At 35.1% G+C, this 72,089-nt stretch overlaps 1 protein-coding gene across 6 annotated transcripts; it reads right to left on the bottom strand.

Moving 5' to 3' along the window:
* Positions 1 to 34,740: 34,740 nt before the first annotated feature.
* Positions 34,741 to 62,054, bottom strand: LOC131069822 (uncharacterized). 6 transcript variants are annotated; one of them, XM_058005383.2, is made up of 13 exons: positions 61,646 to 62,052; positions 61,334 to 61,522; positions 59,815 to 59,887; positions 59,377 to 59,463; positions 56,497 to 56,613; positions 53,908 to 54,282; positions 52,682 to 52,738; positions 45,459 to 45,865; positions 45,123 to 45,222; positions 44,807 to 44,866; positions 36,311 to 36,397; positions 36,055 to 36,195; positions 34,741 to 35,711 (listed from the first exon to the last, which is right to left on the bottom strand). In XM_058005383.2, the coding sequence occupies exons 2-13, from the start codon at positions 61,489 to 61,491 to the stop codon at positions 35,388 to 35,390; spliced, it is 1,986 nt and encodes a 661-aa protein (XP_057861366.1). In that variant the 5' UTR covers positions 61,492 to 61,522; positions 61,646 to 62,052; the 3' UTR covers positions 34,741 to 35,387. The 6 variants fall into 6 exon arrangements, with proteins under 6 accessions (XP_057861366.1, XP_057861370.1, XP_057861368.1 ...); XM_058005387.2 differs by having other exon boundaries at positions 35,013 to 35,711; positions 53,914 to 54,282; positions 61,646 to 62,054; XM_058005385.2 differs by having other exon boundaries at positions 35,013 to 35,711; positions 61,334 to 61,525.
* Positions 62,055 to 72,089: the final 10,035 nt, after the last annotated feature.

The following is a 72,089-nucleotide window of genomic DNA, read 5'->3' as shown; positions in this document are numbered from 1 at the left end:
CACCACTTTAGGGGCACAACAATAAATTACTACAAGCAACAAGGAGACCTCATATGTCCCCCCCACCCCCACACACCTTAAGACATAAACATGTATTTTCATGTTGATATCTTAAGGAAGATAGAGATCCACATCAAGGATAAAACACATTCAAAAACAAGGAAATAGCCTTAGAAAAAATGTATGTGTTCCAAGCTAAGAAAAATATCCTTAAAGGATGCAAATCTTTAAGGAAGAGATGGTTGTAAAGGAGATCTCTTGCAACAAGTGTAAAGGGATCCATATGAAGGACGCATATCTATCAAAGAGGAAAAGAGATACAAGGGTCTTTGTCTAAATATGCCTATTTTTGCAAAGGGAAGGAGATCTTCAAACAAGGATGTCATCTTCTACACTAAAAGAGGAAGGAGGTTAAGAACATGCACCTTCCTAATCACTAGGAGAGCGGATTCTTGATGAAGTATTGCACACTTCCAACACCAAGGAGAGATCATTTGAAAATATATATGCTTTAAATTAAAGAATGGGGCCTAATCAAGGATACACATCTTTAATCGAGGAGATAATCCTAATGAAGTGCAAACAACTCTATACAAGAAAGAATAGTTTTATAAAAGATACAACTCCACAAAGGGAAAGAGGATAATGAAGGATGAATGTTTGAAAATTATTCTTGCCCACTAGTGTAGAGAAAATAATAATTAGACTACTATGTTGCTACCCAAGTATTATTTTACATGAAATTGTACCACCATGAATGACAGTGGCCTCTCAACAAGTAAGCTCCTAAAGTCACATAGTGAGAAGCAAAATAGTAGGTCCAAAAATATTATAGAATTATATGACTAATAGGATTTAGAAAAAATTGAATATCCTAAATTATAAGAATGAAAATATTATTAACAAGTTATCTAGCTTTTTTCCAAAATTTTCTACAATTAGTAGTAGTATGACCATACATACGATGATAAGCACAAAAGAAAAAATATGTTTGATCAAATTTTCTAGTTTCATAATCATTCAAAGGTGGCTCAAAATGATCAAATGGTCTCTTAGTAGGCTTAGCAATATTTAGTCATCTTCAGATAAAAAAAGAAATGTGTTTAGGAACCATATTATATCATGTGAAGTAAAGTTTTTTTGTATATTTTTAGGCAATGAAGGATAAAGTGGAGGTAAAGAAGAAGTAGAGAAGCCTACAACTTCTCTATTATAGTGGAGTGTGGTATCTATAGGGACTTTCCTTCCTTGTTCCATATGTCAAATACCTTATTCATAATAGTCTTATTTAGAAATTATGTCAAAGCCAACTTTGTAATGTGTATGCAAATCTAATGGGGAAGAAATGTCATCATAAACCCCATTAAAATTGGTAGTATAAGATGTTAGATAGTTCAGATAACCAAAAGACAACTGAGAGGGGGGGTGAATCAGTTGTCACAGATTACTAGAAGCATTAGCAATTTAAAACAACAATACCAGAACCCAAAAGAATAATACTGGAATAGCAGTTAATCCAATTAAGCATAAACAATAATCACAGAATAAAAGCCATCCACACAACACCAATATTTGTATGTGGAAAACCCGGTAAACGGAAAAACCACGGTGGGAAGCCTACCCACAATCAGATAATACTTCTGAAGTAAGTATATGAAATTAAAATGAAGGGGCCTGCACTTACAGGAAGGCCAACAGCCTAGAGCACACTGCTCATCACAAAAGGAGTCTCACTGACTACATACAAATCCAGACTACAATCCGAAGAAGTGTTGAACTACAAAAGATAGCATCTCTGATGCCTGAGTATAGTTATGGTTAAGCTCAATACCGGATAACTAAATCCTCTTCTATAAACCCAATTAGATCTCCAATGATCGACCAACTCCTCTGCCTGAATGATATTACATTATTCGCACATTACATTCCCTGACCATGACCTCTTTCAATAACCATTATGATCTACAATGAGCTCTTACATCTTATTTATACAAACCCTCGACCATAAACAATCAGGTCGACCACCAAACAATAAACCAATTACATAATTACAAACCATGTTGGCCTTAGACCAAAACAAATAATATCCAACACATCAGACATCTCGAAAATACAACAATAGGTCCTATCCACACGTTACATCAATGTCGGTCCATAACTTAGATCAATCGGAACCAAGTATAGGTCCACACGCTTCAGCAATGATCTCCAAATGCCAAGTCTCGAACATGATCACCAATAGCATCCTAAAACTCCATCAAAAGCCGCACCAACACCAATTATGTAATGCATCAAAGATCTCCACCAAAAGCTTTGTCGGTGAAACCCTTGCCGGAACCAGAAACCAATCTTCATAGCAAGCAGGATAGTATCCAATCACCAGACCAAAATCAACTGACCAAATATGAGTATAGGCATTATGAACAAGTCAATTACATCACCAGATTACACTGGAGTCAATCAAATCATGTGGGATCCAAATTAACCAAAGACTACTCAACCTATCGGGACCAGAAGGGTGTCGGTAAAGCATCCAAATAGCTATTGTTGACATCAATGACAAAACATCAATGCAACACATAATCAATTCCACCAAATGGCCAACAATCTCCCCCTTTGGCATTGATGGCAACACTAGATGTGAAAAATATCTAAGTACCAAGAAATGCCAAACAAGTCTCCCCTTGTAGAAGACAGCCAACAATCTCCCGCATATAGCTCTGAATTTATTTTTCACATCACTATCACTCCCCCTTTGACATCAATGTCATAAATCTAACCGAAATATCAAAGCAAAAAAAAAACATAAGCCTCTGAATCTCAAAGCTGACTACTCCCCCATAGCAATAGCATCCCACATCAGTGTCAGAATGAATAGTATCTCTAATAATGCATACCAAACTGATGTCAAACCACATCAATCAAGTCTCTACCAGAGGGGCAGAAACCCCCAATATGTCTCTCAGGTACTCAAATGATTCCTTGGATAGAGGTTTAGTGAAAATATCTGCAATCTGTTCTTTAGTGTTCACATAAACCAGTTTAACTTCATTTGTTTCCACCTTCTCCTTCAAAAAGTTATACTTGATAGATATGTGCTTTGTCTTAGAGTGAAATACCAAATTATTTGATATATCAATAGAAGCAAAGTTATCACAAAGAATAACTACCAATGCATCACAATCCACCTTTATATCCTTCAACATTTGCTTCATCCATAAAACTTGTGTACAATTAGTAGCAACAACAACATACTCAGCTTCAATAGTAGATAAAGAAGTACATGTTTGTTTCTTGTTGATCCATGAAACCAACTTATTTCCAAGAAAGAAATCTCCACCGGAAGTACTTTTCTAGTCATCAACATCTCCAACCCAATCAGCATCTGTATATGCACATAAAGTAAAGTTATCATCCTTGGGGTACCACAAACTATATTTTGATGTACCTTGCAAGTATCTAAAAATCCTTTTCACTGCCATCTCATGATTTTCTTTAGGATCACTCTGAAATCTTGAAACAATACAAACAGCAATCATAATGTCAAGCCTAGTCTGAGTCAAATAAAGTAGACCTTCAATCATAGATTTGTATCTTGTAGGATTTATCGGTGCAGAAATATCTTTCCTTGTCAATTTCTCACTTGTAACCATAGGTGTACTTACCGGTTTAGAATCTCCCATACCAAATTTCTTCAACAATTCCTTAGCATACTTAGTTTGACAGATAAAAATACCTTTGTCAGTATGAGTAATCTGCAAATCTAAGAAAAATTTCATCTCACCAATCATAGACATCTCAAATTCTTTCTCCATGTTCTTAGAAAATTATATGCATAATTTATCTTCACCTCCAAAAAATAATGTTATCAACAAATACTTCAACAATCAGTATATCATCATCAGTGATTTTATAATATAAATTATTGTCAGCACTTCCCTTAGTAAAACCAAGCTTCAAAAGATATTTGTCCAACCTTGCATACCAAACTCTAGGTGATTGTTTCAATCCATATAAAGCTTTCCTTAACCTGCAAACCATACCAGTATCATCTGATAGTGAAAAACCATCAAGTTACTCAATATAAACTTCCTCATCAAGATCCCCATTCAAGAGTGCACATTCAACATCCATCTGATAAACCTTGTAGTTTTTATAAGTAGCATAGGCAAGAAAAAATCTTACATCTTCAATCCTAACTACCAGTGCAAAAGTTTCTCCATAATCAATTCCTTCCTTCTGAGAATATCTTTTACAAACCAATCTAGCCTTATTCCTTATAACTTTACCATCCTCATTTAATTTATTCCTAAAAATCCATTTAGTTCCACTAACATTTTTATTTTTAGGTCGGGGAACCAAAGTCCATGTGTTATTTTTCTCAATCTGATATAATTCTTCTTCCATAGATTTTAACCAAAATTTATCTTTACATGCCTCAATTACTGATACCGGTTCAACTTGTGAAATTAAACATACCTCATTAGTTGTCAGTCTTCTTCTTCTCATCACTCCATTATTTTTATCCTCAATGATTTGATCTAAACCTAGGAGTCTTCTGACTCTTTGTTCCTCTTCCATGTTCTTCAGTTACTGTAGAATTATCTAATGTTGTCAAAGTAACTAGTTCAACTCTTTGTTCCAGTAAAGGTGCTACCGGTTCAAATATAATCATTTCCACTGCCCGTTCCTTCTCATAAATTCTGATTTGACTTTTGCTCAGCTCATTACTTTGACATTAGCACTCTCCATTATTCTCTGCAATCTCTTGTTATAACATCTATATGCTTTTCTTTCATTAGAATAACCAAGAAAAATATGCCTTCATCACTTCTAGGATCAAATTTCCCAATAGTATCATCTCTCTTGATATAACATTTACTACCAAAAATTTTGAAATACTTAACTGTAGGTGTATTGCCAAACCATAATTCATAAGGTGTCTTATCGGTTTCTCCTTTGATATGTGATCTGTTGAATGTGTAAACTGTAGAATTATCTGATGTTGACGGAGTAACTAGTTCAACTCTTTGTTCCAGTAAAGGTGCTACCGGTTCAAATATAATCATTTCCACTGCCCGTTCCTTCTCATAAATTCGGATTTGACTTTTGCTTAGCTCATCTACTTTGACATTAGCGCTCTCCACTATTCTCTGCAATCTCTTGTTATAACATCTATATGCTTTTCTTTCATTAGAATAACCAAGAAAAATATGTCTTCATCACTTCTAGGATCAAATTTCCCAATAGTATCATCTCTCCTGATATAATATTTACTACCAAAAATTCTGAAATACTTAACTGTAGGTGTATGGCCAAACCATAATTCATAAGGTGTCTTATCGGTTTCTCCTTTGATATGTGATATGTACAAAATGCTTCTCTCCAGTAGATATGAGGTAGATTAGCCTCCATCATCATTGTTCTAGAAGCATCCAAGATAGTTTTGTTTTTCCTTTCCACAGCTCCATTTTGTTGAGGTGTCCAGGGAGCAGAAAATTGTCTTCTAATATCATGCTTGTCACAAAAGTTATTAAACTCACCGGATGTGAATTCTCCACCATGATCTAATCTCAAACATTTAATCTTCAATCATGTCTCAGTTTCCATTTTAGCCTTAAATATTTTAAACTTTTCAAATGCTTCATATTTTTCTCTCAAAAAAGTAACCCCACGTCGTTCTAGAATAATCATCAATGATTAGCATGAAATATCTATCACCATGAAAAATTTTAACTTTAGTAGGGCCACACAAATCAGTATGAATAAGATCAAGAACATCATTTGATTTATCTTGTATACTCCTAAAAGAGGTTCTGACTTGTTTACCCATTTGACATTCTTTACATACCGGAGTATAGGGCTTCATAATCTTAGGTATATCTCTAACAGCCTTAGTTGAAGTGATCTTCACAATGCAATCAAAATTCACATGACATGGCTTTTTATGCCATAACCAACTCTCATCAATCTATGTAATCAAACATGTCTTCTCACCGGAGTTCAAATGAAATATGTTACCTTTTGTTTTTGTATCGGTTGCAATCTCCAAGCCAGATCTGTTAATGATTTTGCATTTTCTATCCTTGAACTGTAATTGAAATCCCTTATCTACCAATTGTCCTACACTTAAAAGATTATGCTTCAAACCTTCAACATAATAAACATTGTCAGTAATGTTCTTACCATCCAATGATATAGTTCATTTTCCCTTGATCATACATGCCTTGTCATCTCCAAATCTAACTAGTCCACTATCAATTTCTTGCAAAGATAGAAACTTCCCTTTATCTCCAGTCATATGATGTGAACAACCATTGTCAATTACCTATTCATCCTTATCCTTAATTTTAGCAGCAAGTGTCTTCTCCTCAGGTACATTCTCTTCCAATGTCGGATCATCTTCCTTGATAGCCAAGAATACCCATTCTTTCCCATTGTCGGATCCACTAGCAGAGTCTTTTGTCGATTCATCATATGAATCAGTAATTCCTTGCTCATCCGCTATGTAGCATGATTTGTCTATGTTTTTCTTGAATCTATACTTGTTTTGATATCCAAGGTTAGGCTTGAATGATCTTTTAACTCTTTCTTCAAATCTTGAATTTCTTTTAGGACATCTAGATGGAAAATGACCAATCTTATTACATGCAAAACATTTAAAAGTTGTTTTTCCTTCATACTTACTTCCTATCAGTCCTTTTGGTACTCTTCTAGAAAATAGTGCTTCAAGTTGCTCAAACTCATCATTTTTTCTTTTCATATCTTCTAATTCTTTTGCATATAAAGCTCTCCAATCTTGCTTACCGGTTGTAGATGTAGATGCATGAAAAGCGGGTTCAATCTTCACAGCTCCAGAAGGTCCAAATTCCTCAAGCTCAAAAGCAGATAGTTTACCAACCAAAGTATCTTTGTTGACAGATGTATTAGCTATTGTTCTCAACTCATTGATAGCAGTAGCCTTCATTTTATAAGTCGGTGTTAGGGCTCTCGGGACTTTAGAAACAATTTTATCTTTTCTTAGAGTTCCTCCACAACATTGAATTCCCATAACAATCTCATTTACCCTTTCCATGAATGCAGTAATCCTTTCATCTTCCCCCATCTTCAGGTTTTCATATCTCACCCGATAACCATCAAGTTTAGCAATCTTAACTATAGGGTCACCTTCATTAAGAGTCTGCAACTTATCCCATATAGCCTTTCCAAATGATTTGTCGGTTAATCCCATAATTTGCTTATCAGAAAGTGCACACAAGAGGGCTTCTCTTGCTCTACAATCATTCTCAAGCTCCTTGTCTAGGTTTTCCATAGGAGGATTTCCAAATCTCGGATTAAAGGGTGTGACACCATTCTGTGTGATCTCCCAAATCTCATTGCCAAGATATCTCAGATGAGTCTCCATTTGAATCTCCCATACTATATAATTTTTTCATTCAAGCCTCAGTATATCCCTTCGAAAGATATCTCCAGAAGAACTAGATGAACTTGAATTGTTAGTCGCCATAGGATCTTCCTCAAGCAGTTAAGCTTTCTGCAGAGAGGGCCAAAGCTTAGATACCAAATGTTAGACAATTCAGATAACCAAAAGACAACTGAGAGGGGGGGGTGAATTAGTTGTCACATATTACCGGAAGCATTAGCAATTTAAAATAACAATATCGGAACCCAAAACAATAATACTAGAATAGAAGTTAATCCAATTAAGCAAAAACAATAATCACATAATAAAACCCATACACACAACATCAAGATTTGTACGTGGAAAACCCGGTAAAGGGAAAAACCACGGTGGGAAGCCTACCCACAGTCAGATAATACTTTTGCAGTAAGTATGTGAATTTACAATGAAGGGGCCTGCACTTGCAGGAAGGCCAATATCCTAGAGCACACTGCTCATCACAAAAGGAGTCTCACTGACTACATACAAATCCAGACTACAATCCGGAGAAGTGTTGAACTGCAAAAGATAGCATCTCCTATGCCTGAGTATAGTTTTGGTTAAGCTCAATATTAGAGGACTAAATCCTCTTCTATAAACCCAATTCGATCTCCAATGATCGACCAAATCCTCTTCCTGAATGATATTACATTATTCGCACATTACATTCCTTGACCATGACCTCTTTCAATAACCATGATGATCTACAATGAGATCTTACATCTTATTTATATAAACCCTTGACCATAAACAATCAGGTCGGCCACCAAACAATAAACCAATTACATAATTACAAACCATGTCATCTTTAGACCAAATAAAATAATATCCAACAGATCAAACATCCCAGAAATACAACAATAGGTCCTATCCACATGTTATATCAATGTCAATCCATAACCTAGATCAACCGGGACCAAGTATAGGTCCACGTGCTTCAGCAATGATCTCCGAATGCCAAGTCTCGAACATGATCACCAACAGCATCTTGAAACTCCATCAGAAGCCGTAGCAACACCAATTTTGTAATGCATCAAAGATCTCCACCAAAAGCTCTACTAGTGAAACCCTCGTTGGAACTAGAAACCAATCTTCATAGCAAGCAGGATAGTATCCAATCACTAGACCAAAATCAACTAGCCAAATATGAGTATAGTCATTATGAACAAGTCAATTCCATCACCAAATTATACCGAAGTCAACCGGATCATGCCAGATCCAAGTTAACCAAAGACTACTCAACCTACCGGGACCAGAAGGGTGTCGGTAAAGCATCCAAACAGCTAGTATTTTGATTAAGTAAAAACAAGTATTTGAAAGGTACCTGAACCTTGTACAAGCTAGGAGATCATAATTATGAGAAAGAAAAGTGCCTGATCACTTCAAAAAAATAGAAAGATCCCACTCAAAAAAGGGATCAGCTTACATAATATAACATAAAAAAATAGAAGCGGACAACAAAAGGAAAGCACAACGACAGCAAAAAGACAAAACCAATGACCCCTGCAGAAACAGAGACAGAGACCTAAATACTTTTCATGATTTCCTCAACATGAACAACCATTTGTTTCATGTTGTTCGCCGAGGTCTTTAATTCCTCCAGCTCACGACCTTTGATGTCGCCCTTGATCTTTGTATTAGCTTTGGTCCTCTTTTCATGACCCTTCTTGTCTGGCTGCTCTTTATCACCATCCTTCTCTGCATTGTTCTCAAACCTGTTGATCAGGATGTTCATGTTATCCACTGAAGCTTTGAGGATCTAAAAATTTTGATCTGCAATCTTCTTAACATTGAGTTCCACTCTGTCAATTCTACTACCCAAGTTGTTCATTTTATTATCCATTTCCTTGTTATCTCCCATCTTATTGACCTTTTTTTCCATTGCTATGATTTTACTCACCATACATTCAATAGCTTCCACATTGTGCAGAACAACAACCAATTCCTTAACATGTTCCGCCAGGGGCTTATCACCAACTGTAACTCTTGTGATAGCCTTCATATAAGTCTTCAAACTGTTGATATCCTTCACCATAGTTGCAATGGTATCACAAAAATCTTTTATAGTATCATTATCACCAATACAACTTTTATCCCCTTTATCCTCCTTCTGCAGACTTGTGGTATTCAAAACCTCAATGTTGCCCATCACCGGGTTATCCTCCCCCTCTTTATACTGACCCTCATCCTTCTTTTTCTCCTTAGCATCCTCCTTAGAATCAACCAGAATATGGTTGATATCTTTATAGTTACCCTTTTTAGTGTTCTTCCTCTAAGTCTGCTTTCCAGTTGCTTTCCCTTTCTTTTTTTTAACAATTTTTTGCTCAAAGGATTCATTTTCAGACTCTGACATGTCTGAATCCACCACAATCCTTTTCCTCTTAGCCTTATTCCTCCCTTTTTTGCTAGTCTCTTTTGATTCTCCCTCAGTCTCCGAATCAAAGTTGAATCCACTAGCTTCACTCTTTGTAGTCTCATCTCTTGCATTTTTGCCTTTAATAGGCTTTTCAATGCATTTCCCCTTAAGCATTTTATAAACCAGGACCATTATCCCCTGGTGGAGGGCATGGTCACCTTTGGGATCCTTCTGAACCTCCTTGATATTGTGGTCCATAGAACAGGCAAGGTAATAAGGAAAGCTCACCTTTTCCCCATGGCAGAAATGGTTGAGCAAGACAAAGTGATGACCATAGGCTCTAGTAAACCTACCATCCAATGTAATGTAAAAAATAGAAACAAATAAAACAAACCTCCATGGCCTACAAATCCTCTTTGGAGCATGGTAGGAGTTGTCGATTTTCACCATCTTTCTCCTCTCTTCGTCTGTGACTGGGAACTTATACGTTACTTTATCTGATATGTTGCGGTCATTGAAAGAATATTTTGAAGCACCAAAAGGATGAATGGATGGATAAGGATTGATCCTTGTGGGAGGATATGCATCCTTATTAGCATCATTCATGTCCAATTTGGAGGTAAATGATTTTTTCACTAAGTTTTTTTCTTATGAGTTTAATCATTGTTTTCGTCTTCATCTTTACATCACATCGAGAAAGTGAATAATATCATGTTGCATTGAAATGTTTTGTTAAGAAAGGTAGTCTCTAGGAGAGGAATAGGCATATATGTCCATTAATAGGTCTAAATCGTGTTCTACGTGCACCAAAGTATTCTCATGGAGGTATTTATTTTTTGAAAGAAGGATCATCCTCATTCTTTAATGCTTCATTTCTAAGAGAGATCATTGAAAGAAGTGTTAATGATATCCTCTTCTTCCATAAAATATCCTTATGAATAAAAGAAACATTAGGAGAGGGATGAGTATAATCCATATAGTCTTTATGTTTAGAAAGGGGAGCATTGGAATGGATAGAAGGTAAAGTATTATTAAAGAAAATAATATCAACCTCTTGCATCACTATGTTCTCTTATTTGGAGAGGGATAAAGTGATATAAGGGCATCTAGTGAGCCACCATCACATACATGAAATAACTTCATTGTAAAAATAAATCCACACAAACTTTCCTTCTACACCGAACTAATACGAGTTGACAATGAGGAAATATGAAATAGAAATGTTATTATTAATTAACTAATGAAAGTAAATAAATTTGAAAAACTAATGCCTCTAAATCTAGAAATTTCATGCAACAATAATATCTAAAACTAAAAAATTAGAAGTAATGAAGTATAAGACACATTGAGTTCACCAAAATGCGATGTTGAAAATAGGATCCTTAGCCTAGGAATACAAACTAACATCTTATTCACTATTTCCACATTCGTTAATGCTTCATTGGGGAACAACCTACAAGATTCAACTTCAGTCCAAAAGGAGAGTTGAACACTTTGATTAATTGTTCCATTTAATAAGATTCGTGTTTTATATGATTTGATTTTGATTAAGAAATATGAAAGATCCAGGTAGTGTGATAGGAAATTGACAACGTTTTACACAAATAATAAGATACAACACAAAAAATAATAGAATAGAAAAGATATATAGATGAGACACAAAAAGGAACATGTAGCAGATATTTGGGGTAGAAAGTGCTAGATATTGGAGCTATGCTTCAAACTCCTAAAGGTTCTTCCATCAACAAAAGGATATGAATTTTAGATCAGAAGGCTTCATAGGTGTGTACCCCAAAGATTCAAACAAAAACTATTGGAATTGGAGTTGCACTCCAACGTCCAAGTGTTTTTGTCTATTGGAAAGTTGAGGATGTGTGTCACTGCCATATTGGAAAGTTGATATATACTTGCATACATGAACAAAGGTTGTATTGTATAGGGGATTTCATAATTCAAACCTCATGTTCATGTTTTCACCTCCACAACAACAATGATTGATAAAAAGGGAGTAAATCCTCTAGGGGGATAAAGGCTAAACCAAAATTGAAAGGTTGAAATGAAATGATATACCTAAAGTATTGATAATGGTGGTGATGTAATGCTCTTTATACAAGTCCTTCAAGTGTTAATGAAATAACATGATAAGACATAACAAAATCAATCATGAAATCATACTTGAATGTAGGTTGTTGTAGCTCATTTCTCCTAATACTCAAATTTACTCTTGATGAAGGAATTAGGAATGCTTGAATTGTAACTTGTGAATTAGGATTTGTTAATGATAACTAATTGCCTTATATAGGGTTCACAACGTATATCCTATTTTAGGCCGATTTCCAATGTCAAGTGAAATATTAGAATCAAATCACAAATGGTAGGAATCGACACTTGCACATATTTGAATTTGGGCCCCTTTTAGAGGGACTATGGAATTGGTTGCCCTAGTCTACTATAACCATGGATCTAGGTGCCCTAGTCCACTCAAAAGGGACTAGAGAAAGATGGTTGTAAAGTGTAAGGTCTCAAGACAGAGGATTTGGTCATGTGGTTAACATATGATGATAATTTGGATGTTATAGGGAAAAAAAGGCTTAAAATAAGATATGAGAGAGCACACCAAAGTAAAATCCCAAAATAGAGTGTAAAATTGTAAGGGATATAATTTGTGACACTACAAAATGCATGGTCTAATGAATCCACATAACAAGAAATATTTTTTGAAGACCAACCTTCAATGGAAAGGGAGTTTTTTGGATAAGCATTACCATTAAATCTTTCATCTTCACATGTTAAATGTATTTGCACTAGATTAGAGATATATTTTCCCTCATCTTCATTTTCTAGTCCCTTTATCACAACTTGTTGTATCAATACTAATTCATGTACATGATAAAATCATACCTTTATACTATTCTCCTCTTCCTATGAACGATACATTGTAGAATAAACTTATTCAATTGGTATAACCATCTCAACAATAAAGCTTTATTTAGATGCATGACTTTCATCTAACAATGGTTGATGTCTATAAACAAGAAAATGAGAAATTATTTCATTACAAAGAAAGATAGTATCTAAAATTCAATGGAAACTAGGAGTGAATGTCTCGTGTAACTAAGTATTCTTTTGAAGCGGATTAGACTAATCAAAACTTATATTTCTCTTATTCAAATCTTTAAATTAATTTTTAACAGTCTCACTTAATCATGAAAATTTAGTACCACTTATTGTATCACCTTTACAAAAACATTTTCTTCCATCCATATCACTATCATTGTTATGGAATGGATGATTTTGAATATTATAATTTATTTTATGTAGTCTTTTACATGAAGAAATTATTGATAACTCAGAAGATAAGACTACTTGATTGGTATTTTCCTTTAAAATCATAGGACCATTTTCTAAACACGGGACTTGATTTTCTTTAGATACAACCAACCCAAAAAATAATTCCCTAATGACTTTGTAGAACAAGGAAAGAATAGGTGCACCTTTAACTTCATCAACAAAGTTTTTTTCTTCTATAATTAATAATGAAGAAATAAATCATCGGTGGAAGCATCAAAAAACCAATTGGGAATAAAAATACCATGAGGCTCTTCTTGTAGTAATCTCCCTTCGTCATTTTTTTTCAATTGAAATTGCATGCATATCAAAACAATACTGGATAATTTTTTATGTTCATTGACCCCAAGCTAGTCTTGAGTTTCTTTTACAAATTTGTCATTGATTAAAATTGATTAGAATGTTGCGTATGTGCATAGAAATGGGCGACCAAAAAGGGGTCTTAAGTGACCACTTTTTCTTTTTAAATAAAAAATTATTGATCTTGGATGAGGAATTGAGGATAGTAACAATCAAAATTTAAAGATACGACAAGAATAAGAGTTGAAGTCTCTAAATCTACTTTCTAAACTACTAATTTTTTATTTAATGGTGGAGATTAAAGGGTAGCACACAAAGTTTTTCATATTTTTGTCAAAAAAATATAGCATAGCATCTGGTGTGCTACCTCTAAAATTTTTACTTTTTAAAAGTATTTCAAAATCACTTCAATGAAAAATAACCTACCACCATGTAGTTTATCCTCGATTTTTCTGCTAATTTTCAAATGAATATATGATTTTTTTACTAATTTTTCAAAGTGGACACATCTTGAAAAATAAAAAGATGAGCATGCAAACCCTTGATTTTTTTTTAAACTAACTATAAATTAATTTTTTTAGTTTTCTATAAAATAGTCTAGTTTCTAAAATATAATTTCTATGAAATTTTGACTATTTAAAAATGAAGCCAAAAATAGCATACATACATTTTTGACAAAAAATGGAGATACTAGCAAAAGAATTTAAAGATCAATACCTAAAAATGTTCAAAATGTAAAAAAAGTTACATTGTTAGAAAGCTAAGAGAGATATTAATGTTATTGTGGTATTTTCTAACTCAACTTTGAAATATGTGCAAACCTTATGGATAACACACTCAACATTGTTTTACTTTTTTAATTTTCAAAAAACATGTTTGTAGTCATTGACATGTAAGTCCAACCCTTTGGGTTGGATGTCCAAGGTAAATCCACCTTAAGGATTTGAAATTTTCAATGCAAGCAATGACACAAGTGCATTATAGTGCGCTTGCATTCCTATGAAGAATTATGCCTCTCCATGATTCCTCTCATTATCTTCACAAAAACGTTATTCATAGTTTAGGGTTTATGGTTGATGGTTTTTTATGATGGACAGCTCTCTTTTTGTCTCTTGACTCTATACAATTCCTCTCTCTTCACAAAATATTGAGCACTCATGTTTATGTGAAGAAAAACTCTCCCATTGTCCCACCCTCTCTCTAAATAATTCATGGTTTAGGGTATATGGCTTTTCATGATGCACAATTTAATGTTGAGGGTTTAGGGATTAAATTTAATTTTTAAGTATTTAGTGTTAAATTACAAATTTCACATTTTGGGGTTTATGATATAGTGTTTAGGTTCAAGATTTAGTGCCTAGGGTTTAGGGTTTATGATTTAGGACCATTTATGGTTTGTGATGGTGGGTTAAGAGTCTACCTATCTCTTTCTCCTCTATCTCTTTGCTAACTACATATCCCTCTCTCCCCATCTCTCTATCTACTTATCTCTCTCTAAACTATTTATGGTTTAGAGGACGGTTTGTGATGGAAGGTTCAAAATTAAAGGTTCGGGGATTAATTTTTTTTTTTTGTGTTAAATTATTAATCTTAGGTTTTAGGATTTACAATTCAAAATTGATTATGGAGAGTTAAGGGTCTACCTAGCTCTATCTCCCTATCACCTCTCTTTCTCCCCCCTATCCCTCTCTTCTTCTCTTTATCTCACTTCTCACACTTTCTCTATCCCTCTAAATTATTCATGGTTTAGGGTTTAGGGTTGAGGGCCTAGGCTTTGAGGTTCAGGGTTGATGGTTTGTGATGGAGGACCTACAACATTGAAGATCTATGGATTAAATTCATTTTTTTAGGTTTTAGTCTTAAAGTATTAATGTACAATTTTAGGGTTTATCATATACTATTTAGGGTTTAGAGCCTAGGTTTTAGGTTTTATGGTTTATGATGGAGGGTTGAGAGTCTACCTACCAATCTCTCACCTCTCTCTTTCTCCCTCCCTCCCCCCTTTCCTCTATTTCTAACTACCTCTCCCCCCTCCCTCTCTCTCCCTCTCTCCCTCTAAATTTTTCATAGTTTAGGGTTTATGGATGATGGCTTATGATGCAAAGATTTGTGTTGAGTTTTTAGGGATTAAATTTGATTTTTAGGTTTTAGTGTTAAATTATTAATGTCAAGTTTTAGGGTTTAATGTATAGTGTTTAGGATTTAGGGTTTAGTGCCTAGGGTTTAGGGTTTACAATTAATGATGAGGGTTCAGGGTCTACTTCTCTCTCACCTCTCTCCCCTTCTTCCATATTTTTAACTGCCTCTCCCTCCCTCACCCTCTCTCTAAATTATTCATGGTTTAGGGTTTAGGGTTTAGCATTTAGGGCCTAAGTTTTAGTGTTTAGGATTTTTGGTGGAGGGTTCAACATTGAGGATTAAGGGATTCAATTTATTTTTTAATGTTTTACTATTAAATTTATTTTTGAATATTTTACTATTAAATTATTAATGTTAGGTTTTAGTGTTTACGATTTACGGTTGATGATGGAGGGTTAAGGATCTACCTACCTCTCTTTTGCACACATCTCTCTCCCCTCTCCCTCTCTTCTCTTTATTTCATCTTGCATTCTCTAAATTATTTATAATTTAGGGTTTAGGGTCAATGGCTTATGGTGGAGGGTTTAGCATTGAGGGTTAGGAATTAAATTTATTTTTTTAAGGTTTAGAGATTAAATTAATATTTTTTATGTTTTAGTGTTAAATTATTAATCTCAAGTTTTAGGGTTCATCATATAGCATTTAGAGTTTAGGGCCCAAGTTTTAGGGTTTATGATTGATGATGGAGGGTCAAGGGTCCACCTACCTCTCTTTCACCTCTCTCTCTTCCATATACCTCTCTCTCCTTCCCTCCAACTACCTATCCCTCCCTCCTCTATCTACTTTGTCTCACCTCTCTTGATATTCCTTTCAATTATTCACAATATAGGGTTTAGGGTTTAGGGTTGATTGTTTGTGAAGGAAGGTTTAGCATTGATGGTTTTGAGATTAAAATTATTTTTTAAAATTTTAATGTTAAATTATAAGTGTTAGAGTTTAGGGTTTAGCATACATATGTTTGGCTTAAGGTTTAAGGTTTAGGATTGATGGTAGAGGTTTAAATGGTCTATCTCTCTGTTGTTATTCTCCATGCATGTTATAACATGAGCACATTATAAAATTATTGCATTATAATGCATACACATTTTAAGGTATCACAAAAACAATAAAAAGGAAATGGGGTCCATGTGCTTTCATATTTACATCCCACAAGATATGTTTTATGGTTTTATTTGGAGGCTTACATCTTATATGACATATATTTGTGCTTACATGCTTTATCCATCTACGACAATAACTTCTATATCTTCACCATTGGGGACAACATTATAGGCATCTTATAGTCTTTTGATACATATAATTACATGCTTATTAGTCATGCCTATACATAGGTGGAAACTAATTTTTTCGCTTAGCTCCATTAGTTCTTTTCCGAAAACCACGCCAGCTAAAATAATCACTTTTCCTAATGTATATAGTACTTAGATTTTAAAAATGTAATTTTAATCAATTTTTTCTTTTTCATGATTCGTCCTTGGCATTTTTCCTAGTGGTTTTCCCATATTTTAATTAATTTTTGAAGAAAAAGATGTTCTGACCAATAAGAAATGATGAAGAAAAAATATTAAGAATTCACTGATGTTTCGTTTGGAAGGTTCTAGTGGTTCTCGATGAAATGGAGAAGCTCATCAACAATCCTACGCGTACTTATGTATGGGACATAAAGGCCATGGATAATGTAGAGTAGCAAAGGACATTTAGGATGGCGTAACTCAAAAAATAAGAACAGGTTGCAAGTTACCAGGACATGTCTCTTGACTCAACTCATTTGCCCACTCACTAGGCATCTCAACCCTTAGTTGGTTGACACCAAACTTGACACAACTTCACCAAATGACCATGGAACCAAGGGGAAAGAATCTAGAATGCTTAGATATGTCAATAAAAAGTCCCAAATGCAAATTTGTGACCCCAAAACACTTCCTTATGAGGGTTGCCTTGTATTGGCTCATACACCCTACTAGCCCTACTCAGAGAGTTGTTTTGAAATAACTCACAAACCACTGATCACATAAACAAAATGTAAACCTTTTCAGATACCCTTTTTAGAGTTACACAACATATTTCAAAACCCCATAGGTTTTTTTGGAAAATAGGGCTCAATTATTGACTAGTAATTATGTCCTAAGGCCTAATTAGAGCAACATGTGTATTTTGGCCATAATTTTCAAATAAGAATTTATCTCCAAAAAAGGAAACTTGGTTCAGGTACCCATTTGGACTTTATAAAGCATGTGTCAAAATGGAGTAGGGTTTCTCTGGAAGGTATGTCTCAAAAATGGACTGATCCTAGTCACAAATAGACCCAGTTAGGTCACTTTTACAAAGGAGGTACCTCAAAAACTTATGCAAACAAAAAAAAATGGATCCAACACTTGTATTATATCTCCAAACCATCAACTCCGCCAATTTTAAGTTCCCAATCAAACCTATTTCAACCCTCACTTTCATGCTTACTTGGCCTAACACGTGAACATGTTAGGCATTCATTTTTCCAAAGGTGCATCCAACCTTAGTCCCTGCAAAAATGAAGAAAAAACCATCTATAAAATACCTATCCCTACCATTCCACTAATTTTTATGAATATCCCTCAGTGGAACGAAGAGATTTTTTACATTTCTTTGATCAAACCCTTGGAAGTAGGGTTTCGGGATAGTTTTAGGAAAAACGCCTAAAAAATACACAAAAATCAACCAAATCTCACAAAATAAGTCTTGAATGAAAGGTAGTTCATATATATTTCCAAAATTCTTGCCTTACATTCTGATTTGTCCAAACATAGAAGTTATGACCAAAATAGCAGCATTTTTTTAGGAAAATTGTAGAGAAAACCTTCAAATTTTATTGATTTCTTCCTCCAATCACCACATACAATTCCAACAACCCTACCTTGACCAAATGTGGATATTAAAACTCATCAATTCCCAAACCAATAACCCCCAACTGATTTTTGAAAAGGGGTAACCGTTGGAAAAACAACTTTCATTAAAAGATGTAAAAGTTGCTTAAGCAACTTTACCATCTTTTTGACAATTTTTTATCTACTCAACATATGAACCTAAAACTTCACAATTACTTCAAAAAAAATTAAAATAGACCCTATAACACTTATTACACCATTTTCACTCATGTGGATACATTTGAGTAAGTTTGACCAACTTTGACCCAACTAGAGCCTTATAGGCTTACATGACTCCAATGGCACCAATGGCCTTATAAATTAATTTGAAGTGATTAAAAATTATTGGAATTGATGAAAAATGGTCCTTAGGACCTTATTTCACCTTGACACAACACAAAAAACAAAATCCATCACAAAAGCCTTCATGAGGCATGACAATGACTAGGTGCTCTAGCACCATACACCCGAGCTAAAAAAAAATCTCAAGTCCCTTTGAGGAATATTTTGCACCAAACCATATTTGATTTCACCTTTCTCTGACTTCCAAATGTTGTCGCTGATTGGTATACCTTACCACTGGATCAGATACTTGAGCCTTGCATCATTCTTGGCATCCTTGGATCAGGTGCCTCTTTGACATGGTTCTTCCTTTTCAAACTGATCGGTTGATTGTCTCTTCACCTTTTCCTTGTCCCAAACTAGTGTAGGACTGATCTTCATGTCTACAAACATACTCTTCCCATACTTTTCCTGAACTATCTTCTTGGGTACACACTTAAACTCACTCACTTAATGTTGCCCTACACCTTCGAGCACTCCACCTCTTGCCTTTGTTTCTTTATTCAAGTATCCTACTCCAAATGTCCATGTCTGATCAAATTGACTAACCTCTATAACAACAGCATATGACTATCCATTAACTTCCCTTGAAACCAAAGGACAAAGTATTGCCCCTATCATGATCCCATCATGCCTTTCTATGCAATCTTGAACCTTCATAGTCAATCTGTCTTGGGCCTTCTCTTGATCAGATTTTGTTACTAGCTTACTTTCTCCACCTCCCAACATTGAATCTCTACTCATACTTTCTCTATTAGGATCCTCTAGTCTTGAAGTGGCTACAAACCCATCTTGGTCAGCCTTCCCAACCTTGACAAACTCTTTTTTTTTCCAAACATTACAATACTTGTTGCCTTGGACTGGTCCTTATCTTCTCCCTTCAATGGGGTTAGTACAAAAGTATTCTTATCCTTCCTAATGGTGTAGGTATTCTTCCTACCATTATAAAGAGTTTGCCTATCAAATTGCCATTGCCTTCCAAGTAGAAGTTGGCAACAATCCATGGGAAGAATATCACAAACTAACTTGTCCTTATAACCATCAATCTGAAATTCAACTATGGCTTGCACACTAACCAAGACTGACTAATCATCTTTCAACCATGACACCCTATATGGTGTTTCATGGGGTATTTTTTTAAAATTTAGTTTTTCAACCATCTCATTAGACACTACATTATCAACACTTCCAGAGTCTATAACAACTTTACATACTTTACCTTTACACTTACATTATGTCTTGAACAATGCTCTCCTTTGGGTCATGTCCTTCTCATTGGATGCCTTTAAGATTTTGTCTTCTCACCATCAATGTGTCTCCCACTTCTAGATCAACAGGTTGACTTGTTGAGTTGACGCTTTCATCTTCATCTTCTTGCACCAATTGTACCCTCTTTTCACTTCTCCTTTGACCACCACTTGAAGTGGAACCTTGCCTCTCAGGGCACTTGAATGCTAGATGGCCAAATTCATTGCAATTGTAGCATCTTCCTGAGAATGTATTGGAACTTCTATCTCCAAATCTACCTCTTGAACCTCTAGAACCGCCCCTTTGATCTGTAGCTTGTTCCTTGCCCTCGTTTGTATCTCCTTGGTCTTCATAGGACTGCCTTTTTCCTCTATTGGTGTTTCCTCTACCTCTTCCCCTCCCTTGTTGTTCTTTCTTCCTTTTCAACTTCTCTTCAGCCCTACATGCCACTTGAAAACATTCTTCAATGGTTTTGGGGGTTACAAGATTGATTTCATCTTGAATGCTAAAATTCAAACCATTTAGGTATATTGTCACTTTCAACCTCTCATTCACCACATGCCCAGACCTTATACTGAGTTTATGAAACTCTTCAGTGTAGGAAGCCACATCCATGTCTTTTTGCTTCAAGTTTCACATCTTCAATTTGTTCACCATTTTGTCCCATGAATGGATCGTGGACTTTTTTCGCTTCACCCTTTCTCCTTGGGTATAGTTCCACCATGTCAAGGCAGCCCCTTTCAATTTTGTCTTTGCAAACTTCACCTTCTTATCCTCTGGCACTTCCTTGTACTCAAAGTAGTTATTAAGAGAATCAACCCATTCTATCACCTCCTCAACATCCATCTTTCCTACATACATTGGAAGATCCATCTTTACATCATAGGTCTCCCCTTTCACTAATTTCAAAGCATTGAGAAGCCTTCTTTCTTCAAGAGCCATCTCCTCTTCTTGAGGATTTTCTTAAGGGGTTCCACCTTCACCCTCTCCTTCTTCTTCTTTGGGTTCGCTTTCGCTTTCTTCACCCCTATCTCTCCTTCTCTCTCTTTCTTTTAATGCTTCAATCTCATCTTCTAGGGCCTTCAATCCCCTAGCCATCACTGACCCACTTTCTGGAGGCATTTTGGCTTCACATGACAACTTACTCTTTTTCACACACCACTACTTTCCTTTGCCAATTAGAACTTGGCCTTGATACCACTATGATGCAAAGGACCAAAGGAAATTTATGTTTTCCTAACTCAACAAATAAGAACAGGTTGCAAGTTAACAAGACATGTATCTTGACTCAACTCATTTGCCCACTCACTAGGCATCTCAACCCTTAGCCGGTTAACACCAAACTTGACACAACTTCACCAAATGACCATGGAGCCAAGGGGAAGGAATCAATAATTCTTATATATGTCAACAAAATTTCCCAAATGCAAAGGTGTGACCCCAAAACACTTCCTTATGAGGGTTGCCTTGTATTGGCTTATACACCCTACTAGCCCTACTCAAAGTTTGATTTGCAATAACTCACAAACCATTGATCACATAAACAAAATGTAAGCCTTTTCAAATACCCTTTTCATATTTACATAATATATGTCAAAACCCCTGTAGATTGTTTTGTAACATAGGGCTCAATTATTGACTGGTAATTTTGTCCTAAGGCCTAATTAGAGCAGCAACACGTGTATTTTGGCCATAACTTTCAAATAATAATCAATATCCCAAAAACAAAACTTGGTTCTTATACCCATTTGGAATTTATAAAACATATGTTAAAAGGGGGTAGGATTACTTTGGAAGGTATGTCTCAAAAATGGACCGGTCCTAGTCCCAAATATACCTAACTAGATCACTTTTACAAAGGAGGTACCTCAAAAACTTATGCAAAGAATAGAAAAATGGATGCAACACTTGTATTATATCTCCAAACCATCAAATCCACCAATTTTAAGAGCCTAAACATTAATATTTGTCTTATACCTACTTCAACCCTCACTTCCATGCTTACTTGGCCTAACACATGAAGATATTAGGCATTCATTGCTCCAAAGGTGCATCCAACCTTGGTCCCTAAAAAAAATAAAGAAAAAAACATATGTACAAGACCTATCCCTACCATTCCACTAATTTTGATGAATATTACTCAGTGGAATGGAGAGACTTTTTACATTTCTTTGATCAAACCCTTGGAAGTAGAGTTTCAGGATAGTTTTCAAAAAAATGCCCACCAAATGCACAAAACTCAATTAAATCTCACAAAATTGGTCTTGAATGAAAGGTAGTTCATAGATATTTCTAAAAATTCCAGCCTTTCATTTTGGTCTGTCTGGACAAAGAAGTTATGACCAAAATAGCAACAAGTTTTCAGGAAAATTGCAGAGAAAACCTTCATTCCTCCAATCACCACATACAATGCCAACAACCCCACCTAGAACAAAATGGAGGTATTTAAAATCCTCAAGACCCAAACCAACAGCCCCCAACTGATTTTTGAAAAGGGGTAACCGTTGGAAAAACAACTTTCATTAAAAGATCCATCTTTTTGAAAAATTTTGATCTACTCAACATATGAACCTAAAAATTCACAAATGACTTTAAAAAAATTAAAATAGACCCTATAACACTTATTACACCATTTCCACTCATGTGGATACATTTGAGTAAGTTTGAACAACTTTGACCCAACTAAAACCTTAAAGGCTTACATGACTCCAACGGCACCAGTGACCTTACAAATTGATTTAAAGTGATTAAAAATTATTGGAATTAATCACAAATTGTCCTTAAGACCTTATTACACCTTGACACAACACAAAAAACAAAATCCATCACAAAAACCTTCATGAGGCATGACAATGACCAGGTGCTCCGGCACCAATGGCTTCTGCTCTTGTTCATGTCAAGGAGTTATAATCGACATGTTGGGCCTTAAAAACAAGGACATCAAGATATTTCCTCTTAAAATTCTGAAGCAATTCTAGAAGATTGTTCTAACAAGCAGTTCCAGAACTTGGTTGTTCAACCTGCAAGGATACTATCAACATTGTTAGTTATTGTAGGTATTTTATAGCTTTCTGTGCAATGTAATTCTGAACAGATAAATATATTGCAACTCTCCCCCTACTTTACATTAGTTGTATTACGATTTTATTCTATTGTTTTCTGTATTGCAATGAAAAGTTTTGACACACAAAAACATAACTTTGTTTTCTTTAGAGTCTAAAGTTGTGATACTGAAACTGGTATGGAAAAGTTGGGAAGCTAGAATTTCCGATTGGGTGTCCAGGAAATGAAGAAATCCTTAATCCTCTATCAAGTATTAAATTGTTTACAATCTCTAAATTTCTGCAAGATGAAGAAGAAGAAGAAACATGTTCGTCAAAATCATGCTGAGATTGTTGGATCAATCTTGTGCGTATGTCAAGCTTGGCCTTTGTTTCAACTTCTCTCCATGCTTTCAGAGCTTCCTTGACACCATCCATTGCTTGTTTCCACTTTTTCCATGCTTGAGCCTAGGACAGCATACAAAGAAGAGGATGTCTTTGTACATGATTTTTGCTTCAAATCATTGACTTTATCTATGCATTCATTTGTAGGCTCCATAACACCATCCATATGAGCAAAATCAGTCCTAAGTCCACCTCAAAGTCATATGTGCATCCCCATTTCAGAGGCACACCATTCTAGTCCCCCAAATCATTGTCTGCGCCACCTTTGATGAGCAACTCAACAGAACTAAATAGAAAGAGACTTCTATTACTTTTGCATTGAATAGATGGATTGAATTATTAGAACTGAACTGAAATAGGCTTTTGTTACTTCTGCAATAAATAGATCGTTGCAATGGGTCATTTAGAAATAGATAAAGGCATCCAAAAAAGTGCACAAAGTTTATTTATCCTTATAATTACTTGCTATACAGAAGAAGAAATGGCAAACAGAAAACCAGAGGGGAAGCTCTTTCTATAGATTGCGTAACTGGTACGAATTGAAACCAGAAGCAATGACACCCACACGGTGATAGTGCTAACAGTGTGACAATGGATTTTCATTTTTTTTTATACATCCTTTATAAAGCATTTCAATTATGTGTGCCAGTCTAACAGGTGTGTAGCTTCATAATGTTATAATCTACTTTTTCTAATATAGGAGCACCATGACACCATTGCACAAACTTGACTCTTGAATTGCCTTAATGAGATGGGCTATTCCCAGATGGAATACAACAGTTTCTAATCATGTAGCGAAATGTTCCCTTGACATCTGTTGCATCTTCTCTACTCAATGGAAAGTGAAGAACATGCATTATTCCTACAAGTCCATGAGCAACTCCCCAATACCTTGTCGCATGCCATTGGTACATCAATGGACAAAGGATGTGAGATGAACCTGCTCGCCCACCATTTATCATAGCATCACCAATTGGCCCCTAAAACCAATTAATTCGTTTTTAGATCAGGTTAGAATACATGACAACAATCATAGCTATCAAAACATAAAAGAAGGATAGGATCACACGGTTATCAAATATATAAATTTGTGCAATTAGGGCCTAAGTGGCATATGAAACTGAAGTATTTCCATGGCCGCAACGATAGCTCCTCTTTGAGTCATCCATCGAATCGCCCAATGAAAGTCTCCTGAGATTCGATCTACCGACCTCATAAATCACAACATATCAAAAAAATTCAAGTGAGATCGCTCTGCTTATAGCATAAAGTGTCTCCCAAAGACAAGCCACATATACGAAACAAATGCCAAATGTGGAAATTAAGTCATCCTTATTTGTCACATTCCCACCCATTTGGTGTCAAATACTCTCAAGGTGTTCTTTGTTTTATTTACTAGTTGTCACCTACATCATTCATGTGTCAAATACTCTCAAGGTGTTCTTTGTTTTATTTACTAGTTGTCACCTACATCATTCATCCCCAAGAGAGCATCAATCTCGACAAGGCTTGGCGGAACATTTTTTAAGGCCAAGCACATATTGCATCCCACAATACCTAAGTTTAATGTAATGTGTTATCTTAAAGGACTTTACAATTCGATTCTTTATTGAATTGATGTTCCTTTTATGAGACGTAAGCCAGCTGACCTCTCATATAAACAGTTAAAATTGTTTGACAAAGAAGAAAGATAATGAAGATGATCTTAGCCATTCCACGTTGAATGAGAAGGATGAAAGGTATTGAAGATGATCTTAGTAGTTCCAGTCGTTCCTCCTTGAATATTGAGTTGGGGGCAAACTTTCCTTTTCTCTCCCCTACAACGCTCTACCATAAACTACCCTTATAAGTGGCTTGAAATCAATGGCAGGTTACATGGGGAGCTTGTGCCCGAGGACTCACATTTTATCTCCTTCGTGTGTTCTTTTTCATTTAAAATATATAGCCATCCCATTTTCTTTTCAGGGCATTAATTTTTTCTTGATCACTGGTTATGAATCTTAGATGTGGGCTTGAATAACATGACAATCTAAAATGCAAATTCGTTCCAAAATATCAAAATTCACATCTTGAGTCTTTACTAAAAATAATGATGTCTTTTTTAAATTGTAATTTCTATCATTTGTTTAATTGTTGTTAGTTAGTTATTTTGGGTACTATGATTGTCCTTTCCTTTCTAGACGGAACAATCTAAAACATTGGTGGTAGTGATATTTGTAAAAAATATAGTTGGTTTTAGTCTAACTACAACAACAAAATCGATTGCTAAGGATGGTTGAGTTTTGAAGCTACTTTTATTGATTCCAGAATATATCTCATGAACTTTGACATTAAAATTTCTTACATAGATGTTATAATGAATATTCATTTCATAATATTGTTATATCTTTAATAATTTGAATTTCTTATTCATGAGGTTTCAAAGTGGTTGTTCCCAAGGTATCAATAGATAGAGCGAGGCAACTTGTGTGCCTTGTTAGAAATAGATGATATGTGTTAACTTTCTAATTTGTATATAATATGTATTACATAAATTCTTGACAGACAAGACATTATTTTTTCAAATTAATTTTAAAACATACAATTTACGTTATCTATTATTGTATATGAATATGATCTAAGTTGTTTTCTATTGATAACATATGTTTAATTTATTCTGACCATAATAAAACTTAATAGTGCATTTTATTGATTTCAAATGGCTATTTGATATTATTACTTTAAGAGATACTATTTCAAAATACTCTCAATATTGAACAAGAGAAACATTTGCATCGATCATATGGGACATTTTCTAGCCACTATATAACATCTCTCAATATAATTATAACTTGCAACTCTAGACAAACTAAATTTATGTAATTTGTTAATTTTAATATCTCTCTCTCCCTCGTCCTCTCTCTCCACCCATATATCTCTCCTTCACTCTATTTATATTTATATATCGCTCTCTCTCTCTCTCTCTCTCTCTCTCTCTCTCTCTCTCTCTCTCTCTCTCTCTCTCTCTCTCTCTCTCTCTCTCTCTCTCTCTCTCTCTCTCTCTCTCTCTCTCTCTGTAATCTCTATCTCCTTACCTCTCTCTCACTCTTCCCCACTCCATCTCTCCCTCTCTCCTTATTATGAACATAACATGAGCCTAGTTATCTTCTCGATTCATAGGTTTATTTCACTCCTAATTCAATCTTTGTAAGTGGATGCATAGTTGATTTGAAGATATCATTTCTTCATTAAGACCTTTGTTGCACAAACAATATTACTTGCTAAATGGCCTACCAAATGACCTCATTTAATACACAAGAGTATGCAACTAATAGACCAGCAAACTCCATAATTGACCTTCCACAACTCTTCAACATACCCATTGAATGCCAAGGTGCAATTACTAATTTTAGGCTAATGTCAAATTGCTCCATCAGTTGTCTTTTTCACTTTCATTGTTGAAATATCTATATGTTTATTTCACAATCAAAACAAAAATGTCGGCAAACAAAAAGAAAACTAGCATGAGCTACTAGACAAGCCAAAAACCACATAGCATCAATCACTAATCTCCTTATGAAATCTAGACAATAAGCAATCCTTTTAAAATTCTCACAAAAAAACAATAACTCGTCAGTTTTTAGCAAATAGGCAGGGACTCCAGTTGTATCACAACTCTTGTTCCATAATATTTTTCTCAATTTAATGCAAATTACTGTTAATTATGACTTACATTTCATGTTTTTTGCACTTTAAATGATTATATTATTTACATATCTTGTCTCATACCTTCTAAATCCTTCCATCCTACATATGCAACCAATTCAATGGTGGGGGAAGCTAAAGGGAATATAGAATATCAATAATGCTCTTTGATGACTATGGTTACATTGTTGACTTAAATGTCAAATGTCAAATCCTATTCATTGAAATATTTACTTTCAAGTCTCCCAACAGAGCACTCATTATGAAGAGTGTCTCTAATTAACATCCTTGTCTATATCCTTTCCTTTTTTAATGCTTTAATATATTTACTTTCATGTTGACTACATGTTTATTTTAACATGCAACTTCATAGTTGTTCACATGCAAATCAAAGTAGAAGCAAAATATAAGTGTGAGATTTGCATATCTTAACTTTTACCCTTCATCTTGGACTTTCTTTGACAACATTGTCCCTTACGTATTAGCTACCATCACATGTTCCTAGGGCTCAATATTGATCCACATTTCATATATTTATTGCTCTAGTGCACCATACAAATTTGATAGAATCATCATCCTTATCAAATCATTTTCATGATTAAATATTTACATTCATGTTGATTGTGTGTTTATGATATGTATCTCCATAAATGTTACCCTCAAGTCAAAGTAGGGTAAAATATAAAGACAAAAACTACATACATTGCACTTGTCCCTTTCATTTTGAACTCACTTTGATGAGTATCTCTTATGCAATGGCTAGTGTACAAGTGGAAAATTTTGCATAAATGTTGCCAATTACCCTAGTCCTACCTTCACATATCCCAAGGGACTAATCTCAATCCACATTTTATCCATTTATTTACCTTGGTTGAATATGAGGCATAAAAATAACCCGTCAAATTCATCACACAAAATGGACCTTAGGTCAAACCTATAAACATAAATGAAGCTAAGTCAAATCCACCAATGGAAAAATGATACCCTAATTTCCAAATTCAAATTTTATCCTATACCTAAGCCAACTTCCTACTGATCATTATTTACTAAATTGAATGAAATATTTTAACTTAACATAAATGTTGTCAAAAAAAAGATGAAAGCACAAAGAAAAACTGGTTGAAGATCATACAAAAGGGCTTCTATTATTTCATTTGAGACTCTATATAAACCCATTTGCCTCTCATTTGTAAGGGAGATATTTTGAGAATTGTTGTCTATATGCTGCAAGTTTGAATACAAATCATTGAAGTGTGGCGGTTTTGTTTAGATTTTGTATGCATTTGTGGTTCTCAGTGCCTCCAAATTTAGATTATAACTTAGATTAGAATTTTCTTTCTTGTATTTTAGAGTGAATGAAGGAAGTGTTGAATACATTTGAATGAAATTCGTTTAATCCATACCACTAGCTTCTTGCTAATTGTAAGTTTGTCTTGTGTGGTCAACTGGAATTTGAATTGGACTTAACTTCAACTATTTCATGTCCATTGGTATGCATTTCCTTGATGGTACAATGTTGATGGTAATAATTTGAACATCTTTAAATCTACCTTAGATGATTGCACTAAGCTTGTGTTGAATTGTTCTTTAATGGTGAAACCTTGCCTAGTTGAATTTCAGTGAATCATTCATAACCTCTTGCATTCTAGATTAGATAGTCTTAGAATAAAACTTCTAAACCCTCATCTTTTTGCATTTTATTTTAAAAATCCATTGTTAGAATAGATCGAGCTAGAATTGCAAAATCATTCGAAACTGTTGGCAAATCCATGTCCATTCATGATAACCTTGAATCATTTAGAACAATTGTGTAAGTCCCCAAGTGAAAACAGCAAATCACAAAATATGAAAGCTCAAAGAAGATGAATGATAATGTCCTACCGAGACCTTTTTATTTTGTTGGTAAGCACAGCTTTGCTCGTGCGGCCAGATTTGCTACCAAGCCCCCCAAGGGGGTTCGTCCTCTTCCCTGTGTCATCCTACTCTGTAGTGGTTTGTGGACAGGATGTGGTGGACAACATTGGATTCTATCAACGTTGTGCATTAGTGTTCAAATTCTCTAGGCTTTGGCCTTCATTATCAAACCTCCATCGTTGGGTGAGTGAACCATGGAAGCCTCAGGTTGCTCATAATATTGATCTTTTTCCTTGTGCTAAAGACATTTTCATTGAGTCATTTACTTCTTCGTTTGATCGTGACTTGATTTTGGGCAAGTTGTGGACTGGAGTTCACTCCCTCTCTGTAAAGCCCTAGACAAATTCTTTTAACCCTCTTACTAAACCACTTAATGTGTGTCCGATTTGGGTTCACCTTCTGATTTCTCCTCTTCATTTCTGAAAGCATTCTTGCTACAAAGCCATTGGTAACTCTATTGACAAATTCTTGAAGGTTGATGATGTCACCTCTTTCATGGGCCACTCCACCTTTGTCCGCATCTTAGTTGATATCAACATCTCCTGGCCTCTCCCTGGGGATGTGGTTCTTATGGTTGGCAATAGGCCTTGGTCGCAACTGCTGGATTTTGAGGGCCTCCCCTTTCCCTGTCGGAAATGCTTTTGTATGGGTCACTTAGCTTCGAATTGCTCTCTTCGCGTCACAAAAGGTGTTGCTACCTAGTGGAAGTACGCTAGAACCGATCACTTGACTATCTATGCTACTGACTCTGTTGAATCGTCTCAAGAGGATGAGACCTCCTCTTGGGATGAAGTTGTGCCTCTTACTGTCGTTGATGTTGTTGTTGTCGTCCTAGAGGATTCAACTCATGTAGCTCATGTTTTGTAGCTTTGTTGTACTCCTATAGAATCTACTCGTGATGGTGTTCCTCTGCAGCAACTTCTTGTTGTTCTGCATCATCACTTTGTTGGTACCTTTGATTGTGCTTCAATGGGGTCCTCATCACTTTATCTTTCTTTTGATGGTCGCAATGATAACATTGTCTGGATTGTGGTTTGTAACAAGTGGCAAGGGAAGTCTTCTCTCCTCCCCAAAACCCCTCCTTGTCAAGGTTCAGGTGCCTCTCCCCTTCCTTGAGTGGGGTTTTGGGTTGTTGGTGGTTTGACAGGATTTTCTTTTGGCCTGTCCAACTGTGTTTTTTCAAGGATTGTTCCCCTATTTTGTTCTCTCTCTTACTACCTCCAAGTTGTTGTATTAAGGGTCAACACCCTTGTTCTTGCTACTTTCTTAATCAAAAACATAAATGTTGTATAAAAGAACAAACCCTAATTTATTGAAATCAACTAGTAGTTGTCAAGAGCTCTTTTACACATTGCATCATTAATATCATGTAGGGTCATGACATTTACCACAACTAAGCATATTGCACGATTCTTGGACATGTATTTGAATGTGTAACACTATTAAATTTGTCTCAATGGCCTAACTAAAGATAAGGTGGTCATACAAAAAACTTATAAAGGTATTCATCAATATTATTAGTCTCCAAGCACAGGTTTTAGACATTGACTCGGCGAAAAAGTCCTAGGAGCTTAGAAGTGCACAAGTCATTTCTATAGACAAAGGTTAAATACATAAACAAAAATCAATCCTACAAGCACAAAAGTAAACTTGGTTTAAATCAACAACATTAAAATAATCTAAATCAACAAACCATGAATTTAGCACTCTAATACTAGTCATCTAAAAGTATTTATGCCAAGAGGCATCTACAATGACATCAAAATGTCTGTAAACAAAAATCCATTTTTGAAACAATTTGACATGCAAATGACGGGTAAATGCATGAGATATGTCATGTTTCAGCTTTTGTGGAGGCTATTTTATTACTCCAAATAAAATAGAACCATCGCCACTTGTCTCCAACTAGATATCTCTCAGCATATTTTACATATATTTTTTAAATATAAGTATACTTCACATGATGCCATAGTCGCAACACATTTTAGCATCAAACCTATAGCTAAATGGTTTTTTTTTGTTTGTTTTTTAATTTCTATGTTCGTTTATAAAAAACATAATGTAACATAATCAATCTCAATTAATATTCTTAAAGTAAAATTCACTTGATCAATGAATCACAATCATGAGAACTATGACATGTATATTTTAGAAAAATAAATAAATTCTACTTTTGAAGAAGCGAGAATTTCAAATTCATACAAAGATATATCCTTTCATGCTATATGCTAATCTAGAAGGCTCAATCATTACAAGATGCCCTAAATATATCTAAACTAACTTTGAAATATACACTTTTTTTCATAACCTAAACAAAATGCCTTGTATTAACTATTAATATTTTTTACTTTCTAAAAACAAAAACTTTGAAAAATAATTTTATTATTCTACCATGGCCCACCTTCCTCAACAAACTCCTTGATCCACACAAAATACCAACATTAAACAAATTTTGTGATCCCAACCACGAACATAAAGAGATTAGCTACTTGAATGAATGAATGAAAGATTTCAATGGTGTCCACGAGACTGAACAAAGAACAACATCCTTAATTTATCTTCAAGCTCTTTTTGATGTTCGACCTCCTATTAATTTTGACAAGGAAGCTAGTCGTCTGGTTAATCTTTTCTTTCTCAAAAAACTAGTACATGTTGTCAACCTTCAAGCCCTTTTCATACTAAGTACAAATATCTTCATAAGTTGTACATTCCTTGATGAAGTGTCATTCTATTTCTGCTTGCTCCTTATTGCAAAATATACAAACTCTCTTTCTTACCAAATTTTCTTGGGTATCTTCTACCTATTGGTCTCACACCTAAGATGATGTGATCCCATCCTCAAATTGTACAGCTAACAATCTTGCTTTGCCTACCTTCTTTCTATGTTGTCATTCATCCCCTACAAATGTCATGGTGATGAACAACTACCATGACCACATAACCAACCCTTGATGGATGATCATAGTATTGTTTAACAAAGGGAAACCAGCTCCAATCATCGTTTCTTGCAAAATAAGTCTAATCCACCTAGAAGATCCTTCCTAACCAACCAAGAGGTCATTATCCTAAAAAAAATTGTCCTCTTCTAGCTCTAACAATGCCCTAATAAACATTGATGCCACATCCATATTCACTATATTTGCGGTCAACCATCAATAATTTGTTACCGAACAACCATTGAATGGCATGAATGAATGAAATATTTTAATGACGTCCATGAGACTAAACAGTCTATTGGACCGAAGATAGCATCCTTAATTAATCTTCAGATTCTTTTCGATGTCAAATCTTCTACTATTGATTTTGACTAGGAGGCTTGCAATCTAGTTAATTCTATCTTCCTCAAATAACTAGTGCATGTTACCAACCCTCAAACCATTTTCGTACTGAGTGTGAATGTTCTCATAAGTCGTACATTTCATGATGAAGTATCATTATGTTTTCACCACCCCTTTATTGCAGAATATGCAAGCTCTTTTCTCTCATGTTTCCTTGGGTAGCTTCCACCTACCAGTCTCACACCTAAGGCGGTATGATCTTGTTCTCAATTGCACAACTAACATCCTTGCTTTCCCTTTAATAGCCCCTAAATATGTTTTTTCACCATGGTCTTTTGTTGAGTTAAACTCTTTAATGTAGTATGCATTTTTCCATCAAGTCTACTTTGTCCACATGGCAATTCAAAACTTTTCATTAACATAACTTTGTATTTCACGGTTGGTGCATGAATGTCCCACTTGACATCCAATTGTTGTTCTGCTTCATCCAGGTTTTCTTTCTCCAATTTATCGTCTCTTCCACAACTATTTTAGGTTAGCAATGTTTATCCATGTTTTCAACCTTCTTTAAATATGAATGTCAATTTCCATCCAGGCAATCATTTGTTTCTTATTGTATTAAGGATAACTTGCAAGTTGCCTTCAGTTTGAATCCAGTTAACTCCAAGTTAGTTGCATGCTTCTAATTCAAATAGGAAAGCCTCAGTTTCTGCCACATTGTTTGGTCTGTTCTTCAATTTTTTGATCGTACATAAAGCAATTTTCCTTGTCCATTCCACACGATATAGCCTACCCATAATTCTCTAGGGTTCTTCCATGCTTCTGTATCAAAACTTAATTTTGCCGACCCAAAATTCGGTGGGATACATCTTGCATTATTCAACAGCTCTTTAACCCGCCACTTGCATGGACAGGGACAACCCTAAAGTGATTTATTTATCATGGTTAATTGATTGATTCAATATCTTATTGATGTAGGAAATAACTTATTTTCGTGCAACTCCGAGATTTTCAAGCGCATATAAACAATAAAAAGATACCCCTAATTTGTAAGAATAATTTTTTTATTAACAGTAAAAAAAATATTGCTAATTTGTAAGAATGAAGTTTTTTTCATGAATTACTTACTACTGATATTTTAAAACGCCGTATGCCTTTTGACAATGAAAGAAGGGGTCATCAAACGATTTCATTTCCAGGGAAAACAGAAAAAAGAACTCGACCACTGATGTTAATGCGTGTCTTGTGTTGGCATTGCAGTTAATGTGTCTCTCCTCTTGGCAAGCACTTCCAATTGTTGAAATTGTTGGACTTTATCTGTATTCTACAGCTTATGGAATCAAATGAGGTATTCCATAAACTTCTTGCAGCTCTCCGAGAATCAGTACATGAGTCAAAACAGAAAAGTTGTTACAAACTTACTTTTATGTACACAAAACGATTTTTAAAAAGCCTCCATACTCCATATAGCCTAACTGAGCTCAATACCATACATTTACCAGACGTTGGCATGTTTTTGAAAAATAACCATTTTCCTGTGCTGTAATTACAATGAGAAATCAGGAGGAAACCTGAGAATTCTTCTCATAAATTGTCGCCCCTAACTGCAGTAGCACAAGTTCTAAAATACAATGCAAATTCATCAATCACCACTTTGCAATAACCATGTGAACCTTTCAAGAAGACACTCTGTAAATCCATGCTCGCAGTTGTAAATAACATTATCTCCTGTTATTGACCAGATCATAAATATCAACATGTTACAACGACAAAGCTGGAACGAGCATGTTACTCATCCTTTATTAGCCCTGTAGCAATTTATGATAAATTTAACTGTTTGAGGATCTTTTCTTTCCAGAATATAAAATTATAACAAACCTAACCTACTTGTTAGTTTGCTAATTCCGTTTCAGATAATGGACTGAAGAACAAGCTGAGGCCTCCTTTCAATATTAATTATATAACTACTTGACAGGGATGAAATCTCCAGTATACTGCTCAGCTAGACACGCCAATGTAAAGGGGTTTACGATAATTGAAGTTTCATGTTTCTAAAAGCTCACGGATAGATGAGATTTGATGAAAAATTTGAGGGAACTGATTAATTTTAATCTTCTAACTGTAAAATTATATTGCAGGACATTCACAACGAAGAAAACTAAGTCATTTTACTTCTGTCCCCCAGAGTCAAGGACCAAGACACCATCATCGATTCCCATGGCCAGCAACAAATCTCACAGGTGTGCTACTATCCAGACTTTACGCTCTGGGCTATACAAACACATCTCACCCAGCATTTTCTTCTTTAGTATACAGTAATGAACTCCACCATTCAGTCAAACTATGCTTGGAATATACAGTAGTCTGGCATTTATGCATAATCTGTCCATACTCCAAATGCAATTACAAAATTAGACCTTTTCTATACATAAATTGTATTTTAACTGATGCGATAATCGACCACATCAGAGAAACAGCGAACTTGCTAAAGATAAACTAAAACAATTAGAAATAGACATACCGGATCGTTGACCTTCTGGAAAACTCTTGATGGTCAAGACCCTGACTACTCTGTACCAAACAAGGTAAAATTGCTCAAATAATGATGAGTCTGTGAATCGAAAAACTCAAATGGATGCACAATGAATATATCCATTCCTATAAACCTCACTGTCTCCAGATACACATCTAGGCATGCAGAATTATGTATGCCAGTCACAAAAGAACAAAATATTATACATGGGTTGCAAAACCTTCTGCTATGTAGAAAAACGAAGAGCTCATCTACCATCATTGATTAATTAATCTTGCAGATTTGTTCTTGTTACAAAGAATCCAACCAATGGACGGTATAAGCGTATTTCAGTTGGGAAGCTTGGAACCATCCTCACAGTAAATTCAGAAAGAGTTGAGAAGAGAGACCCTCGGATGATGTTAAGCTGTGCCCTGTGTGCAAACTACATGTCAATATCCAGAAGAGATAAATTTGTATCACACCAGCCCTGGCGTTAAATCCCTCACAAAGATGTATCGAAAACCGCCATTATATTGCAGCCATTCAATGCACTGTGCTGACTTTGCTTGCGGTTTTCTCTCAATGCATTTGTTGATAGCAGTTTTCAGCTGCTTATCTACATTTTCAGACACCCAGTGAAGTAAGTTTGCTGATGTGATGGATGCTTCCTTTGCATATCTTTCGAGAATCCTTGGTAGAAAGACTCGTCTGTGATTCTGAATTCCAATACTTGCCTGAAGGAACTCCCTTTTGGCTGTTTCCAGCTCATCATACACATTCTTGGCAGTGTAAATACGTACCTACAGATATAATACAGATCATAGGTGCAAGTCATATCTTGATTAAAATGGATGTCAAATCTAAAATTTAAGTCCACAACTGGACATACAAGCCCATGCTAATTTATTTAATTTTGAAAGACAAAGAACAAGCGTATGGAGCATTCATCAAAGTATTGCAATGAAAGGATTGACATATAGAGCACCTATAATCACATCTTCAATTAAGCTTTTCAAATTTTTGCAACATAATCTAATACCATGCTAGGCTTTTAAATATGACGTCCATGAAAATAAAAGAATACGTTACCAAAACTGCAAAAACAAGGATTCTATGGAAATGGCAATTGGAAATGTTATATACCGCAGGATCTGAATGCCCTCCACGGCAAAGAGCAAATAATACAAGAGGTTCAGGATCATCAAGACCATATTTACGCCCAAAAGTGCGGCGTTCGTCGCCTGCTTTAATCCTTGCTCCAGTCGAAAGTAGTGTTTCAAGCCACTTAAACAACAATGAAATATTTAGAAATAAAAATTTGGTTGATGATGTATCTAGTATAAATGCACGTCCATACTATTTCAAAAAGATCTTGCAGATACTAGGATAATGAGCATACCTGTGCAGGGCGATATGTGCGAAAAGATAATATGGAATGCTCTATAGTGTTGGCACTAATAGAATGACCTCCTATTTTATATGCAGCCTGGAGATGTTATGTTCCAGATAAAATAGTCAGCTGGGTAAAAACCCCAGAATGTAGAAAACATCATAATAAGCTTTTCGAAATGAAATAAAAGGAATGCATACCAGGGAGTCCAATTATCAAATTTGTCAAATACCAATTAAAAAGACGTAAAAATTCAAGTAATTTGTTTTCATTTTAACTTTGACGAAACAAAAATTTATAGCTTGACAATAGTTAATATAGTTTACCTAAGGAAAAATTAATTGTCATTTAAAGACATCCACAACCATTTCTTCTAAGCAGAAAGTCTATTTCTATATGTAATCCACCTCTATTGACTTGCAACGATTGTGTAAATAAATAAGTTTCATCATGCAAAACTCGACAGCTAAATCAGATCAACCTCTATTCAAGTCTCAGTTCCTTCTAGTTAGCAGAAATACTCTGAAAAGTGCTACAGGTACTCTCCTTCCTCTTCCTCAATCCAAACAAATCAACGATAAGAAATGCTCTCTTTCAAATCCAGTGTTATATGCATCAACTACACTATCTCATGCCTCAACTCTCCAGTTATACTAAGAACGTGACTGATGTCTTCAAGCACCTACTGTGATTCACTGTCATGCAGACACTAAACTTCAGAGATGAAAAGAACAACTCCAAAGGTAAGAAAATTAGAAGTATGTATACTGAGCAGCATATTCATGCTTAACCGAGTTAAAACAGACTGTCATCCATTCATGGGCTATTTTATCCACTTCTTGATTCAATCAACTGGTGTGTCCTGATATGGACAATTATAGAAATCAAAGGAACTCCAAGATATTGTTGCAAGTGTTTATTATCTACACTCACTTGCATCATGTGAATGTAAGGAGTACAATGGATGTACAATGAAACTTGTAAAAAAAGTATGATGTCTGGAAAAAAAACTTTCAGGCAGTTGAAACATTCCCTGCCTCATGCCTGAAAACAAATTTTAACTCACAACCAATATTTTAGTTTAAAATGCTACAAAATCTTGTCTCCTGAATAGCGTCAGACTTGTAGAGGCACCAAATATCTAATCTCTTAGAGAATCTGAACAATGACGGCAACCAGAAGAGACTCAAAAGTTACAGCTCTTAAAAAACATATCAAATCTGCTGCATATCTGAAGAATCTTTCTCGAGCTCAAGAATCTGCTAGCTCTAAAACCCTGATATTTTTAGATCTACTTTTCATTTATTTTGAACAGATTGAAGCAGAAGCTGTAGGAAGATTGGTTTTGGTTTGTCTCATTTTTATAAAATTTCTGTTTTGGTAGGGTTCATAATATTATTCCTGCAAATTCTGCCCATTCTTCCTCATTGGCATATTGTAAATTGTAGGGAGCTACCATCCTCTATTAAAAATATTGAAGTTAAAATAGTATTAAAAAGATTTACAGCATCTAAACAATCATATTTTTAATGATGGTCACAGTTGGACACCTAGCAATGATTTGAATGGGACAATACCAAGTAATATTGGGAACATGATCAACCTTACAAAATTGTGAGAAAATGATAATCTGTAAATTTCAAGCTAGTTTGGATGTTTATTCTATCTTTCATCTAAGGATGATGATATCAAATGAAACAATATACACTAACAAACGTTAAGACATTTCTCAATTCTGTAGAATCTATAATAATAGGTGATACACGGATATGCGAAATGATTCTATTACAAGAAACTTCAAGGAACTTCTTTACAGGAACCAATTCCTTCAAACATATCACAGTTAACTAGAAGATATGTAAGTATTGTCATGCATTGTCATGCTCTCATATCTTATTTCTGTAAAAAACAAAATTCTTAGTTTTGCTATGCTCAAAATAGTGAGAGAAAGATAAATGGTAATGAATATCAAGTTTCTAGGGTCCACTAAATTAAGTTGAAGAGCTTTAAGAAGAGATTGTATTTTTGAACTTAGCATCAACATTTCAGATCATACTTTGTGATCCATCATCATAAGATGAGTGGACTTGCATGTCCACAATTAACCGATAAACTTGTCTCATGCCTGAAAACATTTTTAACTCGTCATTAAACTATCTTCAGGTCACTAGCAACCAATATTTTAATTTCAAACGATGCAAATATCTTGTCTCAAGCACCTGTTTACACATCTATCTTCTAATGGTGATAGTGTCATTCAAGTATTAAATGCTCGCCATTGAGAACAGAGGTGTTCCCTGCATGGCTGAATGGATTTGCTTCATTAATTAATAGCAGTCAAATATCATGACTTCCAAAGGGTGGCTGATAATATTCTTTGTCCATTCTAAATTGTTAGAGAACCTTTTAAAAAATATTCAATCATCGAAGTAGGAGGAGCTGAGGTGAAAAAATGTTTGTATATGAGATTATTTAATCTTTGTGAAGGAATAAATAGCCATTGTTCAATGTATTTTTCGTGCCCATCTGAATGACCACTGCCCACATGCCATTGTTCTGTGTTAGATTAATGAGAAACTTTTCAAGAGGCTTCTCTATTCTTCAAAGGAATCTAATTGTTTAAAGAAAATCAAGAAAGTCAACAAAATTTGAAAAGTTGTTGAATAAAATCTATATTTAATTATATGATACAATGATTATTTGTACAAATCAAAATCCATATTTGTAGTCAAAACATGTATAGATTTATATTGTTATATAACTAATTATGTGATATTAAGATACATTTAAATTTTTACTTTAATTTATGTAATATTACCTTAAGTAGAAAGAAGCACAGCGATGGAGAATATGCACAAGAAACCATTTAAAGACTCCAACAAACCATGGAATTAGCTGGTGCTGAACCTTTGATGCCAAGGGCTCAATAGTGCAATTTCCCAAGGAAAGGAGTCAAAAATTGATGATTTGGAGCTATCTTTGGGTGGGTAACTCAAGTGGAGCACATGAGGAATCAACAGCATTAGAATTACATTAGCTCAGCCAAGAGCAAAACAAAGATTGTCATCTTGCCAATGGTGCACAAAAATCTATAAAGCTACACAAATGGAAAGAGCAGCTGCTAGTAACAATAGAGAAAGAGGTGCAAGTCCTAACTAAGCTGGACAGAATAAAAAGGCTCATCGAAGAGTTAATTATAAGTTGTAGGAAGGACTAGATAACGAATGAAGTAAATGATGTCGAAATAAACATACAATTACACTTGTGATCTGGAGGTAATGAAGAATACCTTGGAACAGATGAAATTAGAATACCTACAGCTTATTGAAGACTGAGATATTTTCATCAGAATTGCAGAGATGACCCTAAATGTATCTAAGAAAAAAGAGAAAAGGGTTGTGAACACACCTCTGAGCTTAAGGCAACCAAGGATACTTTAGTGAAGATCCCAAGAGCACTCCCAGGAGGCAGAAGAATAGCTTGAGGTAGTAGCAAGTGTCAGGAAGGAAGAGAATGAAGTAAGGGATAAGGAAATTGGACAAGTAATAGAAGAACTTGATAGGCTTTGGGAGGTACTTGATTTAGAACAGCTTCTAGCAATGCCGAAAGCTGCAAGTTCAAAGTTGAGCTTACCCCAGACAGTTGAGCAAGCAATTAAAGGCCAACAAATGTACTAGTTTGTGGGCAACAGCCTAGATTTGGGTCTACATGAAGAAGAGTTCAAGCAGGAAAAAGGGAATAATTTTCAATCCCTTTCTAGTTTCGTTTGGATTGCTGATAAAACCTAGTTTCTCAGTTTGTGATAATTTCATATCGCAGCAAATTCCATCTCAACTTTGGGAATTTGCTATTCCACATCCTCAGATCTTTTTGTGATGTAGTCAGCTTCTATAGTGCTATTATAAGTTGCTAACATCTTAGATAGAAATGAGAAGGATGATCATTGAGAGACAGTACATGGTCTCATGGGTACAAAGACAACTTCTGTATTTGATTATGAGATGAAACCAAAGATTTTGAAGGCACCACATGATACGCCCATGGGAAGACACTCAAAATCTTGCACAAATAATGGAACAGGAGAAAGATTCACAAAGAAGTTCTTCGAGGAGAGACTTGTCATGTAGATTAACAAGTACACTACCCACCATCCAAAGAAGGAGAACAAGTCCTTCCTCCAAACCTAATGTCATCTTGGCTTATCTCCCATCAAGTATGGGAAAGGGTATTCACAAATTCCATTTGAAGTCTTCCCAAGGTTTATGGTAAAGATCACATTTATGTTGTTGCAGATGAGATGAATAAATTACATGGATTTACTAATACAATTGTCAACAATGGAGGTAGCAAATTTGATAGCAAGTGTTGGCAGGCATTATTTCATTTGACAGATGAAGAGCTCACTCCTAAAACAAATTATCAACTACAAGTTGTTGGGCCCAGCAAAACTAGCATATAAGAGGCTTGGAGGATATGCTTGAGAAAATATGCCTCAAAACATAAATCACACAAGTTAAATGGCTGCACTTGGGAGAGTATTGTTGTAACAGGCCCCAAGATCCATCCCTTGGAATGTTTTCATGTATGGCAATGTGTGTTTATGATGCACCATCTTGCATTGACTTAGTGTTCACAGGTTGTGGAGAGTTTCTTATAAGGGCAATGACTGTTGCAGTCACAAGGATGGAAATTCTGGAACGTGGAGCCATCACAAATCAGCTAGTTCATGGGAAAGACCTATCTGCACAGGGTGTTGTTTGGGAAAAATCAAGAGTTCTAGAACATATAAATTTTCATTGCTTGAGGGCAAGCAATTTCAAGCTGGGTGGACTTGTCATGTCTCCTCCTTATAATAATCTATGTTATACACGTGTCATAATGTCATTAGTAGTCAGTTTTGGCTCCATACAACCCCAAACAATGCTTCTAACACCTAAACCAATAGAGTGGATGAAAACAAAATTAGATAATTATACCAAATCCGAAAGCAAAAAAATTCAAAAGTGAAAATCAACAGATAAAGATATCAAAATTTTACAAAATCAGCAAATTGTAACATTAAAAAACAAAAACATTAATGAAATTTTTTTTATCAAAAACTTACCTTGATGATCTCCTCTATGACTTGGCAAGTCTTTCATAAAAATAATTGTCACGATCCTCTCTACTCTAGCTTTCGTATGGTAAAGACTCTCCAACCACCTTTTGCACACAAACATGTACTTAAAACTATGCGATATAGCTGCTATAATTTACAAGGTGAAATTATTATTGGTTGTCAATGTACTTTGTAATATTCCTTGCATCTTCAACCAGTTCTTCACCCAACTTAGCTTCCCTATGTCCTCAAGGAGTAAATCTTTAAGGTAGTTGGCAACACAAAGGCTCCAAAACAAAATAGGATACCTCACCTCTAAAAGTCTAATGGCTGCCATATATGCAATAGCACTGTCAGTCACCATTTGGATAACATTCTCCATTCCCACTTCCATCACCATCTCATCCAACAAGTTGCACAAGGTCTTCTCATTTTTATTTCATTGGAGGCATCAACTGACTTAAAAAGCTAACTATCCCCCTAAAGCCACTAGAGAGTTAATGAGTGTCCTACTTTTGTTATTCGTCAACCAATCAAATAAAATGGTGCAATCTTTGCTTTAAAAAATATGTTTTTGATCCTCTACTAGCAAATGTGTTTTGGACCTCATCTTACAATAATGGGCCACTCAACAGATGACAATTAAAATCCTTGAAACCATTATATATCATGGTCAATGCATTGACCAACTACTTCCAATAAGGATTTGAAGCAAAATAAAACAAAATGTTGTTGTAGAACCAAAATTTTGTACATGTCAGCTTTGCATCATGTTGCAACTCTCTATTCCATGCAATACCTTTCAACAAAGGTTGCAAACTAGAAGAGTTACAAAAAATTAAAAAGCTAGTACTACAGCTACCCAAACTACCTAATCCTCTTATCCATGGCCCAATGAAACAAGAGTCACTTGTATCTCCCTTTGACCCTATATAAGTGAAAACTTGAGCTGGGGTTGTCATTGCCTATACTATCCTCTTTTTCTCTACTTTTCTCTACTCCAAATGTTTCAAGGAGATTTATCACCTCCTTCTAAATCTTCGAAGTAACTTTTCTACCCAAGTTGTCGATTTGGGTACAAGTACGATACTGGTGTGTGTGTGTGTGTGTTCAAACTTAAAAAATAATAGATTATAACTTATAAGAAGAGTGATACTCATAAACAATAAATCTATAATTACCAATAAATAGAATTTATAAATACCTAATAATATCATATTCATAATTTGCAAAAATGATAATACTCAAGTCTCAAAATGTCATTACACAATGAAAATTCAAATTACAATCGATATTTAATATTCATAGTCTTGCTTATCAAAAGCATCAAGGTGAACATTTGGTTCAACTTCATTTAAAGCACAATCCATTGGATTGCCACTCCCACCAGCTGTGTCAAGTGCAAGAGTTGCTGCATGATCATCTATTGAGACTTGGGCAAGTTGTGCAGCTGTAGCATCTAAATCAGCACACTCAAGGGATAGATCCCAATTGTTTGTCACATCCTTATTGTATTCAGGTTTCTTATGTGACAATAGACGAAGGTTGGAGTGTGTGTAGACCAAATCCTCCGCATTTTTTGCACCGGAAGAATATTCAAAATTAGTTCCCTCACTTGCAATAAAGGCACAATGGGAATTATCTCAATGCAAGGGCAAAACAAATAAGATCCCTTGTCCTTAGCCACACCAAAGTTGTATGTGCAAGCATATTTACCCATGTTAAACTACTCATGCACACCTTAGCACGACATATGTTCAACACCAGCAACGCCAAAGTCCTCCTTTGTGCCAACACCAATTTAAGTTGAATTTCTCTTGCAAAACAGCTGGAACAAATTACAAGGATCTTTAATGCCAATTTTAGCTTGTACAAGAACCTTGTGCCCTCACAATGTTGCTACATAAAAGATCCAATTTGTTGTACCAACTAGAAAATAAACTCTTTCAATTTCCCAACTAATTCTAATCTGCAATTTGTACCATATGTATTATATAAATAGATGCACATCTATTAGTTTAGACTTTCCTCTCAAAACTCTCATTCAAACTCTATTTTATAGATGATTTCACATTTCTTCTAGTATGTCTCTACAAACTAATGTTAGTTAATGTAACGATACTTCCCTATATTAACAAATCATGGGCCAAGCCACTGGATCTGGGTCCAGTTCGAGCCGGATTCAGGATTCAGGTTGGTGTGATATTGATCCGTTGAAGATTTTTATAATATTATATTATTGTTAGGTGAGATGGCACTAAACAAACCCTTTTGCATGAATGCATTTAAAAAACATGAATTAGGGGCACCAAAGATCTACGAAGACACACTTATTTGCCTTTGACAAATAAGAATAGTAGACAAGAATAATATATTAAATTATTAACAAGATCACAGCTAATTTACCAGTTTTGTCTCCAAATTATAATAATCGCATGCAACTGTCTTTATGGACAGTATGGCTCTCCCCGCCATGAACCCAACTCAAAAAAAACACTTGGCAGATCCACAAACCCAAACAAGATCCATACCAAAATCAGTAACTTAGATAATTCCGGCAGATCTTTTTGTACTTATCAATTCATATTTGTGTCATATTTTTTAACTGATCAAATAATATTCATATTGAAGTTGTCATGAATTTTTTTACTCTGTTTCTGTTGATTGGAAACTCACTTTTACCTTCCCTACCAACTATACTTTTCAGGCCATAAGAAAGAATTCAAAAAAAGACCTAAATTTATAGCATTTAGGATGGAGGCATTTATATCAACCCTTCCCTAATTTGTTGGGCCAAAGCAAATGGTTGGGTGATTCTGCATGATCTCCTCAAAGGGAAGCATCACAACTCATAGACCCTTAATTTTTTAGTGGGCACCTTATTCTATCATATTCCACATATTACCACATCATTGCCATTACATATAGGTCATATGCTTTTAATGCTTTATCATAACGCTTGGCTCTAACCTGTCATCACACATAAGAATGAAGCATAACAATTTGGGAATAAATAGGAGCCAATACTCAAACTGATTTCATTATATTCTGTTATCTTATATTAGTATCTAATGTATCATTGGCATTCAATATATTCTTGTAGCAATTTTGCTTGCTATCATACTATTATTTTGTCATTCAATGGGATCATGTGTAATATTTTGAGAACAATTCTAATCAGACAAATTGTGATGTAGCCGTTTAGAGTGCATAGTTGTCATAATCTGTACTATGTTTAACAGTGTAACTAGGCAATTGATTCCAAATAAAGCAAAAGAAAATTTTGAAAGTTTGACCAAGGTTAATTCCAAATCCAATTAAAAGAAATTTTCAATTTATCATCATTACATATTGATATCATACTGTTTCGGTAGCTAGAACACAAAAAGAAATGATCCAACTTTTACCCTTTGGAATAGAGGCATCTTCTTCAAACTGCTTCTGGGTATCCCATATGCTAAATATGCCTGGTACAGCAGAAAGACAATCGTCCACAATTAATGAGCTGCAATGACAGGTCTCTAGTATAACATAAATTATGAAAAGTGTTCATAAGTACAAGATTAACAATGAACCAATAAAACAATGCTTTAAGTTTAGATCAATCTTGGAGGTAATTTGAAATGTTACTTTGAGAACTTGGTGGCAAGTTAAAAAAGCCTTGTAAAATAACATATATTCATTTCCAATTCATAGTCCAAGATACCGACTACATATACATACATGCATAACCAGAGCATTGTAAACATTGATCCAGAAGGCAAGTTTTGACTCCCGTTGCATCTGACTTGGATCAACTCTTTCCAGATGCTCCACCATAGATCTGAGTTCACAAATTCATATCAATATTCCAGAATAGTTAATGCCTACAGACTTGGATCCTTATGATTATCTTTTCACAAAAGTTCAACTTTGGGAGAAGTTAACAAAACGTGTTTAAACCCTTCATCATTTTTTTGGTAAGAACTCTTTACCTTTAATTAGATAGATGTAGAAAATTCATATTTTAGGATTCAAACATCAAAGCCACATGTACAGAGTTTAAGAAAGGAACCCTACCTGAATGTCTGAAGCATAGAGGTTGCATATGCTAACTGATCTTTGTCAGCACATATCCAAGGTACCTCAACCATAGAACTATAAGCCCCAGTGTTTCCGGTTTCACCTTTTATTTTGAAGGGATTCTTCAGAATTGTCTCACTGACAGAGTGTGTTCTCCATCTTGGGCTCCACCCATCACTGATTGCATCACGAGGAGAGAATAAACTGGTTGATGATATAGATGAAGAAGGTGACAGAATCATCCCGGATTGTACAATTGGTGGGTCAGATAACTTGCAATAAATTTCTGCCATGCAACGCACTAGTTCTTCTGACAAACGACTTGGTGATTCATAGATATAATCTTTTAAGGTACGATGTACTTCATTCTTCTGGTTTTTAAGAGAAACCACCTCACATTCTTTCTGAACAATTAACATACCACAATGTTACTTTATGTACACACATCGATAAGCAATAACCATATCATATACATTCTAGAACATGAAGTTTCCCCATGTTTCCAGAATGGATACTAACTACAAAACAGTAAGCATTCTCTTTTAGGCACAAAAGATAGTTTTCATTAAGGTTTCATCTGCCTACAATCTCTGAGAGTCAGTCCCTGATATCTACTTTTTTTAAATTAAGTTAATGTATATTGTATTCCTTCAGAAAGAGGAAATTACAAACAGGCAACTTATAAGAGATAAATCAAAGTTTTGGCATGCTAAACTCACAACAGATGCCAACTTTCACATCTGATCCAAATTCCTCCTTGTCCAACTAAGTACATAGATAATGTTTGCTAAAACTTCTAATTAAAGGTACTGACTTAAACCTAGAGCTGCAATGCAAGAGTATCTGGGTACAGCAGCAATCCCACATCACCCAAAACAAAATAAAGTAGGCTGAGAAGAATTTTTGGTTTTGTGTGTTTGGTAAAATGGCACATGTGGATAAATCAGAGTCAAAAGAATGCTCCAGCAAACCAGATAGATAGATAGATAGACAAAGGCAAACCAGGCAAGTCAATGAGCATAAGTACACATTTAGTAGGATTAGATGTGCTCAACAGAGAGTGAATCAGCAGACACAAAATGGACTTGGACTCGCAGACTTGTGCATAACCCAAGGCATTACATAGTTACAAACAATGCATTTGTGGGGCATAGATAGACCAAATTCCAAAATCTTCTTCCAAGGCAATCATTCTTCAATCACCATGTTAAGTACCTCTATTCTCTTTACATTTACTTTCCATTAGAATTTATTTCAAAAATACATTAGCCCACGTCCATCGATCATTAATCTATGTTAATTTGTGTTGAGTTGTATGCATTTAATTTGGTTAGCCTAAATTGAACCTAGGGAAAGTTTATTTTCCTCTACATTTTGGTGAACCTCCTAGATCTTACACTGCCTAATTTCCTCCTAGGGTTTCTCAACACCATTAGCGTTAGGGTTTTCAGATCTACAATTTACTAATTTGACATATTGTTTTCAGATTCAATCTTCCATTTTCATCCTTTTTCTTGATTGATACATCCTTATTTTAAGGTTTGGTACTTATTTACCTATCATCCCCCTTATCCACCGTAACCACCCTTCTGTTGGCCTTAGGGTTTACATCTTGCACTTGTCTTCAAATCTGATATACTTCGAACTTTTTACTCTGGAACTCATTACCATATTTGTTCCATAACAATATTCTCTCTTTGTTCCTTACCAGGCTGAACTCATTACCATATTTGTTCCATAACAATATTCTCTCTTTGTTCCTTACCAGGCTTACTTCTTGTATTGCTGCACTTTTTGACAATAAACTTTTTGTGACCTATGACAATGATTTAGCTACTCCATCCATGTGTGTACTTGAATCAACTAGAGATCCTGATGATGGATCACAGAGTGTGATCCGAAACGCTGATGCAAAATCTTCATACACAATCTAATCCAGAAACACTCTAGATTAGTAATACTTTTATTTTACATTTGTGAATTCTCTTCCATGTGCCTCTCTTGATTCATCTTTCTTTGAGCCTAGTGATATAGACAAACATGTTTCATTTTCCCTTCATATGATGCAGAGACACCTTCTCCCTCTCCTAGTGATATATGTTGATTTGAGATTCCCTATTTACAACAATTACCCTATTGACAAATTTTATGATGATTGTCTTTCTTCCATCACAATGATGTCTATGCATAATACTAAGTGGATTGTCTAAGAAACTAGGGAAGAAATTGACACAGTCTTCCTATGCGTCAAGGAAACTTTGAACTTTTGTGCAAAGCTAAAGGAGTAGGTTGTAGGCATCACCACTACATTGGCTCATATGAAGTCCAACAAGTGTTTAATGGAGTGGATTACTTCCCTTCAAAACATTTTGGATGCTCTACAAACTGTGGGAGCCTTTGAAGTCCTAGACAAGGTTGGGTTTTGACATGTACCTCCATGTACAACAATGCCCATTCACATTCTTATGATATCAATTTTCCATCATACAACATGCCTCCAACAAATATTTGCAAAAATGAATAGACTATAGAGAGTCAATTCTAAACATGTCTTGGCTTCCATCCAACCTACCCATTGACATTTCTTATCAAGCACCATCCAACACAATACTCTACCAAGAGGAGAACAAAGTGGACAAGGAAAGGAAGTTTTTTGCAACACATCCAACATGTTCAACTAGAAGTCTAACAAATACTCTTTTGCCAACAATGGAAATAAAGAGAAGCATGACACGTTGCACACCTTTGAATTCCACATGGGCCCAAAACAACAGATGCATCTTCTAAATGAGCATTTCATGGATCCACATCAAAATATCAAGCTTTTGACTAGGGTCCTTAAACAATATTGCACATAGTTGAAAGCTACTTAATTGTATATTTGTCGTCATAGTCGTGTCTTCATCTAGTATTCAACATGGAATTTCTTAAGCCATATTCTCCACCCTTGCTTGAGCCAACAACTACTCAATACCCCTTGAATTTGGATCTAGAACATCTGCATTCAATACCGACAGAGTATATCAATAGAAAAATAGAAACTAACACGATGTACACTCGTCATGACACACATCAATTGTTTTTAGTTGTTTAGACAAGACAATAAACTAAATAGCTAAGTGGCACAACCTTCAACAACTCAAAGTTCAGCTTCTATCACTACCTGAGACACAATGGGGACCGTTGCTTCTAAAGAATGAGTGAATGATCTATGCCAAGTCATATCTTCATCTTAGTAGTGCTAGCTACACTATGGAATTCAACACTACCTACCACAGCTTTGAATTATACACACCATTACATCATGTCCAAGGACACCTTATCACCACACCATCAAACCAGAAAATCAATGCCACATATAGCATCACCTCATCCACCATCCATCTAAATTGGATCACTCCAAATCAGGGTATGTTACCCAAAGTTTTTGCATAGTACAAATGCAGTGCCAAACTTTCAAACCAAGTTGCCTCATGTTAAACTATACTTTCAAGGCTTGCACCTATATGCACAAGATTTGTGTGGGAGACAAACCATCACACCTATATGAAGGCAAACCTTCAACAAGTACTAAGCCAAACCATTTCATAACCACCTTTGATGTGGTTGTCCTTGTAATTGTATTATGTAAATGTGTATAATCAAATAGTCATAGGATAGATGTGATCATCAGAAGATAAATGGACATACATCTTCCTCAAGAGTATACAATGTAGAAAAAAACAAACTAATACACTTTTAATAAGATTCAGTTCTAATATCTTTCCCATGAATCTAACTCCTAACAACATGTACCATCTCTATTAATATTGCTTCTGCACATATAACAAATCCAGATTCTCAGAATTTAGAGTATTGTCCCCAGGACACCTCCTGGGATCCAAATCACTCACAAAAAAAATTCAATATCTAATCTTAACAGGAAATTTCAGCACATCAAAAATCTAGATTAAAAGAAGGGAGTAATGGGCTTTCACCATAGAACTGCCACATCTCTATCTGATCTTTACCACAATACAAATTTTGTGAATGTAGATTTCAACTGAGGGATGTACACTTGTGTAATCACAGAAAAGACATGCACTACAGAATTGAAAAATTGAAGAGTTTTGTTGGCCAATGATTGGATCATATCTCCCAACACATATTACCAGTGTTTGTGACTTGACTTAATCCAACCATTGTTTTGTTACTCACTCATTCTTTCAGCACAAGGGCCACCAAAATAACCTTTTATATAAGAAACGATATGATTCATGCACCCAAGTTCAATGAAAACATTACCAAATGATGGGCAGAGGCTCTACAACGAGAAGATTTTGCTATGAACAGGTTCAAGGAAAAGTTAAATATGTGGAATGAAGCTCAAAACATGGAATGGAGAGGTTTCAAGTAACATCTCCACTAGCACAACCACAACCAAAATCAGGCTTAATTACTTGCACAAACAGATACAAGATTCGTATGGCTTAGCAAGAAAAATCTTTGATCAGCTCTCTTAGTATCAGTCAGCAATAAGAAGAGGTATATTAATGGCAACAATGTAGGGAAAAACAGATAAAATATGGGTGTGCAAACACAACTTTCTTTTACATTGCTGCTCAATATTAGGCATATGCAATACAATACATCAGCTCACACATCAGGATGGAACGTACATCTATCAACATCAAGACATCCTCAGGCTAGCCACTCAACGTCAACAACTACTAACGTGGGATAAGTATGAAGAGAGTGATTTTCAAATTCAACAGGAAATCCTTTCACATATCTCCCAAGCAATACTAAAAGAGAAAAATCAAATCCTTTTGTGTCCAACCACAAAAATAGAACTAAAATCTATTTTTCTCATTCTAACAGAAAAGGCATTGAACCCACATGGGCCCTAGCTTTTTTTCTACCAAACTTAATGGAATTTCATGAAATTGGATCTGTTGCAAATAGCAGGGGAATCAAGGATTTACACAAGATTCTCAGGAACCTGAATGTCACCACATTGGTCCTTTCAAATCTATAGATTTCTCATTCTAACCAAACAAGGCATTGAGCCCACATGGGTCCTATCTTTTTTCCTACCAAAGGAATGTCATCAAATTGGATCTGTTCCAAATAGTACGGGAATCAAAGATTTATCACAAGATTCTTAGGATCCTAAATGCCACCACGTTGGTCCTCATCCATAAACAATTTTAGTGAGGACCAACATAGGCTTATCTCCCTTTGTAACATGGCATACAAGATCCCGTCCTAGCTCAAAGCCTCGTGATTGAAAAGCTTATCAGTTATCACACAAAATCTCAAACTCTCCTCAAATGCACCAGTGTCCCAAAAAATTCCAGACTCTTCAACATTATCCAAGGAGAGTATTTTAAGTCAGTTCTGTGAAATCAAATCCCCATTAGCAAGCCCCAAAAAGTGCCAAGAAAGATGTGCAGGATCAAGCCCTCAGCAGGATTGGCGAAGAAGACAATTTTAAAGGCAGATAAATAGATCTTCTAGAAGGACTCCAACTCCAAAAACTCTTCCCCATTTCACTGCTGTTTCCCTGGTAAGTCAAAGCACTTTCATGAATAGGTTTTCAGTGAGAAAAAATCCAGCAAGCAAGTTATCCGACAATGTTTTGTTTTTTAGCTAACTTCATCTCTCCTTCCAACTGTTAAATTCCATCCCCTCTCTCTACAACCAACTCCTGCAATCTATTCATTATCCCCAGTATTTGTAATGCTCTTCCTACAAATACGCATTACATTATTTGGGCATGCCCCCCAAGCTCTCTTCAACTGATATTTTTAAAAACTTGCCCCCCACTCTTAATCATCAAAATCAACTTGGTGGCTCTCAAAACCAACCTCGACCCACCCCTTTAAAACAGAAAAAGGTAAAAATCATGCACCTACAAAACCCTAACCTGAACTAAACCATCCTTGGGAAATATATTCAACATTTACCTCGCCCTAGATCAATTGGATGGGTATCTCAATGTATGAGTCAGAAGCCTATTGGGTGGGTCAATTTCTTGTAAATTTGGCTATATTCTTCATACCAGCAATCTATGTGAGAGACCTGACAAGCTGAAAGCATTTCCCTAGTGCAAAAAAGTCAAGAATTTCAACAGCTAAACGTGCAAAATCTAAAAAAGATTTTACTAGAAGACCCCAGTCATAAGCTAACTTGAAAGATCATTCCACAGGCTCACATTAATCCCCCAGTCTCAAAGCAGAATCTTCTTATCAGCATGGCCACCAGACAACTGCTTCTTATTGGCAAGCTCTTATTTTCAAAACATCTTCCACTCCCAGGAACAGTGCCTAATCACATGGAGGCAAGCCTACAGCAAAATGACAGCTCCTCAATCTCTCTTCAAGTAAATCAACTTTAGTTTCAAATCAGAAACAACAGAAGTCTTTCTGGCCGCTCTTACTTTACTTTTATGGCAATTTTGGCAAGGACTCTGAAAGACATATGCACTACTTTGGGCAAAATATCATTCTGACATTAAATAATTGTAACTAAGCTTCACTGTTGTAATTCTGTCTAACTTGTATCTCTAGTCCTCAATAGGGGTAAAATCTCTTGCTTTTTCATCTGAGATTGTTGTGAATTTGTACTTTCAGGATATTTCAATCTCTTTGGAGCCTTCTATCAGGCATCGAATTATGTTTGACCACTGAATACCACTTGTAACTTCAGCGGGCTTCAATTTTGTACCACTAGTTCTCTTCAAAATACTTCTTCTTTTTATGCAGATCTGCTTATTTATGTTAAAAAGTTCAATTATATTGCATGCTTATTATTCATTTCTTACCTTGCACGTTGCCTTACTTTATTGCTTTACATAAGGAGATAACTATAGCCTTATGTAATAATATACTGCCTAATACATTTTCCTTTGAGTGTTACTATGAGAGGCACCCTACCTTTCTTTATTTCGAGGTTGATTTAGTAGAGTTCATATCTTACTGTGTACACAACACATCACACTGTGATGTGAATAATTGTAGAAAAAACACAAATATCTTTATACTTGGACTTGAGGATAAATAAATGTCAAATCAGACTAGCACATGAATCCCTACAATCCCAATTGCAAATTATCAATTTCAAGAGCACAAAAGATATTAATATTTTAAATTGTTAATCATACGCTTCACTCAGTTGCTGCTATGATATGGAAGTAATATAGAGATTATAGTTAGGGAAGTTGTTTGTTGCAAAATTACCTCATCAATATCAACGTCTGGATTGACATGCCTCACAGCTTGTTCTGATGCGATATCCTACATTCATTTTCAAAAAACCTGGTATAGAACTGCTAAAAGATATAAAAAGTAATCTCTATAAATTCAGAAAATTTAAAATTACACATAAACTAATATTCAAACAAAAATTATGCTGCCCAAAATACATTTTATAATTCTATATTCATGTTGACAATAATTAAATCAAATAATCAATTTCTCGTGTTCAGTTCATTTACATGACACAAAGAAGTGAAAAATCAAGTTGACGAATATATCAGGTTCCATATTTGCAAGTTAAAAAACTTTTCCTTCGAGACAAAATGTTTTGATCATAGTGTTGAGACTTAGACTCAGCAAGATGTTTTGTGACTCAGACTCGGTGGACAAATTCAGCAATTAAATTAAAAAATTATTAATATGATATACAAAATAGTGTTTTAATAATTTTTTAAATTTCAAGTCTATTTTCTGTTGTTTTTCAGAACTTCGCCAAGTCTGAAGTCAAGACTCGCAAAAGTCTGCTGAAATTTGCAAGTCTCATCTGTGAGACTCAGCTTAGTCTACGAGTCAAGGCTGTAGACTCACTAAAACTTACCAAGCCTCAACACTATCGTTTTATAGTCTTTAAATTAAAAGTTTGCTTAAACAAGCCGTCATTTGCAAGATCAAAAGTGTCTAGGCTTTGTCAGGGAAATTTTATCAAGACACAATTACCAAAGCAGTCACATACTAGTAACACTTATGTAATGAACCTAAACTATATGTTGCATCTCAGGACAGCCTCAAATTCTGTTGCCACCAAAAATCTAATTATCTAGGTAAAGATAAAAGTGGTAAAACACAATGAAGCCAGAAAAATTTAGTCAATCCATTAGCAAAACCAAAATAAAAATAGAAGAATATCCCCAATAAATGAATTGGTGTAGCATTTTTGCCATTTGACATTTATGTACAATTATCTATGTATGGTACTGGTAACTTTGACATTTTAGTGAAGATCAAACTCAGAAGAAAATTCTTTGCAATTGTCTAGCTTCTATTCTATCTTTTTATTTATGTTTAGCCCATGTCTAGACCTAATTTCAAATTAGTCCCAAGTCATATCTGATCAACTATTCTAATTAGTAATAAGTAGATTTCCATTTATATCATATACATCCCCGAACCCTTAAAGATTGAATATCCCATCAAATACTTGGACGTACCTGCACCTTGGAAGGCTGGTGCAAACCCTGAATTCTTTCATCTATGGTTAATGGCCCACTCAGCACTGAAGAATGAATCATCTTAGATTGCAGTTGCGTATTTGTGTTTTGAGAACATTGAGTGGAAACGGAAAATTGGCGTCGATGTTGTGGGTACACAAACTTGCTTGGTGTGCACAACGCCTTTGAAATTGTACTTGGAAGGTTTTTGTCTTCATGTTTCACATGCGCTGGAGATGCTCTATTTGAATTTTGTGTAGAGGATGCCCCAGAAATGCATTGATCAAAAATATTTCGATAGAGGGAAAGAACATGTTGCTCACGATTAGTGACTTCCTCTTCAAGTATAGCTATCTCTGTTAGTAGATCCCTTGTCTGCATCAAATTTAACACATTTCAAACACTTCCTCTTTGTATAATTAATTGAAGTAGTCTCTTAAAAAATATTAAAATAGCATACTGAATTCTTATAGACCAGAAACCCATAAATGCAAAAATTGACCAGCTTAGCACAGAAGTAGCATAAACCAATTCTCATAGACAATGGTACAAAAAGATAATTTCAAACAATTGCAGAAACTATCAAGCATAGATTAAAACTAGGTGTACTATCAACTAGATATGCATGTGCAAGTCATATAGCTAGATTAGCATGTTTATGAATGGCTGTGGTTCGATAAATGATAACTGAACTTGACAACATAACAGTCTTTTCCTTCCTTTATACAATTATTGCTTAACACAAAATCAATTATTAGCATTATACATTTCTTTACTTCCACACTAAGGCATTGGCAGAATATCATAGCTTAGAAAATACACCAGTAGTTTCTTATGACAATGTTCCAGTAAAGTCTCCCGCCTTCCTATATGGAAGAGAATATGAAAGAAGACAACAGCAGATAAATAAGAATGTATTGACGAACTATTTCTTATGATAAACAATATTTGGAATTCACTTAATCGGCAGCCAATAATCCAAAGCTTTTTCTTTTAAGTTAAAAAAAAAAGAAGCGTAGGCTCATTTCCAAAACTTTGGTTTAGACTAAGTTGCCAGTTCTGATTTGAATCTGGTTGAGTTTGCTGATTCCGTTCATAGGTCTAACAAATATTTTAGAGATTTGGGTTCATTTTGGATTCTTCAATATCAAAAAAAACATATAAAAATTATAAATGTATAAATATTTTAATTTAAAACAAAATAACTACATAATATAAATTTAATAAAACAAAACAGGTAAAACACTTGTATAACTTGTATGAGTTCATAAATTGCAAATATTAAAAGCTTAACCCCATTTATGTGGACCCCACAGAGAGCATAAAAATTAAAAGCAGTAAAAATTAAAGCATGAAATTAGTGGACTGTATGTATCAACATGAAATTAGTGAACTGTATGTATCCACATGCTATTTATTTAGAATATTTTAAAATGGTAGTATTAAGATATAATTGTTTCTAATTTTATATTATTTTTATATGAATTTTTAGTATGTTTTTCTTATATAAATTTAGAAACTCTGTCAATTTATATTAAACTATTCACAAATTAAAAAAATTGACACTTTACATTTTTTTATAAACGTAAAACAAAAGACATTAGAATTACTAAACCGTCATTAAAAATTTATATGACAGGAAGGGGTGGCCGTCAAATTCCAGGCCTGCTCCAAAACTTCCCTAGAGAGGCCCGGACAAATTTGAAAGAGTGGCGCTAAAAACCTCCAAAAGTCAACTATTTTCATCCACATATTCATCGGCCATCTTTGGACGGAGTATAAGTACACGGAGAAGCTAAAGGGAACAAAGGCAGAGAAACTATCTATATCGTTACTATAATTTTCTTGAGTTCTTTGCTACAATGGCGTCGTTTATACAAGTCCCGTGTCATTAATAAAAATAACACATGCTTTATTGAAATGGTGAGGTTTGTGAGGGACATTTTTTAATTTTTCGTGTCTGCAAAATGTGACGAAAAAACTGTAATTGCGAGTTCGCATGGTTTCAGACCTCTTCGAGGATGTCATACCACCCACCATTTGTCGCCCTATGAATGAGATGGGGGTGAGATTTTTCATAAAAAGCAATTAATTTAAAAATATCCAAGACGTGACAGATTTGCTCCAAGTTTATCACGGGGCTTCTGTGTTCTGTTTGAGTTTGCCCAAGTTCGTCCTGGACAAACCCACAGTAAAATATCACTCCCCCTCTACAAATCTGAATACGGACTGACCTGGATCACGAGCCGGGTTCGAACCGAACTCAGATCCGAGGCAAGATACCAGCGAACCGGCAACATAGGTTTTAGGTATACTTCAACAATATGATATAATTTTGAAAATATGATATAATTTTGAAATTCTTATGAGTAGTATCCAAATTGAAATATTAAAATGCCATAACAGATTCCTTGCTTTAGGGTATTAATGCACAGTATCCTTAATTTTCTGCATAAAAACTGGGCCATTTGCAACCATGTTATTAAGTACAACGCCATTTAAATAAGACAAAGCATGGTCAAATCATGTTTTCATGAAGCAAGCACCATGCATAAGTATTTATAGAGCTCAAGCAGAAGGTTCAAGCACCTGAGCAGCGAAATGGTGGTGTCCTGGTGAAAGTGCACTTGAAGCTCGACCCATGGCTTTTTCAAGTGTATATCGCATAGATTTTTCATATTCCAGGCGCATTTGCAGCTGTTCAACCTGCCATGTTAAGAAGTTTCCATAAGAACTGCACTTCAAAATTTGGAATACACTGTTAAGGATGTTAATGATACAATAATATGGATAATTAACAAACAAGAATACACAGTTCAAATATGAAATAATAATTGGCACTGATATTATTGAAATGTGGCGCTCACAATCTCCAGCAAATGACAATTATCTGGGCCAAGGTAGCTTATGTTTATTCTGTAATAAAGTACATTCACCTAGCAGTTTAAATTTTATTCGTGATCTGGTTGTAGTCTCCTCAATTTTTGAGTTAGAGCCAATACATTAATCAAGAATTTAAATTAGGAAAGCCTTAGGCTCCCAAATAAGGAATATGCATCACCTTCAATCCAAACTGATTTGCTTAGCTAATGCAAGTAAATGGACAAATGGACAAATGTTAATATCAGTTATAAATATTCCCAAGTTCCTGAAAAATTCTACCCAAAGAACTTATAATCCTGAATGGGATTTCTCCCTGTCAAACACCTTCATCTATTTCATTTGTCAGGACACTTTGCAAGCAACGTTAATATTTACTTCAGATATGATTTGTTTCTCAGCCATCCAATTGGTTGTTTAAAAGGAATAAGAAGCCATGGCCACAAAGCCATTTTGTTGTTTCGTACTTGGGCATACTAACAATCTTGTGATCATCAATGCGATCGTCTTAAGTTCTTACTGTTCATCATAGAATATATAGACCATCATTTGCATCAAACTCTCAATAGATCACCCAGCCCGCAAAGAGTACATATCAGATGGTGTCAATGCTCTCAGCTAACAGGTGAAAAGGAGATATTTTCTTCAACCATACACCGCACAATACCATTTGCAATGGTGTCAATCCTCTCAGCTAACAAGTGAAAAGGTGATACTTTCTTCAGTCATACACAGCACAATACCATTTGCAATTTGATATATATAGATGAAATTTACAAGCTGCGTGAATTAGTTATCTCTTCATCAATACGTGATTTCTTGACATGATTCTCCAATTTTAAATGTCATTGATAACGATTGGCTAATGCCGTTAAAGTTCTAATCCACTCCACTCGTGCCTTGCGTCCTGTCTTCCACTAATCCCACTCTATAACTGTATAACATTAACCTCTTTCTACATAGAAATGAAATGCAACTCCAAAATTATGCAAAGAGCACGTGACTTAAGTTGGGCACAACTTTCTAATTTAACAGGCCTTTTCACTTCTTCTTTAATGACCATAACATGTTGGAATCACTTGTCCATTCACCACTTGTGCAGCATTCTTGACGTGCTGATAGATTTTGTCATGGGAATATAGTTTCATTCTGATGATGGATCATGTAATATGATCCGAAATGTTGATAATGAATAATATCACACAGTGCAATTCAGAAATGAATAATGCTAACATTAGGTACTGTGGAAATTACACGACTTAAGAATTTATTTTGTTTTTGCTTTTGGTCATAGTAGATTTAAGATAGACTAAGTTACAATGTTTCATAACATACGAATCTGCCGATTGTAAATCTTTGGTTGCCAAAAGATGATTTTTTACAAGGATCGAGGATTTGCATCTTGTTTTTGGAAGGAACTCTCATGCTAGAATTGGGATGAAGTTGAATTTTAGTACTGCATATAACCCAGTGATGGCAATGTAGACTGAACTAGTAGAATGGATTTAGGGAACATGTGGTGGATAAATGTCAAGCATAAACCCACCAAATTGATAAAATTTCTATAATTTGGTATAATTCAGCTATAATTGTAGACATCAGAATTCAGTAGAATGACACTTCTTTGCATGGTCAAGTATGCAACATACCATTAAGTTGGGATAACCTTGGGGGATTGTGTTGTCTCCAGGCCAGATATGTTGAAATAAGTGGATGCGCCGGTGGATCAAAAATGCATGTACACGTAAATGTGAGATAGACAAAAAGATTTGTGGGTAATTGTCCTCAAGAATTAAACATGGTAGATCATGAATTTCTCCAAGTTGGGCCAAGGCAGAACTGAAATAAGCTTGGCCAACTGAATTGACACCTAATTTTGTGGACTATTTTAGACTTGGGAGTAACTGGGACCAATCACACATCAAATGGTATTTCCTCTTAATTTGATCAGAACCCAATGTCTTGTGTCTTTATCGAAGAAATACATTTATGACCCTAGTTATAGCACTAACTGTCCCTTTGTTGAGGTGGAACTAGAAAGAGAATTAATTTCCAAGCCAACACAAACCTAAACAAAACACATTATGAATCAGCGGAGTTGGGCTATACCTCAAGTAAACGTCCAACAGAAGCACCATGTGTCAAATGAAGGTTCTTGGGAAGTATAAGAGGAAATAAGATACAATCCCCCGTATGTTATGTTGACCCTTAGGAAACTACTTCTATGAGGACTGAGATGTCTGATGGACTTATTTTATACTCTATATTTTGATATGAATGTTGAAGCTCAAATTGAAACCGATGGCATAAGCCCTATAGAAATTAAATCTTGCAAGCGTTCACATTTCACCGTCTAAGTTGTAAGATTAACAACATGAAGCTTTATTGTGCAAAAATTCACAATTTAAGAGAAGCTATGCACATTAAAATCATAGACTGTGAAAATCATATGACAACATGAAGCTTCATTGACATTCCAACTGTTCTCCGTTTCTATTGGTAGGTAAAGTTGAAGTGGAATTATTGTTTTGATTCAATAATAACAGAAATGCAGTAGTCAAGACAAACAAAAACATTGTAACATCTTACATCTTGCTCCAATGCAGCTCGTCGTTCTGATGGTGGTAGAAGTCTTGCTTTAATATTGGCATTTGGATGCAATGGCTTTCCTGATGCCTAATAGATAATACAAGAGTCAACATACAGTTTTCCATATCAAGCCAACTGACTGACAGAATCTAGCATTATATATGTGAGTAATACATGTCCGCATATATATGTATGCAGATACTAATAAATACTATATACATTATATATGCAGGTAAAACACATATATATGCGTATACAGTATGCGCGCCCACACACATATTATAACATCAATTAAAGAAAAAAGAAATTTACATGCTGTAATGAAAGTTAACTAAACATGTTTTTGCTCTTCCACTTGATTAGGATAATGATTATGACCAAAAATACTAAGTATAAAAATAAGAATGTGAACTTAGTTGACAGAAACTACAATCTCACCTCCCTAGCTGCTTTCCCAGCTTTAGCAACTAATATGTCCCAGTTTGTAGAGTCCATTTTGTTATCTGTAGCACTGCCAGAAAAGGAAACTGTGAAATAGATTGCTGAACAAAAGTTTGTAGTAACAGGAACTCAAGTTGGTTATCTAATCACAAATCCCTTTTACTCTTAATAAGCTATTTTGCAATCGCCAAAATATTTCCAATGCATATTAGTTAAAATTTACCAGAAAATCTACAAGAAACAGATGGTGTATTCAATTCAGAGTCGATTCAGAGTATCAAATATTGTCTAGTTTTTCAGTTTATACTTCAAAACTTTGAGTCTGTGAAGAATACCATTCAACTATAATCCTTTGATACAATAATGAAACAGAGTACGTAGTTGAATAGGTTATTCCTCTACTGCGTAATGTAACTTCATTATTAGCTAGATGATAATTAATTTGGTTTTTATCTTCATATTTACTACTGCAATTGTTTCTAATTCCAAAGAAAACCTCCTACGGCAGGGAATATGAAGATACCTAACTTGCATATCTTGCAAAATCCACTACTAAAACTGAAAATTTACTTCAATTTCAACCCAAATTACTAGAGACCTAGAAATGCTGTGAAGACATACAACTCATTCATAGCCCCTTAGCATTGAACTTACCAAAAGTATACGAACTACCCCGTTAATAAGAATGCAGCCTTTCAAGCATTGAATGTTTTACATTATTCAAATCAAAATCATATACAACTAGAATTTTGCCATCGATATCTCATACAGACCGACTTTTAACAGCACATCGATATTGCTTCAGCCACTCAAATTCTAATGCCTCGGTATTAAAGAAAGATGCCCCATAGAGAGGGGTTTCGATAAGCCCTCGGTCAAGACTGATAAGGAAAACGATCAATCGGAGACTAGGATGTTTGCAGAAACTACACTTCATGCTATTTGTGTTAATGAAAGTTCAAAGCATGTTATTTGTGTTAATGAAAAGTCAAGGCATACAGCAAGCATATTTCCAATCTTGTTTCAACTCTGCAAGTTTTTCCCGTCCCATCATTAAGTCATTAGTTCAATTCGCTCGGAGAAACGATATGATAAAAGAAATTCCCAGGATTGAATCAAAGTTCATTACCTAAAAATAGCTTGGACTCAAAATAAAGCTTATCAACGGAATCATCTCGCTAAGCCTACTATTCAACACATCCGGCAAGAAGGGAAATTTTTATTTCAGAAATTACCAGTATAAATTTTACCCATACCCGTCTAAACTATCTGGTAAAAGAGAGCCTCCTTTTAGTATGTAAATGCAGACTAGCAAAATCTTATGCAGGAATACCGCCAAACATTTAACTTTGGAGGGAGCTAGAATCACGAGAGACCTGAAGGTCTCTTACCCGCCAAATTTTCAGAAAGTGTACCTGATAATTTTAGCTTAACAATCCATATTCACACAAAATTATGCGCTCCTGAATAATTTTGGCGGGAATGAAGACCAAAAGCTAGATGAATGGACGCTCACCTCTTCGATCTCGAATGTTGAGCAGACATAACCTGGCAATCCATGCAGCTCGCTGAATCGTTTACCATGTTTAACCTTGAAAATGCCGGAGAAAGTCCTTTGTCGGAAATATGCTCAAGCAGACCCTCCCCCTTAATCTCCTCTGCTTCAACATCCATGGAAATCTTAAGCTCCTCCTTCAACTACACTCTGCTATGGGCAAAAACATTTCCCTTAATGGCAATCAAACAACCACATAAAATTATGTATCACAATTCTAAATCATTTATAAAGGAAATGGAAAGACAGTGAAAGCTCAAACCGTGCACTTACAGTAGCGTAGAAAGATAAAACTCACATCGTGTGGAACTCAGGAGGAGTAAAGCTGTGCAGGCTGATAACGTGTGTTTGGCTATTACTTACTAGCTTCGGCATAAATTTAGCTTCTCAGAGTTATTGATGAGCAGTTTTGGTTTTCATCAATTATTCTCGACATTATTGTCTGTAAAACAATGAATGCTGCCAGTAACAAAGGAGTTGAGAATTGAAGGAAGCATCAATGAGCTCCCGTTCGTACAGTGAGCCTCCAACCCTTGTTAAAGATTCTCATTCAATGAAGCTTTAAAATTGCAGAGTATAACCACTTTATGTGTAAAGAGCAGAGGGGTAAATGTCCCCACACAAAGATTTTTGTGTCAAGGGGAATTTTAGTCAAAACTTTGGTTGCAGTTCTAACATTGTTTATTGTTTTGTTATTTAACAAATCGAATGCGGCAGGTCTGGAATTTGACGTTCCGGGACTTTTTTAACGGAGTTGGGGCATATTTTAAACTTTAACAAACCATAGATTCTCACATCGTGAATTTTTTAGAGCTGTGAATTTTTACTAAAGGAAAATACTATCGTAAGAATATTTTATTTTCTAAATTATAATAGATATATTTTTAGCATGATTTTTACATAGCAGTAATTTTGACATTTTTTATTTATTTTTTAGGTTTTTTTTGGTTTTTTTTTTAATATAAATTTAAGAGAAGAAAAAGAATGTATAATAGATATTAACAATTTGGAAGAAGTTTATCAAGCTAAAAAGTTTAACAAAGACAACTCAAATTGTATATGTGGATTTTTTTATTCAATAATTTTGATAATATTGGATGACAACAAACAACAAATACATATGACTATGATGAAATTATGATTATGTTAATTGCTTGAGACTTGAGACTTAATACAAGAATGCAAGGCAATGGTTGCAACTTGAACTAGTGCAAGAACTAGGTTGTTGATGTAAGAAAGTTGATTTTGGCTTACAATTTGAAAAGTTTTGATGCAAGAGTTGGTGAGTTATAGTTAGGTAGAAGAGAGTCAAATTGGACCTATTAGTAAATTGGAATTTTCCAAAAGTGAATCAATCACTCACATGTGACATAAAATCCAGTTAAGACTTAACTGGCAACCTTGAATACAGCAAATACGGCAAAGGCACTAATGTGCTAGAAATGGGTTTGTTATAGTTAGTTAAAAGAGAGTCAATCACTCACATGTGACTTAACTTAACTGGCAACCTTGAATACAACAAATACGGCAAAGGCACTAATGTGCTAGAAATGGGTTTGTTATAGTTAGTTAAAAGAGAGTCAATCACTCACATGTGACTTAAAATCCAGTTAAGATTTAACTGGCAACCTTGAATATAACAAATACAACGAAGGCACTAATATGCTAAAAATGGGTTTGTTATAGTTAGTTAAAAGAGAGTCAAATTGGACCTATCAGTAATTCACATGTGACTTAAAATCCAGTTAAGACTTAACTAGCAACCTTGAATATAACAAATACAACAAACTGGAATTTCCCAAATGTGAATCAATCACTTATATGTGACTTAAAATCCAGTTAAGTCTTAACTGGCAACCTTGAATACAACAAATACAGGAAAGGTACTAATATGCTAGAAATGAAAATTGTTTCAAGGAAGGTTAAATTTTAGTTTTGAATGTCAAAGTGAAAATTTGAGATTAAGAGAACCAAATCAATAAAATTATATATTAAGTCAACATATCTTAGATAATCACCTAAAATAAATAAAAAATACTCCCAAAATTATCTTTATGTACGTGTATAAAAATAAAATTTGAGATTGTGTGCTTCTAGATCTAGCTGTCTAATCTCCTTATTGATCCACTTATCTAAATATGATGTAAACCATTTTTTTTATGATTTGTTGTTTTCTTTTAATGATCTAATACACAGGTAATCTAAACCATTTTTTATGATCTAATACACTAGTGTGGCCTAATCAGCACCACATTAATCTATAAAAAAATTTGGGATTAAGAGACCAGATCAATTAAATTTTTATGGTAAATTGAAATACTTAAGATACCCACGTAAAATAAAATTAAAATATACTATGTAAATCATCAACTTTATATATAAATAAAAATTAAAATTAAAATAATGAGAAATTAGTTAAAATTACATACTAAGTCAAACATACTCAGAAATTCACCTAATACTAAATCAATATACTTAAAATACCTACTTAAGATAAAATAAAATGTGTATCATCAACTTTATATAAATAATAATAATAACAATAAATTAAGATTTAAAAAATCATTTAAAATATATACTAAGTCAAACATAGTAAGAAGTTCACCTCAACTAACTTCAAATAAAAAACACACTATAAATTATAAAATGTACGAATAAATAAAAAAATCAATAATCTCCACAAAACTAAACAATCTATAAGATCAACTGTTGCAACAAAAAGTTTAATATTTATATCAAATATCAAACAGAGTTTTTAAAACTGAATATTTTGTTTGTCCTCACATTTTATCCAGCTCCGTGATCCATTGTCGGATTATAAGGAAGGACATTGATTTGATTTCTTATTTGTATCTATTACACAGAGATCTCAAATGTAAACAGCTCACGGATTTTCTATCAGGTGTCAAATAAATTAACTTAAAAAATCAATTGACCCATGAAGAATAAAATAGACGCAGACTGAAACCGTCAAACAACTGTAGTTTTGACAGGTGAAGTCTGAAGATGATAGTCAAAAGGTTTCAGACCTAATTGCAGAGCATCCGAGGGGAAAACGGAATGACATAAAATGGTGTTAGTACGGAGACATGGGTCACGTGTTAGTTGGTCTTCCCGTTTATCGGGTCTCCGTCAGGCCCCGCCCTAAAACAACATTATTTATATCTCTGCTTTACTTCCCGGCCCACCAATTTGAGGGGGTATATTTTAGCGCCATATCTGTGTACAATTTTCGTCCTTATGCAACTTGCCCTATCTACTACATATAATCAGTAGGCCATATGAATGAAATTGGGCTGCCATGCACTTTTAACAGAATCGGCATTCATTCCCATTTGGTGTTATCGTAGGGTTTGCTGAAAAAGCGCTGTATAATATCCCACACTCACGAGATTCGAACAAAGATTAGGTAATGCGGAGTGAAATGATGAGATTCAAGGAAGTTTTAGACCGTAAGAATTGAGAGGTCACATCATCTGCTATCAATTCCGACGACAACTATATGGACAAGAAAATAGAATAATGGATTTTCAGGCAGTAACGTTATTAGCGGGTGGTGTGGAAGATGGAAATGGGAAACAAGAAGAACAAGTCTTTGAATAACTTTAATGAGTGCATGCCCGCGTCGCTTTTTACGACTTGCTTTCCATGCCCCACCTCTATTATTTACTTTTTTAAAGCAGTAGGTAATTGGTCCTTTTTTTTTAATATTTTCCTTCATGGTAGTGCATTGTTTGGGGGCAATATATTATTTCTAATAAAGAATAGAATTTAAGTCAAGTATTAGGTAAAAATTGTAGATTTATGTGTTTTTTTAAAAAAAAATTATAGTGATTAGGTTATTGTAATGTAATGATTAGCATCTATTTTGCATGGCTGTATATATTCAGTCATCTAAACAGCATTTCATATATTAGTCGATAAGATATATTTATATATTTTATTATTGTATGAGGTGTTGTTTAGGTGCTTGTTTGAAGAGTCGCTTTACAATTGAGTTATTTCGATGTAATGATTAGGTTATTTCAATGTAATGATTAGGTTATTTCAATGTGATGATTAGCATCTATTTTGCACTGAAGTTGGTAAATAATATTATTCATTCTCAAAACGTATTATCATGGTTTGTTCTAAAAATCATTCTCATTTACTAAATATTTAATTTCTTACCTTGCCTCAAATTCATCAGTGAAGAATTGCGACTTGGAACAACTTCGTGTCCACAAATTTTAATCTCTATTTTTCAAATTCATTTTTGTAAGTTTACACTATTGTCACTATAAATGGTGTGATTTGGAAATTAGGGTTTCACCGATTAAGGTAATAAAACCATTAATCTCATCAAACCAACTATACATTAAAAGGGGGAAGAAATTCAATAGACCTAGCCACAATTCAATTAGGATAAGGGTTGAGATGTCAATTAAATTTACCTTTATGTTTTCTCCCCTTTTAGAGTTGAATCTGGATGTGAATTGTAAGGTTTAGGGTGAAATAATGGATCAATGACACAAATCAAAAGCAAGATAGAGTTACAAACATTAGACAAAGCCATAGGTAGGGATCTGAGCAAAAGAACGGGATCAGAACCTGTTGCTAGAAATTTGGGTTGAATTGTTGGGACCGGGGTGGTAGGTTGCCTTGGTCTTGTAACTTTTTGTCAAGCAAATGGGATCTTTTATGGATCAAGGAGACACAGACGATCCACTATCGAAATTTTGGGCAAAATTCTTAGGACTGTGGTAGTAGGTCGCCCTGGTCCTCCACTTTTCGCTCCTCTGAAATCTAAACCTATTCGTCATCGTCAAATTTGTCAGAATCTTTAACCACAAAGCTTCCTTAGGTCAAACCCCATTTTAGGAATTAACCTTCAATTGAATTGGAGTATGAAATGTAAATATTGAAGTAAATGTTATAAGATATACTTCGGATCTACAATGGTAGATAGAAGATTGATGATGCAATGCTCTTTAGATGTGATCACAAATGTTGAATGCAATAACATGACAAACACATGAATATGAATGACCTAATCAAACACACATGCTTGCATGCATATTGATATGACTTTGCTCCATGATGCTTAAAGGACGAAATGTTGCTTTGAATGATTAAGAATGCTTCATGACATATGCTTGATGGATGCATGAATGATGGGGTATGTGTGTAAAAGAGTCTCTTAGATCTAAAATGGATTGATAGGATGTTCTTATATAGGTTTCCTTAGGTAAATTACTAATTAAACCAACCTCCAATAGTCACATTGAGGCACAGGAACCAAAATCCATCAGAGAGAGGGAGAGCCCACCCAAATTTACATTGGGTCCTACTTAAGGGGGACTAGGGTGATAGGGTGCCACCATGCCCTAGTCCTCCAAAAATAGGACCAACAAATCAGCAAATGGGGGAAGACAGCTCCAGGATGTGGCCCACTCAACAGTGCAAACAAGTGACATCCGATTCAGAGTAAAAAGGGCCAAAATGGGCCTAGGGGGAATGACGACAGGACACGCTAAAGCAAAAGCACAAATATGAGATGTGAATTGTACTTGTTACAATTTATGACACTACATTTAGCCCCCACTTCAATGAGAGTATGAGCCTACAAATACTTGCGGTAAAGTAAAAATGTGAGGAAGAGAGAGAGAGAGAGAGAGAGAGAGAGAGAGAGAGCAACTAGGAGTGAGATCACAAGGAGATAAGACATCACTAATTTCGAAGAACCAAGCCCCCAATCTTAAAATCTTAACTCGCACAATCACATGTAAGGACACAAATAAAGACAAAGACAAAAAAGGAAAACAAAGGGAAAACAAAGACAAAAGAGACACGACGACAAGGGATTTAGTACTAAAAACAAAAAACTCCAAGTCAACAAGTTGAAGAGAACTCGATAGTCCACTGTCTCAGCCACTAATCTCATTCTCGGAATGCTATTACAAGAACACAAGTGATCACATGAAAAAAGAAAGAGCATGCATCAAATGGTGAACCATGATCCAACAAGTAGCAAATCTATGAGCTCATGGGAAGGAGAAAGAAGAGAACATGCATTCCATGAGCTAGCAAGTTATATTATGCTAGGTGATCCGTGAAAAGAAAAACAAGAGAGGTCGAGGAATCTATAGGTTAGCAAGATATGTTATGTTAGTGATCCATGGAAGCATGAATATTCATGGGACAACAAGTGTTATGTTGTGTGATTCATGTAGAGAAGCAGAGTCAGAATAGTCTAGCAAGTTGTGTTATACTAGTTCCACTCATCTCAAAAATATTGCACAAGGAGATTGGAATAGTCTAGCAAGTTGTATTGTGCTAATCAACTCATCATGTTATGCTAGTCAACTCATCATGTTGCATATGTCATCATCTAGTTTCAAGAGCTAAGCATCTCATCTAAGAGTTAGGTCTGGTTTCGAGTATGCAACAACCTGTATAAGTGGTGCAGTCACGGTGGAGTGGGTCCTCAAAGAGAATAGTTTGGACCGTGCAGCAAGAATCACACAACAGAAACAACTCAATGTGATGGAGGCAATGCAGAACAAACTATATTATATCATGAAAATCAATTACAAATTGTAGGCAACATGCGGGCTCACAAGATTCGGCTCATAGGCCCAAGTACAAAACATGCATGTTATGCAACATTCAAGCTCAAACAAGAATGCGAGTCAACTCCAGACCTCCTAACCTTAGGACTGTCCTTCTATGTTCTAATCATTGAATTCTAAAGTTCAATTACATTGATTTATATGATCAAGAATGATCTGTGTTGGCCCAAGATGGAACAAATACCGATGAACAAGAATGAAATGTGTAAAACAACAAGGTCAGCTTCCGCCAAAGAAATCCCTTTGGAAAATCCAAAGAATGAAGTGTGGACCCAAAGGAAGGTCAGCCGCACGCGAAGGAATGTTGGAAACAATGAATTGGAGCTCCGCAAGCTATGGAAATGATCTACAAGATCTGCCAAAGACAAATAGGTCCAAGTCGTTCCAGTGTTCTAAGCCAGAAACTGTCTCAAATTTCAGAAGCAATAACTTGCCGAAAAAAAATCCAAATGTCTCGCTGAGTCGGGATAAAGAAGATGAACAAGTCCATAATCAAAATCCAGCTCTGCAAGATCTAGTGAGAAAATGCAAAGAAACACCAAAAGAAATCTTGAAACTACAAAACAGGAACAAACTGAAAGAAAATGTTTTTGGTTGATGCAAGATTGCCATGAATTAGGGATGCTCTTGCATCAGACATCCGATGTTGTTGAAAAAGTGAGTCCCTCACTTTGCTGGGGTCAGAGGAAAACCAAGACGGTCTACTTTTGCTTGAGAAATCCATGATGAATCTTCAACTGGTATGCCTTTCCACTTTATAAGATACTCTTTGTATTGGTTGCTCTGGATACTATGCCCAATCCTACTTTCCAAAATGTCTTCAATCTAATCTGATATCCTTTGTGGTATCTGCTTCTCCAAGTCTACTACACTATCCTCATTGAATTATGTCTCATGATACTAGTGTAGGTCTGCAATATCGAATATAGGTGAAATACCCAAACTATCTGGTAACTCCACTTCACATGCATTTCCAAAATTGAATTTCTTCAAGATCTTACAAGGTCCAAACTTCCTCATCTGCAACTTATTATAGGTTCCAACTGGGAATCTCTCTTTTCTCAGATATACCATCACTTCATCGCCAACTTCAAATTCCTTATGTCTCCTCTTCTCATCTGCTTTCTCCTTATACTTGTTGTTCATGTCTTCCAAATGTTGTTTAACCTGAGTATGCATTGTCTTCACATGCTCTACAAATTCTTCTACTTCTGCACTCCTTTTATCTTCATTAGTGATGTCTCTCAATTTTGATATGCCTCTAGGGTGTGCTCTGGTAACAATCTGAGAAGGTGTTCTTCCAATACTCATGTTCACTGAATTATTGTAGGCAAACTCTTCTTGTGCAAGCATCAAGTCCCAACTTCAGGTATTCTCTCCAACTAGGCATCTCAACAATTTCCTAAACTCCTATTCACTACCTTTGCCTATCCATCAGTCTATGGGTGAAAAGTAGAACTAAATTTCAAGTATGTCTTCATCTTCTTCCAAAGTGTTCTCCAAAAATATCCAACAAACTTAGCATCTTTGTTTGAAACTATGCTCTTAGGTAATCCATGTAATCTCACCACCTCCTTGAAAATAGGTTAGCTATATGTATTGCATCTGTTGTCTTCTTACAAGGTATGAAATGTGTCATCTTCGAGAATATATCTACCACCACAAATATAGAATCATTTCCTCTTTGTGTCTTAGGCAAGCCAAGTATAAAATCCATGCTTATGTCCTCCCAAGGTTTCTCTGGAACTGTCAAAGGCTTATACAACCCAACATTCTGACTGCTACCTTTTGCAAGTTGACAAATCCTATAGCTTTGCACAAATTTCCTGACATCCTTATGAATCTGTGGCCAAAAATAATTCTCGCTAACCAATGCCACTGTCTTATCAACACCAAAGTGTTTGACTAATCCTTCACTATGTTTCTCCTTTGTCAGACTTTCTCTCATAGAACTCCTAGGTATACATAATTGAACTCCTCTAAACAACATCTCATCTTGAATGAAATAATCTAACCACTTACTTTTGTCCACCATAACCGGTTCCTTACAAGCTTTCCAAGGTTCTGCAAAATCTGGGTCATCCTCATACAAGTTCTTCAATTATTCAAAACCTAATACCTCCACTCTCATCTCTATCAACAAGTTCCTTCTTCTTATCAAAGCATAAAAAACTATTTGATTTTCCACTTCTATGCTTCAAAATAAATGTATAACTCTGCAAGAACTCTACCCATCTCATATGTCTCTGATTCAATTTACTCTGACTGATCAAATACTGCAAAGCTTGATGATTAGTATACAACACAAACTACTTAGGTAACAAATAATGTCTCCACTTCTTCAAAGCTTGAATTGTGGCATAAAATTCTTGATCATACACAAAATATTTTCTTCTTGCATCATTCAACTTCTCACTGAAATATGCTATCGGTTTACCTTCTTGACTTTGTTGGTATTATGGATGACTTTGTCATGTGTTGCATTGGTTTTGTCATTGATGTCAACACTTATCTTTCTGGAGGTCTACATTGTTGATTTGGTACTCTAGTTATATTGGTTTGTTGATGAATCGGCACATTGTGGTCCCAGTATGGATATTGGCTTATGCACAGTTACCGATATATGTTTCACCAATAGCTCGGGAATTTGGTGATGACTTGTTATCATCTGGAGATCATTTGGTTATGTCAAAGACATGGATTAGATGTTTGCATTTGGCGTTTGGCATATTGGTCTGATCGGGTTCATATATTTGCCTCAACCGGCAGATAGGTCCAGGTTATGAACCGGCATAGGAAAACATGTTCCAGATCAGCATGACATGATTTGGAAATGATTTATTGATTGGATAATGTGTAAATGTATTGAGGTCGACATATTGTATTGCACCAAGGCTTAGTTTGTAATTGATTTAAATGTAATATCCTTTAGGAGCCGAAGTGTGTGTGTATATTGATTTAAATTGTAAGATATTATTTGGAAGAAGTGTGAGCGTATATTGAAGATTATTGTGAAGAACGAAAAATAAGTAGATCCTTGTACGAATCACGTAGATATCATCTAAAGGTTGAAGGAAGGTTGTTAAAGGTCATGAAGGTGTTTGGTCCTCATGCGCAGAGCTTAAACCGGTACTGAATCCGGCATTGAAGATGCTAAATTGAAGCAGTACATTGTTATTGGATTTAACCATCCAACTGTGTAGTTAGTGTGACTCCTAATTTTGTGATTGAGCAGTGAGCTCTAGGCGGTTGGCCTTTCTGCATGTGCAGACCCCATTATTGTATTCACTTACTATCTGCAGTGGTATCATCTGATTGTGGGTAAGGTTTCCCACCGTGGTTTTTCCTCTTACAGGGTTTCCACGTCAAAATCTCCATGTCATGTGTTGTGGATGTTGTTTCTCTTTCTGTTTCATGCATTAAGTTGTACCAGTAATACTATAACTGTTAATTTGTTTTACCGACACTGAGTTTTAAGTTGGAATAATTTTTTATGGGTTGCAATTTATTGACAACTGATTCACCCCCTCCCCCTCTTAGTTGTCCTTCTCGGTTCCTAACAGACTTAATACTGCTCCAATTGCATTCCCACTTGCATCATAGTCCACTTGAAATACTTTGATAAAATTTGGTAAAGCCAACACAGTTTGTTCTGTCACCTTCTGCTTCAACAATTCAAAGCTCTTATTTGCTCTGGTTGTCCATTTGAAATCCTTCTTATCCACTCTCATTTTTTTCTGTCATAGGGCTACAAACTGAACTGAAATTTATGATAAACCTCTGGTAGAAACTAGCCAATCCATGAAATGATCTTACCTCTCCAATGCTTTCGAGTGTAGGCCATTAAACAATTGCTCATACTTTCTCAGGATGCATCTTCAATCTATTCACAGATATCACAAATCCCAAATAGACTAACACTTCCTTCATGCAACTGCACTTAATGTTTATCAACAACTTTTCTTCTCTCAACCTCTGCAAAACTTGTCTCAAATGCAACATGTGTTCTTCCTTGGTCTTACTGAATATCAAAATGTCATCCAAATATACAATAACAAACTTACTCAAGAATTTCTTCAATGCCTCATTCATCGACCTCATGAAAG

The sequence above is a fragment of the Cryptomeria japonica genome, chromosome 6 (assembly GCF_030272615.1).
Source record: "Cryptomeria japonica chromosome 6, Sugi_1.0, whole genome shotgun sequence".
Lineage (NCBI taxonomy): Eukaryota > Viridiplantae > Streptophyta > Pinopsida > Cupressales > Cupressaceae > Cryptomeria > Cryptomeria japonica.
Note: the sequence above shows the minus strand (reverse complement) of the source record. Positions and strands in the feature narration are given on the sequence as shown.

Bases quoted from the DNA above. Each gene is read 5' to 3' on its own strand.
- LOC131069822 (XM_058005383.2), bottom strand. From the start codon at position 61,491: ATGGATGTTGAAGCAGAGGAGATTAAGGGGGAGGGTCTGCTTGAGCAT. The intron at 45,223-45,458 runs GTAGGGTTCCTT...TTGTGAACTCAG, and splicing joins TCTATGCTTCAGACATTCAG to ATCTATGGTGGAGCATCTGG. The intron at 44,867-45,122 runs GTATGTATATGT...CTGCTGTACCAG, and splicing joins ACAATGCTCTGGTTATGCAT to GCATATTTAGCATATGGGAT.